Source organism: Mobula birostris, chromosome 16 (genome assembly GCF_030028105.1).
Source record: "Mobula birostris isolate sMobBir1 chromosome 16, sMobBir1.hap1, whole genome shotgun sequence".
In the NCBI taxonomy this organism is placed as follows: Eukaryota; Metazoa; Chordata; class Chondrichthyes; order Myliobatiformes; family Myliobatidae; genus Mobula; species Mobula birostris.
Genome location: NC_092385.1, coordinates 32473730 through 32545818, shown reverse-complemented (window position 1 = coordinate 32545818; position 72089 = coordinate 32473730).

The window sequence follows — 72089 nt, the reverse complement described above, 5'->3', positions numbered from 1 at the left end:
TAATGGTTCCGCTGATGATTCGATCACCACCTCCATAATCTCCACAGATGATATCCTTGGCTTTAAACATTATTCTCTCCTGTTTTGCTGCTCCTTGAGTTTGAACTTAACATGTTTCATATAAGTGAAACACTTTCATATGTTTAAAGGGGACAGGTTAGGGCCTTCTTGATATATAGCTAGTTTCTGAACAGATGCAACTGGAAAACATCAAGTTCTGTACATCGTTGGATTTTTCCTCAAAAACAGCCAACTATCCAAGAGTTATTCCGGACAACACAGCAAATCCATATTGGGAAAGATGTTACTAAATTGCACATCCACTAGCTGTATGAGAATGTGGCTTTGATTGTGACTTGATACATAATCCTTAACTGCCATCTAGTGGCCTCACATTATTTGTGACAAACGGCAAATCTGTTGCTTTCTCGGCACCAATATTTTAAGCAATAATTAGGGTGAATTTAACACCGCTGCCCCATGGATGTTGAATGGATCAGCAGATAACATCACCAATGGGAACAGCAGGCAAAGTTGTGCTCTCTTTCTATAGGCTTCATGGATTTTTAAACAAAAAGAAAGGTAGCCTTATCCTTTGATCAGTCTAATTTTTTTCTTCAATCTTTGCAATATTCTCTTTCTGCCCTGACTTGATTTTGAATTTTCCCATTATAATGTACACTTTTCCCCCCAGTACATCTGTGTTTTTTCTTCATTTTAGAGGATGAGGGTATTACTGGCAATTGTTACCCCTTTCTCTTTGCCCGTGATCTCAGTGGCATTTCACATGAGAGGCAAGATTGAACCATACTGCAGTGGCTCTGAGGTTATGTGCAGAATCAGCCAAAAGGTGACAGATTTCCCTCGCTGATGTACAGAAGTGAACCTCAGACCCTGCAAGACTTGCAGAGACCAGTCCTGCCAGAGGGCAGGTCTGGCAGCTCAATATTCGTGGGTTCCATTGTTTTAGACGTGACAGAATGGGAGGGATTAAAGGAGGAAGGGTGACATTACTACTCAGGGAAAATGTCACAGGACAGGGCAGTCATCAGGACAGACTGGAGAACTCAACCAGTGAGGTGTTATGGGTGGAACTGAGATATGAGAAAGATATGACCACATTAATAGGGAAAAATTACAAAGCACCCAACAGCCCTAGGGATTTAGAGGAACAAATCTGTAAAGAGATTGCAGAATGTTGCAAGAAACAGATTTTAACTTTCCACGTATTGACTGGGAATCCCACACTGGAAAAGGACTAGATGCGATAGAGTTTGTCAAATGTGTTCAGGAAAGTTTCCTTCATCAGTACGTAGAAGTCTCAACAAAAGAGTGTGCAATACTGGATCTACTATTAGAGAATGAGACAGGGCAGGTGACAGAAGTTTGTGTCGGTCGAGAAAGTTCAATCACTCGGAATTCAGGACGAGGCAGTAAATTGGAGTAGAAATTGGCTTCCTAGAAGAAGCCAGGGAGTGGTAGTGAAGGGCCGCCTCTCTGACTGGAGGCCTATAACTAGTGGAGTGCTGCAGGGACTGGTGCTGTGTCCTTTGTTGTTTGTCACCTAATTCGATGATCTGGATGATAATGCGGTTTACTCAATCAACAAATTTGCGGATGACAGCAAGATTGGGGGCGTCACAAACAAGAGAAAATCAGCGGCTGCTGGAAATCAAAGTAATACACAGAAAATGCTGGAGGAGCTCAGCAGTACAGGCAGCATCTATGGAAAAGAGTAGCCAGATGACATTTCCAACTGAGACTCTTCATTCGGACTCCTGATTGGAGTTGTAGTGGACAAAGAGAGGAAGGCTATCATGGCTTGTGGAGAGATCTACATCAGCTGGAAAAATGGCAGATGGAATTTAATGCATACAACTGTGGGATTGTGCACTTCGGTAGCACCAACCAGCGTGTATTTTACACAGTGAACCACAGGGCACTGAGGAAAGGGGATGTGGAAATACATGTCCATAGTTCGTTGAAAGTGATGTCACAGGTAGACAGGGTCATAAAGAAAGCTTTTGGCAAATTGGCCTTCATAAATCAATGTATTGAGTCCAGGAGATGGGTTGTTATGTTGAAGTTGAAGTTCTATCAGACATTAGTGAGGCCTAATTTGGAGATTTGTCTGCAGTTTTGGTTACCTACCTACAGGAAAGATGTAAATAAGGTTGAAAGAGTACAGCCAAAATTTATAAGGATGTTACCAGGTTTGGAGGGTCTGAATTATAAGGAAAGATTGAATAGGTTAGGATTGTATTATTTAGAACATAGAAGATTGAGAGGAGATTTGATAGAGCTATACGAATTTATGAGGGGTATAGATATAGTAAATGCAAGCAGGCTTTTTCAACTGAGGTTGGGCAGGACTACAACCATAGGTCATGGGGTAAGGGTGAAAGGTGAGAAATCTAAGGGGAACATGAGGGGAAACTTCTTCACTTGGAGGGTCATGAGAGTGTGGAATGAACTGCCAACACAAGTGGTGCATGAAAGCTTGATTTAAACGTTTAAGAGAAGTTTGGATAGGTACATTGATACTAGGGGTATAGAGTGCTATGGTCCTGGTGCAGGTCGATGGGAGTCATCAGTCTAAATAGTTTTGGCATGGACTAGATGGACTGAAGGGCCTGAGCTGTACTGTACTTCTCAATGACTCTATGACCACTTCCATTTCCAACCCATATTTCTGACAATGTGCAGAGCAATGAGTGTGAAAATTAAACAAAATAAGCATTTCTAACTATTCAATGACTGAGGATAAGCCTCTGTCAGATCTGTGGAAGTTCTTGTTTTTATGGTACAGTACATAAAAAAGAAAGGAAGAGTTGAAGGGCCTATTTTCACTCCTGCCTTGCTCCTTCGTTATTGACACTTGTTTAGTAAAACGTTTTTGATGTCGTTTGCTTTGAATACAAATACAAAACACTTGCTCCCTTATTTCCCCTTAATTGTCCTGTTATATTTCTTGCTGATTGTCTCATTATCTGTTTTCTTTCTCTACTTTCAAATCCCAATCTTCTGTGTACCGATAATTTTTGCTAAATTGTGTGCCAAGTCCATAGTTAGCTATAATCTTCCTGTCTCATAGAAAGGTCTCAGCCTGAAACTTCAACTTTTTAGATGCTGCCTGGCCTGCTGAGTACCTCCAGCGTTTTGTGTGTATCACTTCCATCTCATAGTCTATTACTCAATCAAATGTATCTTAATTAAGAATTGGGAAATATATGACTACATCTTTGCCACTATTTAATATTTTCTTTCCTGTTAATCTTGCTATTTTGCATTCATCCAAATGTAACATTTCTGAACTTCAATTAGATCCTCAATCCCTTAACCACAAGAAGTGTAAAGTATTTTTATGCAATCTGTCTGATCCTTTCAATGCTAGTGTTATTCTACATCATGCTCTCTCCAAGGTCAATGCATGCTTCAAGAGCTGTGTCTAGCAGTGAACGAGGCTTTCCACAACAGAAGAGGAATATCTTCCTGTTTATGTTCCAATCCCCAAGAGAAAGGTTAACATTTTGACCCTCTTGTAAGAAAGGCTTTATTGTTTTGGATGCTTTTTGCATCAATCTATTGGTTTTTAGTTATATAATTACAAAAGTATGCTTTGCTCCTCCTGTGTATCAAGTTGAAGAACCTGTAATTTGTTTGTTCTGAATCTACTGTGGATAACCCAACAATTCACAAATTCACCTCTAGTTGGCTTAATTTCATCAACCCACAATACACTTTGTTAGATTAAACTTTTGGCTATGGTCTACGCAGTTCATTTTATTTTATTTAGAGATACATCGCAGAACAGGCCCTTTAAGTCCCTTGAGCCACACTGCCCAGCGACTCACCAATTTAAACCTAGCCTAATCATGGGACAATTTAGAATTACCAATGAATCTCCTAACTAGTCTTTGAAAACCAGAGCACCTGAGGAAACCCATGCACACACAGAAAGAACATACAAACTTATAGAGGACATCAGGACTGAACTCTGAGCAGTAATGCCCCGAGCTGTAATAACGTCACGCTAACCACCATGACGCCCTTTACTGTTCCTCACAGCTTTGCCTATCAATGAGGTACAAAGGTTTAAAGGTTTTATCAAAGTATGAAACTCTGAAATTCTTCAATTGTCTGGGTAGCCATGACACCAAGAAAGAAAAGAAAAGCAGCACTATCATCAACCCCAAATCCCTCCTCCTGCACAAAAAAAAGGAACAAAATGAATGAGGCACATTGACCCCTCCAAATCCTCCTCCCCACACAAAAAAATGAGAAGATCAGGCAAAAAAACACAGAATATAAAAACTATAGGACTGAAAAGAAGTGTCTATAGTCCAGGTCCACATCCAAAATGCAGAGAAAAAAACAAGAAACACTCTCCAAGTGCAGTGGAAGGCTCTCCCCTCTCTGGTACAGAGCAACCGATCAAAAGGCAAGGACATCCGGCTTTACTCATTCATCTAAACTATTGATAACTGGGGTGAAAAGACGCAACATGGACTTCTGGAGATCACTCCTTGTTAGATCCACCAATCTGTTTCTTATCTCTCTGCAGCTTATCAATAAAATCGTAAAGCTGATTGAAAAACCATACTCATATTACTGATCTATTGCACAGAAACTTGATAAGGTCTTTGTATGTAAGTCCTCATGAGGTCCATTTTAAGAAAATCCTGAAAAGAATCATCGAGATAAATCAGGTACACCGTATGTATTGGAAGCCCATGTTGATCCTTTTATTGGTTCTGGTTGTATACTTGATGCTGAGTAAGGGAATAAAAAACTGTTCCTTTTGCGGTGGGTGACTAATTGAATTGTGCTGAAATTACCTATTGTGATGTTCATAAGTTGATCATGGCCAGAAATAGGAGTGAATTCTGGTATTTGTTTCAGGCTAGATTTCTAACAAATGACTAGATTATTGCTACTTTTTTCCTCCACACTTACATTAAGTTACTGTAAGCATTCTTCTGATTCAATCATTGTGGGCCTGAAACCATGTGGTAGGCAATGTAACGTTTAGAGGTATCTGGGGACCAAGACTGAAAATCTGAAGAGAGGTCAGTTCTCAACTAAAGTTTGTCAAATATTACTGTTTCCTGAGGTGATGTTTGACCTGCTGTTGCCAGAATAGAGATGTGCCAAGTGAGAAAGGATCTAACAACACATTCCTGAAAAAAAAACAAGATTTTACCCTAGCCATAAAAACTGGCTGAACTGGGTAAAATGACTTCCATTCTTCATTATCCAATTATGCTTTTTATAGGTAGCGCGTTTCATCCTCTGTTATTTATTCACCCTCTTTGCTTTTGAACTGATTGGGTAACAAATGTACAGTATGTTGAAAGGACAGGTGATTATTCTTTTACTAATGCCCATTTATCACCTGAGAATGAATAACGAGACATTTGTCAAGTGATTAATTGTAAGTCTAGTACCAGTTCAATAAAAAGCAAGAACTCAATTTACCAAGAATTAAAACTCAATTTCTCTATACTGTCGATGATACTGGATGTATCATCGCCAAACTTACTAATCTGATGTATCATCAGAACCAACAGAATCAACAAACTCATTCGTAAGGCCAGTGATGTTGTGGGGATGGAACTGGACTCTCTCAGGGTGGTGTCTGAAAAGAGGATGCTGTCCAAGTTGCATGCTATCTTGGTCAATGTCTCCCATCCACTACATAATGTACTGGTTGGGCACAGGAGTACATTCAGCCAGAGACTCATTCCACCGAGATGCAACACAGAGCGTCATAGGAAGTCATTCCTGCCTGTGGCCATCAAACTTTACAACTCCTCCCTTGGAGGGTCAGACACCCTGAGCCAATAGGTTGGTCCGGGACTTATTTCCTGGCATAATTGACATATTACTATTTAACTATTTATGGTTTTATTACTATTTATTATTTATGGTGCAACTGTAACGAAAACCAATTTCCCCCGGGATCAATAAAGTATGACTATGACTATGATACTGAAGAAGTAATGGGATCTGAATGGAAAACAGCAAGGAGGAGACACCAGGAAAGTGGAAATCATCACCAATTGATGAAGGTGATCTTCAGGAAAATCGGGCCACACACTTAGTCTCCTCATGGGTTTCTTCTGGTTGATGTGCTTGCACGTTCATTATCCACTGGACTTGCCACTAATTTCTTGTGAGCTGTGAGCTATTCACACTCACTCATTCCTTCCTTTCCTGCTAAACTCCCACTCATCTGGAGTGGATCTTCTGGCAGAAGCTTCCAGATCAAACAAATTCCAAAGAAGGCAGTGGAGTACTTTCCAGTCAAAAATGGCATTGTGTTGTGGGTGGCAGAATGAGCCTTGCCCATGTAACTGTTTCACTGCTAGTTAAGCCACAGGTTAAAGCTGTCGTCAAAACTGAAAAAATGTTTTGAAGGCCTGTGAATATCTCTGGAGAACTGAATTTCAGAGATAGGCTAAAGTGCCTATCTCTGATATGCTCTGATAGGCTAAAGTGCCTATCTCTGATATGCTCTGATATGACCATATGGCACCACTGATGTTAATTAATTCCTACTGTTGCAAATTCTTCACATTTTCTATTCAATGGCCTCAGAAGCTTTTAGCCTAATAGAGAGTGGAGAAAGGATGTGGGTCATCAGCTGTATGGCTTCTTCCAATCAACATGATTTCCTTCACATCATTGTATTAGTAAGTTTGACATTAGTAAAAACACAAGAAAACTTATACTGGTGAGCCTCAGGGAGCTGATGAGCAATTAACTTATGCACACAGTAACTGCCATTGATTAGTAAGTGCCTCAGTGGGGGGGGTGGGGGGGGGGGTGGGTGTCCTCACGTGAGGGTGGCCAGCAGCACTGAAAGGCAATCGGGGCTGTTTAAGTGGAGACACAGGATGGACAAATACTGAAATTTGGAGCAACATACAAAAAGCTGGAGGAATTCAACAGATCACATAGTATCTATGAAGGGAAGCGGACAGTCAATGTTTTGGGTCAATACCCTTCAGCTGAACTGACCATTTTCCCTCTATCTTGTCCAGATGAAAAGTCTTGTCCCAAACAGTTGACTGTTCATTTCCCTCAAGTGTATTCACTTTTGTTCATTTTTTATACTATTTCACATGTACTCCTTTAAAAACTCTTACATCATTGCTACTTTTATCATTAGTATTAAATATACAAAATAACAATTTTGGACATAAAAAAAACACAATTTTAATTTTAAAGAGACAATTACTTTAATAAATCAACTGTATTGGAGTAACAGATTGTAAGCATATTAACTTAAAACAAAGAAAGTGCCATCTGACGATGGTAACTGAGATTTGATGGTGGTGGCAGTGGCCTTGTTACAACAGACAATTCCAACCTTTTCAGCACTCAAGTCAATGCTTCCTTGCTTAACAACTTTATTTAACAACTTGGTACAACAAATAACAATTTGTCACGTACATTTTATCCTTCTTGTAAATATTAACAACAACAGTAAACAGCAAAATAAAAACTACAGTACAACTGCAATGTTTAAGCATAAACATCAGAAAACACATCACGAACTGAAAAAAGATTCCATCCATTTCTGGGCTTGAAAATCTTCGAAAAAATTCAGTCATCTTGATCAGGAAGTAGACGATTAATATGCTCCTCCTCTATGAAGTCCATGACTTCAGCAGACAACGTGGCAAATCTCCCTTGTCCTGCTTGCACGACCCGGTGATGAAGGCTCCATCAGTTTGACCAGAATATCTTCAACTGGTACGAAGCACGTAACCTTTCCACCTGGTTTTGGACGGAAGCGCGTGTTGGGCCCATGAGGGTGGAAAATCTCCACTTGAACATCTTGATGATGAGCATCCACAGTGACAGCCTTTGCTAACCACCAGTTTTGGTCATAAATGACGGCAAGCCAATCTCCACAATTAATGACACCAGCAGATATATCTGTCGTAGTCCCGTCAGGACCACTCCGGGGTTCCTGCTCCATTTCCTCCATCAGCATTGCCAAAGGCTCTCTGTTCTTTCCCATTGTGGTAGGGCCATCATTCTCCTCAGCCTGTACCCTGGCATGTGTATTTTCAGTCAACTGAAATGTTATTGGGCTGAAACACAGGCACATCTGTGGCTCACTAAAGAAACATGACAATGATCTGCATGGATCTTGTTTCCGTAAGGTATGACCTGATGGATTTTCCTTGTTGCTAGTACAGGTTTTAGTGGTTGAGAAAGGACTGCATAATATGTCTGCATGGGACCTTCAGCAATATGATAGAGCTGAGTACCTCAAAGGCTTCTCCCAACCATCTCATGGAAGATCTTGCCATCCACAATGTCATTCCCCCGTAGTACAAGGCTGTCTGCAGTCCTTTACACAGTTCCCCCAGTGCTATCTGGAGCTGCCTTCCCATGTGAAGTGGCGAAGAAATTCCAGATTGTTCCCTGGAAACCCAGTGTTGAAGGGACATTGCAGAGGAGAGAGAAGTTCTTCTTGTTTTTGTACTGCTTGCTGGGGACATCTGACCAAAATTGAATGGTATCAACTTTTGGAAATTTTAAACGAATATCTCTGAGGATTGGTTCCATGTGAGTCCAAATGGCAGAAGCATCCTGTCACTTGGATTCTGATATTGAACAAAATCCTGCTTTCTCTTCTTTTGTGTAGTACATGTCTGTGTGCAGATTGAGCTGTGAGAGGTTCTGACCAAAATGGCATGACTGTACCTCAGAACTATATTTGCATTTCCATGCCTCAGAAAAGTCCACATGCACAATTACAGTGCTTTCATTGCAGTTGTGTATCATGCTCCTGTATTCCCTGGACTGGTTCTGAACCAATCACACGTGTTGTTGTTTCACTCTTTAGTTTGTCTTCATACAGTTTGACGAGCTCTGCTAGTGTGCCATTGTGCTGCACAAGTCTTGTATTGTAGTGAATTCCATCTGCTGTTTGGTCCTGAACTTGTTCCCATTGCTGCCACTCAACATCGGACAACTCTTGCTGTGGGGTGGGAAGTGTGTGCTTGTGGAGACACCTGGTGCAGGAGTGCAGAAGAAATGCCTCGCTTGTCTGAGAACAACACACAAGTTCAAAACTATCCTCCAATTTGTAAGACTTGACAACACCATATGCTCATAGGACCTCAAATATCAGCTTTGCATTTTCATGGTATTGGCATTGGGATGTCTTTCAATCTGATGGCTTTGGTGCTGTGACAAAGAATGGACGTAAAGCACAGAAGGATGAATAACTGAGTTTTACAGTTGGTTCCTTTTTGATGAACTCCCTGTGGAAGTTGAATATTGTGTCAGTCAGAATCATTCTCTGATGCTTTATTTTCTTCCGTGTTATAGTGTCCTGTTTGTCAGTCGTCACTTGTGCAGCATTATGGTAGAAATCCTGAACCATCTGGGTTATTGTTTGAATGTAAGTGGGCTTTTTTGTCAGTAATCCTTTTCTTTCGCAGTGTGTTGTATGTCAGCCCGAACTGCTTTGCCTGGGGTATTAGGTGATATTTCTTTAAAACCCTGCCTGACAGAGTTAATTTCTTTAATTTTTCAGCAGACTTGTGGGGGCGACTGTAAATTATTTTTGTTTTGATTAAATTCTTGAATGAGACAGTTGTGGAAGAGCAGGGTTTTCTTGATGGAGGGGCTTTTGAGTTTGCTTCCGGGTAACATCTGCTCTGTTTTTTTTCTTGGTGATTCTTGTGTTTTTTTATTTCTAGTTTGCTCTCGTCGCCAACACTTTTTCAGCTTGTTCCTATCTTTTATTATCTCCTGAAGTTTATTTTTCAAAGCTTTCATCTCTCTCAAGTATCTTGCTCTTGATTTCTTTCTTTCCCTTTCCCTTACTGCGAGCTGGCTCCTGTATAGTCTGATCCAATGGACTACCTGGGTGAGTTTCTGGGTGTTCTGGGCCCTCTCCCTTACACTCTCTTGACTCTTGCTGTCTACATTTCCACACCTTTCTCTTACTCCTCTTTCCACTTTCATTCAAATCACTGATAGTTTTTATCTTCCCATCCTCTACTCTCTTCTTCCATCTTTGCTTTTCCTTTCTCCTTTAACTCTGGCTCACTATATAATTTCTCTATCTGCTTTTTTTGGTATTCCCTGTTTCTTCTCGTTCGCTCCTCCACTGATAGCTGCTGCCTAGCCATAACTTCCTAAAATACATAAAGGAAGGTCAGAATTTAATGTAATTACTATGAAATTGTGCAAAATTACAGCGAATTTAATTATGTTTAATTTGGTGAAATTTTTATAAAATTATGAAATGCTGCAACTAAATTCATTTATGGTTTTAGTCATTGGGGATACATATAGTAAGGAAATATTGTAGGCTTGTGTGTGGAAGAAATAAAGGGGAAATTATGTATATTATAAATAAAGTTAATGAAAAAATACAAGTCATATTACTATTTATTTTGATCATAAATTATATTGAAGCCTCCACTGAGGATGATCTGGATGTTTTTGTCAACACCGTCAAACTATGTGTCACCACCGTCACGTCATGGTTGATATCTGACGGTGGTGACAATAAAACACACTTTTTACATGACATGCGTGAGTTGTATACAGGAGCCATCTTGTTTTCCCTCTGTTGCTAGCTAGCTCTGTTGCTGTTCCCTCTACTTAAAATGCATAGATTTATGTCATAATTTAAAATAATTCTTTCTATACAAAAGAGATAGTGTTGACACATCATGGTTGTGACAGTAGCAACATGAATGAATGTGTAAAAATTATTGAAAAAATAGCAAACTTACAGGGAGCTTGTTTGACCTTGTTGCATTTAGCAGATGTGGAGGGTGGAAAGGGGGTCCTCAGGGATATAGTTGACCACGTGGTTGCCTGATTTTATTGCCTTTTTTTTTATATTAAAATCTGACGGTGTTGACAAAAACTTGGGACACATTTTGAGCAACCACAAAATAGGAGTAAATATTGTTGAAAATTCACTGCTTTTAGTTTTAAAGAGGTTTTTCACTCTACTCTTTCATCTGGCATATATATTATACATTTTAAATGATTTTTTTCACACTTTTTTATCAAATTGAAATGATAATCTCTTGTCTGAGGACAACTGATTTTGTGGGTACTGAGCTATCATATAATTTATTTATAAAATTAAAAACAAACATATGAAAAAATGCTGCATTTGTGCAAAAGACTCTCAGATGATCAACCCTGATTATTTTAAATAAGAAAATGTTATTCATTTTCAACGGAATTAGCACTTTTCCTAGTGGGACATGTTTTCGCCGAAGTCTCAAGAATTAATGACAGAAAGATACAAAACAGTGTCAACACGATACGAGATACAACAGGGAAATGGGCCCTTTGTCCACTCACCACCACAAACACAAAACATATATTAACGCAAACGTGAGGAATTCTGCAGATGCTGGAAATTCAAGCAACACACATCAAAGTTTCTGGTGAACACAGCAGGCCAGGCAGCATCTCTAGGAAGAGGTACAGTCCACGTTTCAGGCCGAGACCCTTCGTCAGGACTAATTGAAGAAAGAGCTAGTAAGAGATTTAAAAGTGGGGGGGGGAGGGGGAGATCCAAAATGATAGGAGAAGACAGGAGGGGGAGGGAAGGAGCCAAGAGCTGGACAGGTGATTGGCAAAAGGGATATGAGAGGATCATGGGATAGGAGGCCCAGGGAGAAGGAAAAGGGGGAGGGGGGGGAATCCCTGAGGATAGGCAAGGGGTATAGTCAGAGGAACAGAGGGAGAAAAAGGAGAGGGAGGGAGGGAGAAAAAGGAGAGGGAGGGAGGGAGAAAAAGGAGAGGGAGGGAGGGAGAAAAAGGAGAGAGAGGGAGAGGGAGAGGGAGAGGGAGAGGGAGAGGGAGAGGGAGAGGGAGAGGGGGAGGGAGAGGGGGAGGGAGAGGGGGAGGGAGAGGGAGAGGGAGAGGGAGAGGGAGAGGGAGAGGGAGAGGGAGAGGGAGAGGGAGAAAGAAAGAATAAGAATGTGTGTATATAAATAACAGATGGGGTACGAGGGGGAGGTGGGGTATTAGCAGAAGTTAGAGAAGTCAATGTTCATGCCATCAGGCTGGAGGCTACCCAGATGGAATATAAGGTGTTGTTCCTCTAACCTGAGTATGGCTTCATCTTTACAGTAGAGAAGGCCGTGGATAGACATGTCAGAATGGGAATGGGATCTGGAATTAAAATGTGTGGCCACTGGGAGATCCTGCTTTCTCTGGCGGACAGAGCGTAGGTGTTCAGCAAAACGGTCTCCCAGTCTGTGTCGGGTCTCGCCGATATATAGAAGGCCACATCGGGAGCACCGGACACAGCATATCACCCCAGCTGACTCACAGGTGAAGTGTCGCCTCACCTGGAAGGACTGTCTGGGGCCCTGAATGGTGGTAAGGGAGGAAGTGTAAGGGCATGTGTAGCACTTCTTCCACTTACAAGGATAAGTGCCAGGAGGGAGATCAGTGGGGAGGGATGGGGGGGAAGAATGGACAAGGGAGTCGCGTAGGGAGCGATCTTTGCGGAAAGCAGAGGGGAGGGGGAAAGATGTGCTTAGTGGTTGGAGGTGGCGGAAGTTATGGAGAATAATGTGTTGGACCCGGAGGCTGGTGGGGTGATAGGTGAGGACCAGGGGAACACTATTCCTAGTGGGGTGACGGGAGGATAGAGTGAGAGCAGATGTGTGTGAAATGGGGGAGATGTGTTTGAGAGCAGAGTTGATGGTGGAGGAAGGGAAGCCCCTTTCTTTAAAAAAGGAGGACATCTCCCTCATCCTGGAATGAAAAGCCTCATCCTGAGAGCAGATGTGGCGGAGACGGAGGAATTGCGAGAAGGGGATGGCATTTTTGCAAGAGACAGGGTGAGAAGAGGAATAGTCCAGATAGCTGTGAGAGTCAGTAGGCTTATAGTAGACATCAGTAGATAAGCTGTCTCTAGAGATAGAGGCAGAAAGATCTAGAAAGGGGAGGGAGGTGTCAGAAATGGACCAGGTAAACTTGAGGGCAGGGTGAAAGTTGGAGGCAAAGTTAATAAAGTTAACGAGCTCAGCATGCGTGCAGGGGGCAGCGCCAATGCAGTCATTGATGTAGCGAAGAAAAAGTGGGGGACAGATACCAGAACAGGTTATATATTAATCCTGTTTTACTTTACTCACATTCTCATCAACTGCCTCCCAGGTTCGGCATCTCACTGAATATTATGGACAATTTGCAGAGGCCAATTAATCTTCTAACCTGCATTCCTTTAAATGTGGGAGGAAGCCAAAGGACCTGGAAGAAACCTACACATTCACAGAGAAAACACACTGGTTCCATGTATAGAGCACCTGAACTTGGGTTTCTGGCACTGAGGCAACAGCTCTACAAGACTTGTCATTGTGTATACTCACTGATTTTTGAGCAGACTTCCCATTCACTGACACACCTCTGTCTCTCTTACAGAATAAGGTGGAAGAAAACCAGTCATTGCAGGAACTCACCGGCAGGGTAAGAATTAGCTATATCACCTCACTTCCATGAAGGAAATGCCTTTAGTGGAACACTGGTCACTAAGTCTGTGGCCAGAGAAGGGCTGAAATGAGGGAGGAGGATGTATATTCTGGTTGTTCCCCTAACAGTCCATTTCCCATCAACCCACAATCTCTTCTGATGTAAAAGTCATAGATGGTCCCTGTTTTGCCAACCTCATCCCCCTCTTCGTTTCACTCGTATGGTATAAGAGTAATGATGAATGCACAAATAAAGCAACACATACAAAATTCTGGAAGGACACTGCAGGCCAGGTAGCATCAATGAAGGGAAATAAACCGTCGAACTTTCAAGTTTACTTCATTAGGAGTTTGAGGAGAATTGCTTTGTCACCAAAGACAACGGCAAGTTTCTGCGGATGTACCATGGAGACTCTTCTGACAGGGATCATCACTGCCTGGAATGGAAGCTCCAATGCTCAGAATTGAAAGAGATTGCAGAGAATTGCAGGCTCAACCAGCTGCATCACGGGCACAAGCCTCCCCTCCATTGAGGAGATCTTCAAAAGGCCGTGCCTCAAGAAGATAGCAGCCACCATTAAGGGCACTCCTCATACAAGACATGCCCTCTTCTCATTACTACCATGAGGGAGGAGGTGTGGGAACCCATGAGCCTGTAGACTCATACCCAACGCTTTAAAAGCTCTTCTTCCCTCTGCTGTCAGATTTCTGAATGGTTCATAAGCACTACCACTCTAATCTTCTTTTGCATTATTTATTTATTATTGTAACTTGCAGTAATTTATTTTTATATCTTGCACTATACTGCTGCCACAAAACAACAAATTTCACAACATACAGTGTGTGAATGATAATAAATCTGATTCCAATTCTTATTCCTTCATCAGGACTTAAGTGCCATTGGTGCTACCTGACCTGCTGAGTTCCTCCAACATTTTTGTGTATGTTGTTCTAGATGTCCAGCATCTGCAAAATCTCTTGTGTTGCAGAAATTGAGCTGTGCTTTTAGCTGTTGCAGATGGATAAGTTGTTAGCAGTGATCCTGGCTTGAAAAAAGTAGTCAATGTTGTTCCTCCCCCCTTACTCCCTTTCATGCTCATTATCTTCCTTCTCACCCATCAGATGCTCTGCAGATATTCACCATATACTTAGTGGCAAGGAACTGACCTCTCAGGCAAGGTGAGCTTCATCAGAAAATAAGAATATCCTTTCCATACTAAAATCCCACTCAATCATGTTCTGTATGACAGTGTGGCATTCACTGAATGCATGCTGCCCCTGTGTGCATTACGTACTAGAGTTAAGACACATGCAATCATAGGCATGCATCTACCCTTTGGTCTATTGTGGTAGCCTGACAAACTATTGCAATACCAGGGCAGGTACAAGTCAAGTCAAGTCAGGTCAGGGCAATTCAAGTCACGTTTATTGACGTTTAACTATATACATGTACACTGCCATGCGAGACAACGTTTCTCTGGAGCAGGGTGTAAAGCACAGTAGTACACATAAAATACATATAATACACAATAATTTATTAAAGTAAGAATTAAATCTACCAATCAACTATGCATCAATAAACAAAGTAGAGTGCATAAATTAAATGTTGTAGGGTACTGTACAAATTATCCGGTGACACTTCAACTGTGATACGGCAGGGCGTTCAGAAGCCAAGTGGCCTGAGGGAAGAAGTTGCTTCCCGTCCTGATCATTCTTGTCTTTCTGCCTGATGGTAGAAAGTCAAAGAGAGGATGCTGGATGCATGGGTGGGATCCTTGATAATACAAAGCGTATGCAGCACCCCTGATAAATGTCCCTGATGGATGGTAAGGAGACCCCTATGATCTTCTCGGCCATTCTCACAGTCCTTTGTACGGATTTCCAGTTGGATGCTCTGCTGCTCCCATATCAAATAAAGATGCATCTTGTTAGGATACTCCCAATGGCGCTCTGGTAAAATTCAGCTAAGATGGGGGTGGGGGAGGGAGGAGCCTTGTTTGCCCCAGTTTCTTCAGGAAGAGGAGGCGCTGCTGTGCCTTCTTATTCAGGGAAGTGTAACTGAGGTACCAGATGAGGTCATCTGTGAAATAAACTCCCAGCAATTTGGTGCGCTTAACTCTCTCTATGGAGGAGCCATGCATGCACAGAAGTGTAAAATCCACAATCATTTCCTTGGTCTTATTCACACTCAGTTTTAGGTTGCTGTTCTCAGACCAGTTGACAAGCCGCTGCACTTCCCCTCTGTACTCTGACATCATTGTTGTCGATGAGGCCAACCAGTGTTGTGTCATCTGCAAATCTGATGACACGGTTTGAGCTGGATCCTGCGACACAGCCATGCATCAGTGGTGTGAACAGCAGTGGACTGAGCGCACAGACTTGGGAGCACCAGTGCTTAGCGTAATGAGACTAGAGATGTTGCTACCCACATGGACAGACAGTGGCATTAGTGTGAAGATGTCCAGGATCCAGTTATAGAGGGTGCCATTGAGACCCATCAAGGATTTCATTTAAAAATTTTTAAAATAATGGTTTCTGAGCTCTAAATGCCAAATTGAAGTCTATAAATGGTAGTCTGGTATATGAGACCCCATTTTCCAGGTGGGACAGGACAGAGAGGATGACAGAGGCTATTGCATCATCAGTGGATCAATTTGATCAATAAGCAAACTATAAAGACACTAATGTAGCTGGGAGAAAGGCTTTAATGTGCTCCATGACCAACTGCTCATAACATTTCACAATGATTGATGTTAATACCACCGGATGATAGTCATGTAGGCAGGTTGCTGTCACCTTCCTTGGCACTGGAATGATGGTTGCCACCTTGAAAACTGAGAGTCAATGGACTGTTTCAGAGAGATGTGGAATATATCTTGCCATGATACCAGCCACTGACCTGCAAGATGTATTGTGTTTGATTGCACGTCAACTGGACACTGAGAAAATGAAATTTCTGGCCAACCTAGAAACAAAACCATTGTGCATTTAATATTTCAGCAGTATTTGAGTAATATTGTAATTTTTTATTTGACTAAGCAATCTTGTTTGTTTAAATAATTCACTGCAGGGTTATAGGTTAAAATAACTGAATTGCATACATCATCAAGCTACCAAGTGATATGTGCATACCTCACTTAAAGTAAACAGGAAGTTCGACTTGCATTTTGAATTCTTTTATTTTCCTTTCAATTAATTTTACGTTTTTGAATTACGAAACATAACAGTGGTGATGAGGTATTTTAAAGATTAACCCGAGATAACTGCCTACCTGCGGAAGAGCAGCAAGACATTTGAGTTAAGAAGAAAGCAGCACAGCACATGGTTTCTTCCAAAGGGAATACATGATCGAGCTCTTAAAAAAGGTAGAAATGGAAGGATTTACAAGTTCATGAACTGTGAGCACCATGTGATAAAAATAACCAAAAAAGGAGCAGAAATGACTGGCTACAACAGAAAGGTTGCCGTGGTCCATTACACAACAGATAACTCGATATTGTATACAGGGACAACTGAAAGATAGTATAAAGGAAATGGAATAGCCAATGAGAAAGTACCAGTTTTGCTGAGTGCATTGGATTTAAAGGCATTTGACTACTCCAACCAAACCAACAAAAAGTAGCTTTGCTGATATCATGAAAGGAATTCAGGAATATTTAGAACTGAAACCCATTGTTGATGGCAGATCACCTTGGGTTTCGTAAGTGGAATCAAAAGGAAGGGGAATCCATTTCAGTGCAGGTGGCTGAATTGAACAGGTTGTCTGAGCATTGTCTGTTTGTTAATAGGTTTAACTGAGAGGTTGTTTAGATTGTAGAATCTTACAAGGAAGATTTCAAAAGTGGCTCCTAATTGAAGCAAAACTTATATTTGGAACAATGAGTTGAAATAGCTGTATCAACGGAAACATCAGACAGAGATGCAACTGAGGTTCAGTCAGGAATGAAAGCGAACGTGAACGCAATTACAATGTTTAATCAGAACAACACACATAAAATACTGGAGGAACTCAGCAAGGCAAGCCAGAGTTCCTCTAGCATTTTATGTGTGTTGCTCAGATTTCCAACATCTGGCAGATTTTCTCCTGTTTGTGATTTAATGCCTAAACAGAAGCATGTCTGGCTATACAAATTGTGTTACCGTTGTGGCAGGGGTTCACATACACCAGACCAGTGCTGATTTAAAGGTGAAACTTGCAGAAAATGCAGCAAAGTAGGATACATACAAGAACATGTTAGGCAGACACAAATAAATGGACTGCTCAGGGAGGAGAAAAAGCTAAAAATGTCAAGTTGCAGTTTGAAAAAGAACACTAATCTGCATTTTGTCGATGAAAGACCCGATAATGATGAGACTGACACAGGACTGTGTAGCCTTGACATTTACCTTGTGAAAACTAACAATAGACAAGCAAGATAGCTTTTACAAGAGGTGAGTAGCAAGTGAATTAAAATGGAATTGGTCAGCAGCTCAGCTCATTCAGTAATTCCCAAAAATGAGCTTGAATGGCATTTTAAAGATACTAAACCGAAAGCAGCAGGTATCCAGCTGAGAACTTATACTGGAGAAAAGGCAACTCCCGCGGGAATGACAATTGTTAACGGTGAAACACAACAGCCATGAAGCCACTTTGGGCTTGTATGTGGTAAAAACAGGAGGGCTAGTATTGTGGGGACATGATTGGCTGAGACAACTACAACTTGATTGGAGATCCATCCACCATTTTCATGCCACATCCCTCCAACAGAATCAACTGAAAGCAAATTAAGAATGGAAATGGATGGTGCCACAACTGCCTCCATGCCAAACACTGTGAACTGTTGCCTAACAAAGGAAAAACAGGTGTTGGTGCCAAACTCAGTGCCTCTGGTTGGAAAGCATACTGGATGAAGGCAAGGCCTTACTGCTCAGAGGGATTGTGAAAGTGACTAAAGCAGTGGTCTGACTACAGCAGTTTTCATAGGTAACATATCTGAGAAAGCTAATGATATGTTAACCAGCTAGTTGTGAAATGTGGCTTGGTTTTGAGCTGGAAGAGAATTCAAGGAGCTTCAGGAAAGCTGCAAGCATTCGGCTCTTGTGAGAATAAAGACCCAGAATCTACACTGCATGCATTAACAACTGACTAAAACAATGGCCCTGCTCCAAAGAGCGCTATATGAGGTCTTTCTTACCCTCGGCTATTAGGCTCAATAATGAGTCAACCTATAGCTGGAAAAGTGATGACCACATCCTCTTACACTGTTCATGGTAATTTACTTTTTATTCTTTTTACTTCTCTTCTAATATTTATATCTGTGTACTTGTAATGCTACTGCGGCACTGTAATTTCCTTTGGGATCAATAAAGTATCTGTCTATCTTAAGGTTATTGCATGAACTTCTTGGGAGACAAAAAGCTGTTTATAAAAGTAGATGCAAAGACCAAAGCCAGCTGGATGGAAGGCCAAAAAGAAAAGAGTCAATGAAGATATGAAAACAGTAGATTATTCAGATGCAAACAACAGGAATTCTGCCGATGCTGGAAATTCAAGCAACACGCATAAAAGTTGCTGGTCAGGACGAAGGGTCTCGGCCTGAAACATCGACTGCACCTCTTCCTAGAGATGCTGCCTGGCCTGCTGCGTTCACCAGCAACTTTTATAGATTATTCAGATGTTGTGGATGAGGAGAGATCAGATTTTAAAGGGAGCAATAGAAGGATTAATAAGAGAATACTCCAGTGAACAAAATGCACTTTCCCAAGATCAAGACGCACATCCTAGAAAGAACAAAAAGGAACAGAAAGAGGAAGAGGACATGTGCTATGGAAATGGAAGAGGATAAATGAGACCTAATTTTTCAAGAAATTCAGAGATACTCACAAGCAACGAGAAGAAAAAAAGGAAGGCAAGAAAGAGAAAGATAAAAAGTTGAAAAGGAGAAAGGCAAGGATTGAAGTAAATCCAGAGAGATTAGCTGAGAAAAAGAGAAGAAAGGTGTCCAGAGCTGTCAGAACTACTTCCTGCAGTCTCAGAGTCAATTACTACAAGCACCATGGAGAAGGCAACAGAACCTGAGATCATTTTCACAGCCACAAGTCTCACCTGTCAAGCAGAGTGACCTCCTTTGTCAGGAAAGACATTACTCACAAGAGTAAGAAAGCCTTCACAGCAATTAAATCTTTAGACCTGAATGGGACAATTCAACATTTACTATGCTGTGGATCTCTATATAGTAGTTGTATTATATAGTATACTGCGTACATAGTTGAGATGCATTCTATACCTCTTCTTCTATTCCCCACTCTGGCCTCCTGCCACTTCTTCTCGCCTGCTTATCACCCTCCCCCAGTACTTCTCCTCCTATCCTTTCTCCCGTGATTTACTCTCCTCTCCTATCAGATTCCTTTTCTCCAGCCCTTTGCTATTTCCACCTATTACCTCACAGCTTCTTACTTCAAACTCCTCCCCCTCCCACCTGGCTGCACCTATCATCTTCTAGCTTGCCCTCCTTCCCTTCCCTCCACCTTTTTATTCTGGCACTTTCCCTCTTCCTTTCCAAACCGGATGAAGAGCCTTGTCCCAAAACCTTGACTGTTTATTCATTTTCATAGATGCTGCCTGATCTTCCGAGTTCCTTCAGCATTTTTGCGTGTGTTGTTCTGGATTTCTGACATCTGAAGAATCTTCAGTGTTTTTGAAATAAATAATATTTTTGAGCTACATCTGTACATTTTCTTCTGAGCAATTTAAAACTCTAGTTAAATTCCTCATGCATGTTGTGGTCCCAGTTTAAATTACATAAGCAGAAAGGTCAGCTACTCTTTATTATGTAGAACTTTGGACAAATTAGCCAATAAACCATGAGTGTATTTTATATGTTTAACACAGCAGAAAACCCTACACAGTAATATAGAAACTGCACAGTAGATGGCAGCAATAATTCAGTTACTGGGATCAAAGCAGATTTCTCTATAATTAAAAACGCAAACACGAGGAATTCTGCAGATGCTGGAAATTCAAGCAACACATATCAAAGTTGCTGGTGAATGCAGCAGACCAGGCAGCATCTCTAGGAAGAGGTACAGTCGACATTTCGGGCTGAGACCCTTCGTCAGTACTAACTGAAGGAAGAGCTAGTAAGAGATTTGAAAGTGGGAGGGGGAGGGGGAGGGGGAGATCCAAAATGATAGGAGAAGACAGGAGGGGGAAGGATGGCTGTGATAGCGAGTCTGAGTCAAAATGTGGTCGAAAAATTGAAAAGCCGAAGAAATTGCAGATGGGGAGCAGTGAGAGATGGGCCTCGGCCCGAAACGTCGACTGTACCTCTTCCTAGAGATGCTGCCTGGCCTGCTGCGTTCACCAGCAACTTTGATGTGTGTTTCTCTGTAATTAAGATTGCACCTTTGACAATTCAAAGTTAACATCATATAATAAGACCATGACAATAAGACATAGGTGCAGAATTAGGCCATTCAACCCTGGCCTATCAAGCCTGCTCCACCGTTCCATCGTGGCTGATTCATTATTCCTCTCAACCCCATTTTTCTGCCTTCTCCCCCTTAACTTTTGACACCCTGTCAAATCAAGAATATATGCAGCTCTGCTTTAAATATACTCAATGACTTGGCTTCCACAGCTGTCCTCGGTAATGAATTCCACAGATTCACCAGTCTCTTGCTAAAGAACTTTCCCCTCACTTCTGTTCTAAAAGGACGTCCCTCTACTCTGAGGCTGTGGCCTCTGATGCCACTAAGCTATCCTTCCATCATCTAAATTATTGACATATAATGTGAAAAGAAGCAGCCCCAATACTAGCCACTGCAGAACACCACTAGACACAGGCAGCCAACCAGAATAGACCCTTTTTATTCCTTCTCTTTGTCTCTTGCCAATCAGCGAATCTTCTGTCCATGCAAGCATCTTTCCTGTAATAGCATGGGCTCTTAAACCTTGTTAAGTAGCCTTATGTGTGGCACCTTTCAAAGGCCTTCTGAAAATCCAAGTAAGCAACATCCACTGACTCTGCTTTGTCTGTCCTGCTTGTTATTTCCTCAGAGAATTCCAATAGATTTGTCAGACAAGATTTCCCTTCACAAAACCATGCTGACTTTGACCTACTTTATTGTGTGCCTCCAAGTACCCTGAAATACTCAACCTTAATAATAGACACCAACATCTTCGCAACTATTGAAGTCAAGGTATTTGTCCTATAATTTCTTTTCTTCACCCTCCCTCCCTTCTTGAAGAGTGGAGTGACATTTGCTTTCTTCCAGTCCTATGGAACTATTCCAGAATCTAGTGATTCTTGAAAGATCATTACTAATGCATCCATAATCTCTAAAGCTACTGTACCTCTTTCTGTACCCTGGGGTGCAGACCATCTGGCCAGGTGACTTATCTAACTCCAGCCCTTTCAGTTCTCCTTAGTAATACCCAATACACTCTTGCCCCCTGGCACTCCTGAAGTTTTGGCATACCCAAGGTGAAGACTGATGCAAAAACTTATTAAGTTTGTCTGCCATTTCTTTGTCCCTGATTACTACCTCGCTAGCATCATTTTCCAGTGGTCTGATATCCACTTTTAAATTTGGTTCATTACACAGCACCCAATACAGAATTGCCTTTCCTCTGGTGGTGTCAACCATAAGCTGCTCTAAAAAGCCATTTCGTAGACATCCTACAAATTCTCCCTCTTGGGATCCAGCACCACCCTGATTTTTCCAAACTACCTGCATATTGAAATTCCCTATTACTATCGTAAAATTGCCCTTATTACATGCCTTTACTATCTTCATCTGTAATTTATATCCCACATCCTGGCTGCTGTTCAGAGGACTGTACATAACTCCCATTGGGGTCTTTTTATTCTTTTTACCCTTACAGTTTATTAATTCTACCCACAATGATTCTATATCTTCTGAATCTATGTCACCTCTTCCTGAGAAAAAATATATCTGAAAAAAAAATTGGTCTCCTCTTTAATATTTGGCTAGCTTACATTCACATTTCATCTTTTCTCTCCTCATGTTTTTTTTATTTGCCTTCTGTATTCGGTGTTGAGTAATGAACCTCTTCCTTAGGATTTGATTTCATTTTTTTAATAACACAGTCACTCCTCCATCTCCTTTTATCTCTCTGCCTGTTCTTTCAACACAATGTGTATCCTTGGATGTTAAGCTCCCAGCTATGATCTTTCAGCCATGACTCGGTGATGCCACAATGTCATACCTGCCAATCTCCAACTGCGCTATGAGATCATCTACCTTATTTTGCACATACAAATATAATACCTTCAGCCCTGTATTCATCACCCCTTTTTTATTTTTTGCCCCCCCCCCCAGCAAGGATCGGAAGATCGCCTATTCCCGGCCTACGGATCCCACTGTCTCCAGCACCAGCAGTGCCCTGGCTCCCCACCCCCCACCTCCCAGGCCGCAATCCTTGCTGCCTCCCGCTTTGATCTCAATACGATTGGATACCCCCAGTTTACGAATCTCTCGGAATCCATCCTTGGCCCTGACAGTTCTGGACACCTCCGTAGTAGTGGCACTACCATCGCTAACACCGGTTCCAACGATCCCAAGTGGATTCAAGACCCAGATGCCACCACCATCAGTGCTGGTTCCTACAACCCAGACACCTTCAAACTACTAATTGCATGATCCCTAGCTCTGACTCCAGCCTGGACCTTGACCGCCAGCAACTCCTGGCTGAGACTTGATGTACAGTTGCTGGACTCCCTTCCCTCACTGCCACTCTGCAATCCCATGTCTCTCATGCACCACCATCAACTCTTGGGTCCTCAGAGCCACCACCTTCCCTGAACACCCCAACTGTCCTCTCTCCTCAGACACCACCAACTTTCTTCCCCTCCTCTGATCCCAGCTCTCATCCATGCCGCATCTTCACAATGCCCTCAAACTGTCCCCTCTCTGAGACAGAACATTCTGCTCTGAGTAAGGGCCTCAACTTTATCCCCCTGCATCCATACCTCTGTGAGAGTTGTGTCCACCATGGTGTCGAGTTCTTCTTCAATCACCTCCATCTCCATGCTTATTTCTTTGGCAAGGACCCTCCAGCCTGCACCGATGATGCCTTCTCCCATCTTCAACCCTCCTCCTCTTCTTGGACACTCTACTCTGGTCTTAGACCATAAGACATAGGAGCAGAAGTAGGCCATCTGGTCCATTGAGTCTGCTCCACCATTCAATCATGGCTGATCCTCTTCTTTCTCCTCCTCAACACCAGTTCCCAGCATTCCTCCACAACCTCTGATGCCATGTGCAATCAAGAACCTATCAATCTCTGTCTTAAATACACCCAGTGACCTGGCCTCCACAATTGTATGTGCAACAAATTCCACAAGTTCACCACCCTTTGGCTAAAGAAATTTCTCCTCATCTCTGTTTTGAAAGGGCACCCCTCTATCCTGAGGCTGTGCCTCTGGTCCTAGACTCTCCCACCATGGGAAACAACCTTTCCACATCTACTCTGTCTAGGCCTTTCAACATTCGAAATGTTTCAATGAGATGCCCCCTCACCTTTCTGGATTCCAGCAAGTACAGACCCAGAGCCGTCAAACGTTCCTCGTATGATAACCTTTTCATTCCTGAAATCATCCTTGTGAACCTCCTCTGGACCCTCTCCAATGCCAGCACATCTTTTCTAAGATGAGGGGCCCAAAACTGTTCACAATTCTCAAGGTGAGGCTTCACCAGTGCCTTATAAAGCCTCAGCATCATATCCTTGCTCTTGTATTCTAGACCTCTTGAAATGAATGCTAACATGGCATTTGCCTTCCTCACCACCGACCCGACCTGCAAGTTAATCTTTAGTGTGTTCTGTACAAGGACTCTGAAGTCCCTTTGCATCTCAGATTTTTGGATTTTCTCCCTGTTTAGAAAATAGTCTGCACACTTATTTCTACTACCAAAGTGCATGACCATGCATTTAACAACAAGATCATCCACTTTATTTCTTATACTACACGCATTTAGATACAACACCTTGAGTACCGTATTTGCTATCCTTTCTGATTCTGCACCCCTAATGTTTAGATGTTTCAGCCTGCTCTGGATCTTTTTATCTCTAACTGACAATGAGGCATCAATCGTCTTGACTTTAACACTCCTCTTTTCAATTCAAACCTCACTCCCTCTGAATCTGCTGCTCTCCACTCTCTTCTCATTAGGCCCAATCTCACTACCAAACCAGCAGATAAGGGGGGTGCTGCCGTAGTCTGGTGGGCTGACCTCTACCTTGTTGAGGCTAGATGGCAACTTTCAGACACTTCCTCTTGCATAGCCCTTGAACAGGACCTCACTAATGAGCATCAGGCCATTGTCTCCTGCATCATAATCGACTTCATTGACTCTGGGATCTCCCATCTACTGCCATCAACCTCATAGTTCCCTTACCCCACACCTCCCATTTCTACCTCCTAGCCAAGATCCACAAACCTGACTGTCCAGGTAGACCCATTGTTTCTGCTGCTCCTGCCCCACTGAACTCATGTCTGCATGCTTCAACTCTATTTTATCCTCCTTGGTTCAGTCCCTTCCTACTTACATCCATGACACTTCACACACTCTCAATCTCTTCAATGACCTAAGTTCCCTGGCTCCAAACAGCTCATTTTCACTATGGATGTCCAGTCCCTATACACTTCTATCCCCATCAGGAGTCCCTTAAAGCTCTGGACACAGACCCAACCAGTTCCCCTCTACCACTACTTTCTTCCATCTGCCGGAACTGGTACCTCACCCTCAATAGTCATAGTCATAGTCATACTTTACTGATCCTGGGGGAAATTGGTTTTTGTTACAGCTGCACCATAAATAATAAGTAGTAATAGAACCATAAATAATTAAATAGTAATATATAAATTATGCCAGTAAATTATGAAATAAGTCCAGGACCAGCCTATTGGCTCAGGGTGTCTGACCCTCCAAGGGAGGAGTTGTAAAGTTTGATGGCCACAGGCAGGAATGACTTCCTATGACACTCTGTGTTGCATCTCGGTGGAATGAGTCTCTGGCTGAATGTATTCCTGTGCCCAACCAATACTTTATGTAGTGGATGGGAGACATTGACCAAGATGGCATGCAACTTGGACAGCATCCTCTTTTCAGATACCACCGTGAGAGAGTCCAATTCCATCCCCACAACATCACTGGCCTTACGAATGAGTTTGTTGATTCTGTTGGTGTCTGCTTTCCTCAGCCTGCTGCCCCAGCACACAACAGCAAACATGATTGCACTGGCCACCACAGACTCGTAGAACATCCTCAGCATCCTCCGGCAGATGTTAAAGGACCTCAGTCTTCTCAGGAAATAGAGACAGCTCTGTCCCTTCTTGTAGACAGCCTCAGTGTTCTTTAACCAGTCCAGTTTATTGTCAATTCGTATCGCCAGGTATTTGTAATCCTCCACCATGTCCACACTGACCCCCTGGATGGAAACAGGGGTCACCGGTACCTTAGCTCTCCTCAGGTCTACCACCAGCTCCTTAGTCTTTTTCACATTAAGCTGCAGATAATTCTGCTCACACCATGTGACAAGGTTTCCTACCGTAGCCCTGTACTCAGCCTCATCTCCCTTGCTGATGCATCCAACTATGGCAGAGTCATCAGAAAACTTCTGAAGATGACAAGACTCTGTGCAGTAGTCAACAATTTCTCCTTCGGTTCCTCCGACTTCCTTCAAACCCAAGATGTGGCCATGGGCACTCACATGAGTCCCAGCAAGGCCTGCCTTTTCATCAGCTACGTGGAACAGTCCACGTTCCAAGCCTACACCAGCATTGCTCTCCAACTCTTTCGATGCCACTTTGACAACTGCATTGGAGCTGCTTCCTGCATCCATGATGAACTCATCAATTTCATCAATATTGCCTCTAACTTCCACCCTACCCTCATACTTACTTGGTGCATTTCTGACACTTCTCCCCCCTTTCTTAATCTCTCTGTCTCTGGAGACAGTCTATCTATGGATATCTTTTATAAATCCACTGACTCTCACAGCTAGCTGGTCTATGCCTCTTCCCATGCTGTCAAATGAAAAAAATGGCATTCCCTTTTCTCAATTCCTCCATCTCTGCCACATCTGCTCTCAGGATGAGGCTTTTCCTTCCAGAACAACTGAGATGTCCTCCTTCTTCAAAGAAAGGGTCTTCCCCTCCTCCACCATCAACGCTGCCCTCAACCACACCTTTTGCATTTCGCGCATTTCTGCTCTCACCCGATCCTCCTGCTACCACACCAGAGATAGGGTTTCTTTTGTCCTCACCAAACACACCACGAGCCTCCGTATTCAGCACATTTAATTATCTGTAACTTCTGCCATCTCCAGAGAGCTCCCCCACCAAGCACACCTTTCCCTCCCTCCACCTCCCACTTTCTGCAGGGATCGCTCCCTACACGACTCCCTTGCCCAATCGTCCCTCCCCTCTGATCTCCCTCCTGGCACTTATCCTTGCAAGCAGAACAAATGCCATACTTGCCCCTACTCCTCCTCCCTCACTACCATTCAGGGCCCCAAACAGTCCATCCGGGTGAGGTGACACTTCACCTGTGAATCTGTTGGGGGTCATCTTTTGTAACTGGTGCTCTCGGTGTAGCCTTGTGGTGAGACGCGATATAATTTGGGAAGCTGCTTCATCAAGCACCTTCGCTCCATCCACCACAAAAAGCAGGATTTCCCGTTGGTCACCCATTTCAATTCTACTTCCTATTCCCATTCTAACATGTCAGTTCATGGCCTCTTCTGCTGTCACAATGTGATCACACACAGGCTGGGGAAGCCACACCTTATATTCCATCTGGGTAGCCTCCAGCCTGATGGCATGAACATCGATTTCTCATTTCGCTTTCACACCTTTTCTTCTTACCTGGCCATCACATCCCTTTGGTGCTGCTTCCCCTACTCTTTCTTCCATAGTCTCTGTCCTTTCCTATCAGATCCTCCTTTCTCCAGCCCTTTATCTCTTTCACCAATCAATTTCCTAGCTCTTTACTTCACTCCTTCCCTCTTTCCCAGTTTCACCTATCACCTGCCACCTTGTACTTCTTCCTCCCCTCCCCTACCTTCTTATTCTGACTTCTTTCTCCTTTTCTTTCCAGTCCTGGTGAAGGATCTAGGCTCAAAATGTTGACTGTTTACTATTTTCCATTGATTCTGTCTGGCCTGTTGAGTTGTGTGTGTTGCCCCTGCACCACTTCCTGAGCCACCCATTCATCTTTACTGTTATCCTATTCCTTACCTGCCCAGCAGGCAGTACTGGGAGTAATCCAAAGATTACTACCTTCGAGATCCTGCTCTTCAGCCTTTCTCTATGTCCTCACTGTGCATGACCGTCTTCCCCTTCCTACTTATGTCATTGGTGCCAATGTGCACTATGACCTCTGGCTGGCCACTCTCCCTCCTGAGAATCTTCTGCAGCTGCTCTGGGAAATTCTGGATCCAAGCAGCTGGGAGGTAACATACCATCCTGGCTTCTTTTTGATGGCCACAGTATCTCCTGTCCATTCCTCTAACTATTGAGTCTCCTATCACTATCACTTTGCCAGGCTTTACCATTCTCCACTGAGCCTCAGAACCGGCCATAGTGCCAATGGCTTGGCTGCTTCTGCAGTGCCCTGATAGTTCTTTCTCTCCCAGCAGTATCTAAAAGGGTTTACTTGTTGCTGAGGGGAATGGCTACAGGGGAATCCTGTGCTAGCTGTTTCTTCCCTTTACTTCTCCTGGTGGTCACCCAACTACTTTCTGAAGACTGCACTCTGGGTATGACCATCTCGGTAGAAGTCTCATCTATGAGGTTTTCAGCCTCCTGGATGGTCCTGAATGCATCCAGTTTCATGACCTTGTTAGTCAGGAAATGCATTTGGATGCATTTCCTGCAGATGTAGTCATCAGGGAAACCGTCATGTATCCTGAACTCACAAATTTCACAGGGGAAGGGGTGGGAAATTCCATTACCAACCTGCCTACACCTGTTATACCTCTAACATCTCAAGCTTAATTTCTAGCCTCTGCCTGTTCTACCCAAGTCTTTTGTGCCAAAGCCTGACCACTCTAACACTGTCCACTCCAACAACGGCTATTCTGTTTACATCCTGCTTCTTTTGATTGGCCCCTGCCAAGTGCCAAAGAGATTGTTATGATAGAAGCCCAACAATTGTTCTGAAAGGCCCCAATCTATTATTAAATCTGACATATAAAATCCACAAGGAAATCTCTCCAACTCTCTTCTTACTTCGTAATCTGTAATAGTGATCATTCCTGTCTGTGATTAATGTTTGATTCAGACTAAGCATGAAGAAATGACTAAAATAAATTAAGCTGAATGTGATATATTTCAGATTATGTCCAGAGGACCAACTTTCAAATTAATAAGATGATTTTTCTAACCAAAGGTCTTGTCGTTATCAGTTGCCTGAAGCTCTTATCAAGTTTTGATTTGCTGCATTATTTATTAATTTCTCTTCCAACTGTTATTTTGTATTTTAACATTTTGATCAATTTTAGTTAAAGTTTAAAAAATCCAGTAGTATGACCACATGAAAATTTGGTGATACCTGTTAATTGCTCTTCTTTACCTATATATGGTGAGGAGGGAGCCTCTGTCTGTCAGAGTTGACTATGGATATTGCACCCTAGCTGTCTAGACATGCAAGCCTGGGCAGTACCATATAGCGAGCAAGCTGTTGCCTATGTACCAGGCTCCCCCTCTGCACGCATCTGATGAACCCAAAGGAACGACAGAGACCGATACAGTTTGGGACCTGAACTTCTGGTTCCTGACTGCTTAGAGGAGGAGCATTTGGAATGGTATGGAAAACCTCAAGGCCAACAAGTGGGAGCAAATAGAGGCCCCGTATAATCAGCCAAAGCTTTAGCCTGTCTTGCAAGCTTAGCCCCCACAACTCAGCCACCCAAATTCTTACCACACTATGAGCCAAGAATAAAGATGAAATTACCATGGATGGAGACTTCTTTGAAGAAATGCAAGACTGGAAAGAACTCTTTAAGGAAGACTTCAGTTGGGTTCTTATTCCAAAAGACTGACTCTGTTCCAGATTAGAGAAGCAGATGCAATTCCTGTTGAGATCACAGAGCTATCGACACATAGGACATAGGGATGAAAGTAGGCCCTTTGGCCCTATTGGTCCATGCTGACTGTGTTGCTCAGTAAGCTAGTTCCACCTGCCCACCTTTGCCCACAGCCCTCCAAACCTGTCCTATGTAGATAACTCCTAAATGTTGCTAATGCGCTCACCTCTTGTTCTTAGCACCTTGGGAAGAAGACTCTGTGATCTTATATACCCCTATCAGCTCACTGTTCAATCTCATTTGCAGGAATGAAATCCTAGTCTACACAATCCCTCCCTGTGTCTCAGGCCCCCAAGTCCAGGCAACATCCTGGTTGTTTTTTTCTGCATTTTTTAAAATCTTAATAACGTCTTTCCTATGACCAATTTCTTTAGCCATGTGGTGAGTCTGTGGAATTCATGGCCACTGATGTCTTTGGAGGCCAAGTCATTGTGTATATTTAAAGTGGAGTTTGATAGATCCTTGGTTAGTAACAGCACCAAAGGCCATGGCGAGAAGGCAGAAGAATGGGGTTGAAAAGGGTGGATAATAAATCAGCCATGATGGACTGGTGGAGCAGACTTAATGGGCTGAATGGCCTAATTCTGCTCCTGAGTCTTATGGTCACCAACATCTGATATAACTTCAACATAACTTCTCAAGCCCTATACTCAGTACCCTGACTGACAAAGGCCAGCATGCTGAATGCATTTTTCAATGCCTCATCTACATATGACACTGATTTCTGTAATCTAAGTACTTGATCAGCTAGATCCATGTTTGGTAAAACTCCCCAGAGTTATCCCATTCACTAGGGTCCTACCCTAGTGTGACTTCCCAAAATGCAATACCTCACATTTATCTTGAATAAAAGCCATTTTCCAATCCTCAGCCCACATACCTAACTGATCAAAATGCCCATATAACTATTCGTAACCTTTTACACTATCTACAACACGAACTATTTTATGATTATCCACAATTTCTAAAAGTTGGTGGAAGTTGAGCTCAGTCACAAGTTCACAACCTCATCACTATGTCTGGGAAGACAGGGATATTCCAGGGATCTTCAGAGACACTGTAGTCATGTCCAACTTCAAGAAACAAGTCAAGTCCAGTTCCAATAACTGTAGAGGGTGATCCTGTTGCCTGCTCCATGAAAGGCTTCACCAGAGTCCCGTCAGATGCTTCCTCCCAGTGGCTATTGAGATGCTCCCTGACTCACAGTGTGGATTCCATCCATTCAGAAATAGAATAGAATAAAATAGAATATTTTTATTGTCATTGTTGTGGAGCAATGATACACAGTTTAGCAGCTCAATGTTTTGCAGCATGACAAAGAATATATACATAAAATAAACTCTAAAACCTCAGGAATGCAGTCCAAAATTAATAATATATGGATGGGGGGGTAGGACTATTGCACACCTGCCACTCCTGGAAGTGTGATGCATTTAGCTGCCGCCATCTTAGGAGGGCAGGAGAAGGGAAGGGGGTGTTATACATTTCACTGCTTGTGGGTAGAAGTTGTTAGGGAGTCTCTTTGTTTTCGTCCTTAATGCTCTGTATCTCTTCCCAGAAGGTAGAGGGGAAAACAGGTGATGTCCAGGATGAGTAGGATCCTTTGAAATACAAGTAGCCTTCTTTTGAAGTCTGCCAGTATAAATGTCTCTGAGGGAGGGTAATGTTGTGCCAATAACTCGCTCTGCTACCCTCACCACCTGCTGCAAGTCCTTCCTGTTCTGTTCTGTGCCGCTGGCAAACCACACTGCACAGCAATACATCAGGAGACTCGCTATAGTTGTCCGATAGAAGTTGATCAGCAGGTGATGAGGGAGGAGAGCGTGCTTTAGCTTCCTCAGGAAGTAGAGCCTCTGTTGGGCCTTCCTCACCTGATAAGAGATATGGACAGTCCAGGTGAGGTCAGCCGAGATGTGGACGCCGAGGAACTTGAAACTCTCTGCTCTCTCCACCTCTTTCCCGTATATGTGCAGAGTGGAATGCTCGACGCGCTTTGATTTCCTGAAGTCTATTATCAGCTCCTTGGTTTTTGTGATATAGCACCAACCACTAAGCTTGCAACTTTTATTAACTTTTCAAGAGCTTTTGACTCTTTTGATTAAAAGGTTCTGTGAAGCATCCTTCTCAATTTCATAAATGCAAGTGCATATGTACATTTAAGAACTGGCTTGTGTCAAATGGTTTTCTTTTTATGTACTCAGACGTAATTAAGCTCTATTATTTAAGCACTACAGCTTTTAGAGTGCCTGTTTCAGGAATATGGTGTCTGGCACACAAATAATGTATCCTGCTCAATGTAATTGGCTGAACGTAAGTAGTGCTATGGGGAATGGCCCATGAGATAACAATATTACTGGGTTACATAACTTCAAAGGTCAAAATTCAAAATGCACTTACTATCAAAGTATGTTTGCACATGCAACCTTGAGATTTGTCTTCATGCAAGCAGCCACAAAACAAAGAAATGCAATAGAACCCACTAAAACAAAACCCACACAGCAAAAGATTGTCAGACAACCAATGTGTGAGTAAAAGAATAAAAAGGTAAACAAATAACTCACCGAACATGAACTGCAGAGTCCCTGAAAGTAAACCCATGCCCATGAAGCCAATTCAGCACAGGAGGCCGATGGCTACAGGCCACAGCCACGGAGCCAATTCAGCACTGCAGCTGGTCCAGCAGTCTGATGACTGCAGGCCACAGCCCCAGAATCAGTTCAGCACTGAGGCAAGAGCCAATGGCCCTCTTGGAGTCATGAGTCCTTGGCCTCAGTGCCTTGACCTTTTTAATTTGGTCCGTGCTTAAATCAGCTAAATGTCGAGTTATTTCTGTTCTTGTGCCCAGGCCCCGCTGCTTTGATCTGCCCTGAGGTTTCAGTTGAGCCTCAAGTGTGCTTCAGCAATGGCTACCGCGGCCATAATGCATCCTTGAGAGTCCAGTTCAACAAATCCTTCAGGATTCCGCAAAAACACCAGATCGTACAGACGGTTCAAAAGAAAAAAAACTCCAAAAGAAAAATTACAGGCTGTGGATTGTAGTGATCATAGTCCAGAAAAGGTATTATTAATAGAATAGTTAGTAGTTCTTTTTGCTGCCTGCGAAATGTCTCCATGTTCCACAAATGCCATCTTATCAAATGTGTGAATTTGGAAGATTCTGCAAAGATTTTGTGATTGCTATTTTTTCCAGTGCATTGAGATGCATTTTGGAAGTAGTCTGGGTTTCAGTAGCATAATTACTGGAGAAGTCATGGGTTTTGTGTCAGTTCTGAGGTCTTGATCTTCAAATACCCCATTTCTCAATGAAACAAATGCTGTGCTGGGACACTGGTGATTTTCAAGTTTAACATCTGCGTTCACTGAAAGATGGCTCCTGAAATATGGAAAATGATCTACATTTTCCAAAGTCTCCTCATGAACTTCCATTGATGGTGTGTTTCAGTGGGTTCAGATAGGTTCATGACTTTGGTTTAATGGATGTTGAATGTAAGACCCATTCCCTTCCATGTTTTGGTGAACAACAATTCCTTGGAGCTTGACCTCCGAGCCTGTGAAGCTCCAGTACAAAGATCTGGTGAACTTTGTTGGGCAGTGTAGTCACTGTAGGTTGAAAGTTCCTCACTAATTCTGAAGATTTCTTTTCACACCCATGGAAAGTTTCTTGGTGAGAAAGACTAAGATCATTGTCATGGGAGCAGCTAACTAGATGGATGAAAAATAGTTCAAGAATGTGTTCAAAACTTTCTTGAAACAGTGCAACATCCTTGGAACGTCTGGCACATGAACTCTCAAATTGTGGAAGAACATTTTGGATACTCTTGAGAATCTCAAGTTCATGCATGAAAAGCACATGGAAGCCCACTGTAAGCAGCAGAAAGGGTACACTTCGTTACAAACAAACCATCCACCATCACAATACCAATCCAAGGAAAAGCCAACAGTTCTTACATTGGCTTCAAAATCTTGAGGGACTGCCTAAAAAGAAGAACTTCCAGTGATCTCTGGCCAGCCTGACTATCTGGTAGCTGAGCAACAATCCCTCGTATATATTTATGCATATGAAGCCTGTTTTCCACACAATGGCATTGATTAGAAAAGTAATTGGAAAGAAAATAAAGTACAAAGTTCAAATCAATGGAGGAACAACTGGATTATAAAACCACATACAACAATGAAATAGTCTTCTCTTGTATCTCTTCCCAACCCACAGCCCCAATCCTCTCCACTGTTCACACCACCTGCAGAGGTGTTTTAATGTGATGTTTGAAGTCATTTACAGACCAGTGTATATTCAATTACAACTTTTAACTAACAGTCCAATTAGTGTGATTTTATTGAACAAATCATTAATTTCTCCAGTTAACAAATGTAATTCAGTAATCCATTATCTCCTCAAAGAAAAACAGACGACCGTAGGGGAAATCAGGTTACCAAGAGAGCATCCATTGGAAACTAAAAAGCTATGTTGGTGCCAAAAGTGTGGCAACACTTGCAGGCTGCCCTTATCATAATTCTCCGGCTGTGTCGCATGTTGACACAAAATACCACATTTCACTGTTTTCTTCAATGTTTTGATGTAAGTGACAAATAAAGCTAATCTTTCTTTATCTTTTTAAAAAGTCTGCAAAGGTTGGGTCAGATTTTGCAGTAAAATTAATGGCTAAACATTCAAGATTCAAGTTTAAGATTGTTTAATGTCATTTCCGGTACACAATTGTAAGGGAGAACAAAATTGCTGTTACTCTGGATCCAATGCAGTACAAAAAACACAGTAAGATAAAGAACATAATAATAAAAAACACAATAAATATAGATACATAAGCTAGCTTATATACATAGATGGACTGTATTTCCACAAAGTGACACTAGCACAGCCGTGTCTGTTCATTAGATGACTGACGGAAATGATAAAGTTGTGGCGGAAGGGGGTATAGAAGGGTTGGTTAGTGGGTGGAGGAGTTGATCAGCCTTACCGTTTGGGGAAAATAACTGTTTCTGAGTCTGGTGGTCCTGGCGTGGATGCTACATAGCCTCCTTCCTGATAAGTCATTGAGCAGGCTGGGTGGGATCCTTCAAGATGTTACTGGCCCTTTTCCAGCGCCTTCCTGTATATATGCCTTTGATGGCGAGTAGGGTGCCAATGATGTGATGGGTAGTTTTGACTACCTGGAGTACAGCCGTTTCTGTCCGCTGTAGTGCAGTTTCCGTATCATGAAATGATACGCCATTTCACTTACTTATGAATAATTAGCAGTTACAACATTAAACTCAAATGTTGAGGTAAGCCATTCTACCATTAGCTTGTAAACAATTGATCTGGTTCACTATTCCAATGCATTGAATAGAACGGAGTTGCTGTATCTGCATAGGAGCTGCAAGATAAACTTGGCACAGAATGTTGTCCTATCTACATCAACCCAAGTATCTTCAAGGCATGCATGAAAATGCCAATCAGTCTCTGAGTGCAATAGTTAATAATTGTGTGTATGAAATCCAACTCCTTCAATTTTAATCAGTGTAATACATTTTATTTATTTATTTATTTGCCAGTTTTCATCTCTTGCTCATTTCTAGCTGTCTCTTTTCTCTGCTTCTGTCTGTACCTGTTTCAGGAGTGAATGGACCTGCTTTAATTTGCATTTCCTCTTCAGTCCAGAGACTAGAAATTTCATCGGCCTTTCTGATTAGTTAAGGAGATGCACAGATGGTTGTCTTGTTTCCTGTAGATCCTTTCCCTCACTGCACTTTTATCACTTCACATTTTCAATGACTAATCTCAAAAATCTTATTATATAAGGACCAAGAATAATCAAGGGCAGATGCTGTCTGGTGCATGTTGACGTTATAATATTTGATTCATTGTTGTCATATTTCACATTAATTTGCACCTTTCTCACAAATATATTTTACTCATTGCCCTAAAAATAATAGTTTGAATAAAAATGAAGTCTGGTCTGATTTAATCAATGTTTTATTCCTTGTTGCTAATGGTAACAGTAACATTCTGATAACAGTCACTATAATCATTCAACTTTCCCATCTCTACTGTAGGATGACAATGACTCTTTAGTACACTAATGATCTCTCATTAAGCTATAATTTAAAAGCAATTAATGTACTTTCAGTGGAAATTAAAAATGATTGATGATAATTACTTATTAACATGTATAATTAGACTAAATGGCAAACTGCTTGGTTATTTTGGAAATATTTCTCAATCAAACTGAAAGGTGTGATTTCAAATGCTCAACCAGCTCAGGAAAGAGGTAGATGTCCAGTAAATGTCTATAAGAGAAAAATTCTGCTTACATTTGTACTTCAACTTTTATCACCACATATGGAACAGCAATGATGGTGAAAATCATCTGTTCTCAACCGCTTAGTATTTCAAGCTGGTCATTGAAAGGATAAACTTTATCAAATTACGTTGACTGTTAATATTCAGCTTATAAAATATCAGAGATTTTAAAAACTATGATTATTCATTTTTTAAAAAATACATATACTTTTTCTTTCCATGAACAGATTTCTCAACAGCATGAGAAAGTTAGAAATAAAATTAGACAATGCAGTTATTAAACCAAAGAAACTTTAGTACAGAGTCAAAATACTTATTTTAATTATTCAGGGAAAAATATTTCAATTATTAATTTAAAAGTAGCATTGGGTGTGTATGTTTAAGATATAAAACAATGTACTACTGTTTGCTTTGCCATCTTAATTTTGTGCATAATTTCTTAGTTAACTGAACCAAAGAATGATGCAGTAAGGAAGTCCATTTGTTCAATGTACTGATGTCTCCTCTTGTAAACAGCTATCCAGTTAGTTCCATAACCCTGCCCTTCCGACAAAGACCCAGTTTGTTGTTATATAACTTCTGTTTTTTTGGGAAATCAGCTTATAACATTGATTTTTGCTTAGTGACCCTTGTACTACTGGTGCAGATCCTAACTATTTCCATTATTGAACACAATTCATGATTTAGATCCACCGCTATCAAATCTCCTCTTAGTTCTACAATCCCAAGAGAAAATTCCATGTCTTGTCTGCACAAAGAAGTCCTCTATCTCAGATATCATTCTAAAAAATCTCTTCTTCATCCTCTTTAATATCTTTCCTCAACTATACAACCCAGAACAGGACACTACCTGACCAGGGTTTTATAACAGTTTTTCACAATTTCCTTGATTTATGCTACATGGATATATTGGCAGAGCTATGTTCCAATATGCATATTTAGCAACCTACTCTGCCCTGTGACCCAACAAATTATTTATACATATTCCCAGTTACTCTCTTCTTACACACTCCCCAATTAAAGTTGTCAATTTATATTGATTCTCTTTATTTCTTCAACCTCAGTTCTATCATTTTACATTATTACTGAGTGCAAAAATATATATCACAATCACCTAATTTATTACAATCTTCATAACTTTTTAAATTCCATATAACTGGTATAAATACAGACCAAAATAAGATGACTGCTTCAGTGTAAAATAATTTGCATCTCTGCTTCTTTAATCTTGGTACTGGCAGCCTAGTTTTATTAATACAAGATCATCTTTAACAATTCTAATGTTCTTCTGGACATGACCAGCTGGACTGAAAAGGGGCAACCAACAGATGTAGTATATCCGGACTTCCAAAATACCTTTGAGAATGTCAGACACCTTCTTCTTCATTGCCCCATCTTCAATCTGCTTGTCTCGCATTCATGTGCAGTATTTTATGTTTGCCAGTGACATTGCCAAGTGAATGGAAATTAGGAAACATAGGTGTTTTTAAAATAAGAGTAAATAGGAGACAGTCTGAAATGTCGCGGGCTTGGGGCAGAAAGAAGGCAGGTATTGCCACTTCTGACTTATAAAAATTAAAAAAGGTTTAATTGATTTTTGACAAGCAGTAAGTTATTCACACTTGGTTTGGTGAAAGTTATGCAAGTACATTTGATAAGTCATAAAATAACAACTTTGAATTTCTATATTAATGCACTGAAAAATTCAAAGGAAAATTTATTACACTGTTGTGAAGCTGCTGCCAACTAGTGTTGGGAGTGAAAAGGTTTTTCACTTAGTTTAGGCATTGCTTTCTCAGCAGAGAAATTAATTTTATTTTCCTGAGAGCACAATCATTGGAAACTTTAAGTAGCTTTCAGCATGATTACAGAAAACAGGTATAGCCAATAATCTCACACCTGCTTCACTATTGTCTTTCTGCTGCTGTCAATCATTGGAAAATTGCTATCTCCTATTTTTCAAGCATTGATAAACAATTTCAAAAGTAAATCCCAATAAAGGTAAATCAGACAGAACTGAAGTCGTTCTTAATGAGCCCTTAGGCAACTAGTCTTTGTACCAAGTCTAGAAATTGTACAGTTCTTCTTGTTAACTATCCTAGTGTTTTGTCATGTATTCAATTAAGTAAAAAGGTGCAATTGAGAAAATTATTGAGTTTTTAACGGAGTACTTCTGAAGTTCTCCTCTTCTTTCCGATTATATGGAAGGCAGAAATGTGAAAAGGAGCTGACATAACTGAAATTTTCCTCTGTGTAAAATGTTTTCCAAAGCACATTTTTTTTTTATAAATGGGCAACAAAACAAAACAAGCTGAAAATCATGGTGGAAAAAAAGGGTTTGAGGAGACACTGAACTGACAGTGAAGCAGATAAGTCACAAGCAATCACAATGACTGGTGTTCTGATATCCCGTGAAACTTGCTGATGTTTATTTAGCTCTCCCACATTGCCTGACTCAACAATACTTTCAAACTAAAGGCACCATTCAGATAAAAACATCTCATCTTCTCAATTAGAAGAAAACATGAGTTTTTTTAATCTAATAAAGAAGGCTTTTCTCTAAATTAAGCAAACTTGTTTACACTCATCAGTTCTACAATTTTGTACCTACTGGCTAGTGTTTACACTTGTAATATTCTCCCCTCTTCTCACAGTGCCTAAACGATTGTCTTTATGTGTATCAGGATGTTGCAAGAATATGTAACTACTCACACCGCGAAGAGGCTGACATTTCAAGCCTAACGCTGTTACGCATTCTTACACATCTGCCTGATATCACTGGATAGCTGTCACAAACAGATATCCTGATCGATTCCTTTTTTCTGTTTGTTAATATTGTTTCACTGGTGTCTCTGACATAGAGTAACCAATTCAGTATTAACTAGGCACTGATATTTGGACCAGAAAATGCTGGCAATGTTCAGCGGTTTGAAGCAGTGTCTAAGAATGTAAGAAAAAAAGAAGTTAATGCTTCAGATCAAAGAACCTTAATCAGCTCTGCTATTTCATGTGGGAATTAAGGATAGCTGGATCTTTTGGCAGGCACAGTATGGCTCAGTAACTTCCTATCTTTAACAAGCCAAGCTATTGGTAGTGCTGTAAAGTTATACTGGAGTTATTGATTAATTAATACCAATCATCTTTATCTCATTTAAATTGCTTGAACAACATCAATAATTATATTTTTCAAAAAATGTTCAAAGCAGACCAAAAGCGCTATCAGGCAAAATATAGCCATATGCTATGAAGTCAATATCAATGTGCATCTCCGTATGCTGATAGAGAAAAGTAAAGAGATTAAGAAAGAAAATTTGAGAACATAAAACGCAGATGACTGAAAGCATAGCTAACAATGGAGGGATGATTTTCACTTGTGGAAATTCAAAGAATCGGATTTTAAGAAGGATCTGGAAGTCCCGGCAGGGGTGCAGAAAGATTGGAATGAACGTAGAACACAAACAGTACAACACAGGAACAGGCCCTTCAGCCCAAAATGATGCGCTGAATCAATTAATTTAGTAATCAAATGGCCAATTAAGTTAATCTGATCTGTCCACGCAATATCCATATCCTTCCATTTTTCTCATTCATATGCCTCTTAACGTCTCTTAAATATCCCAGTTGTATCTGCCTCTACCAATACCCCAGGTAGTGCATTCCTGGCACCCATTGCTCTCTGTACAAAAAACCTGCCCCCATATCTCCTTTGAAATTACCCCTTCTCACCTTAAATGCATGTCCCCTGGTATTAGACATTTCAACCCTAGGAAAAAGATATTGCGTGTCTACTCTATGCTTCTGATAATCTTATGAACCTCTGTCAGATCTCACCTCAGCCTCTACTACCCCAGCAAAAACAGCCCAAGTTTCCCCAGTCTCTCATTACAGCACATGTCCTCTAATCCAGGCAGCATCCTGGTAAACCTCTTCTGCATCCTTTCCAAAGCCTTGACATCTTTCCTATAATGGCATGACCGGAACTGTTCGCAATACTCCAGAAGCAGCCTAATTAGCGTTTTATAAAGCTGCAACATAACTTCCTGACTTTTGAACTCAGTCCCTCGACTTCTCAGTGCCATATGCTTTCTTAACCACCCAATCAACTTGTGCAGCCACTTTCAGGGAGATATGAACCTGGTTTGTACAACACTATTACAGCTCAGGGTGTCAGAGTTCAGAGTTCAATTGTGGTGCTGTCCATAAGGAGTTTGTATGTTCTCCCTGTGACTGTGTGGGCTTCCTCCGGGTGCTCAACTTTCCTCCTATAGTCCAAATGCATATCATTTTAGCAGGTTAATTGGTCATTGTAAATTATCCTGTGATTAAGCTAAGGTTGCTTGGCAGAGTGACTCTTTGGAACAGATGGGTCAGTTTGGCTATGAAATGCTAAATAAATAAATAAATAAATAAATAAATAGACCCCTCTGCTCATCAACACTGTTAAGGGTCTTGCCCTTAACAATGTACTATCTCTTTACATTTGATCTACCAAGCTGCAACACTTCACATTTGGCTGGGTTAAGCTCCATTTGCCATTTCTCCACCCTTATCAGCAATTAATCTATATCCCATTGTATTCTTTGCCAGTCTTCTACACGATCCACAGCACCACCAATCTTCATATCATCTGCAAACTTACCACACAATCCATCTACATTTGCAGCCAGGTCATTTATATACATTACAGACAGCAGATGTCCCAGTATAGTACAGTTTGCTGATGAATACCATTAATTACAGACCATCAGCTAGAATAAATCCCTTTGACCACCACCCTCTGTCCTCTGTGGGCAGGCCAGTTCTGAATCAAAAATGGCCAAATCACCATGGATGTCATTTGTCTTAATCCTCTGGATGAGCCTCCCATGAGGGACCTTCCTAAACACCTTACTAAAGTCCATGTAGATGACATCCACATTTCTACCTTCATCAATCATCCTCGTCACCTCATCAAAACACTCAAGAGTGAGCAGTTTCAAGTTCCTGGGAGTCAAGATCTCTGAGGATCTAACCTGGTCCCAACAAATCGATGCAGTTATAAAGAAGGCAAGACAGCGACTATACTTCATCAGGAGTTTGAGGAGATTTGGTATGTCAACAAATACACGCAAAAATGTTTATACATGTACTGTGGAGAGCATTCTGACAGGCTGCATCACAGTCTGGTATGGAGGGGCTACTGCACAGGACCGAAAGAAGCTGCAGCGGGTTGTAAATTTAGTCAACTCCATCTTGGGTACGAGCCTACAAAGTACCCAGCACATCATCAAAGAGCGGTGTCTCAGAAAGGCAGCGTCAATTATTAAGGACCTCCAGCACCCAGGGCATGCCCCTTTCTCACTGTTACCATCAGGTAGGAGGTACAGAAGCCCGAAGGCACACACTCAGTGATTCAGGAACAGCTTCTTCCCCTCTGCCATCCGATTCCAAAACGGACATTGAACCAGTGAACACTACCTCACTTTTTTAATATATACTCTGTTTTTCACAATTTTTAATCTATTCAATATGTATACTGTAATTGATTAACTTATTTAATTATTATTTTTTCCCTTCTTCTTCTATATTATGTATTGCATCGAACTGCTGCTAAGTTAACAAATTTCATGACAGATGCCGGTGATAATAAACCTGATTCTGAATCACATTATTAAGGTACAGCATGACTCACACAATGCCATGCTGGCTCTCCCTAATTAACCATTGCTTTCCAAAATGCTCTCCCTAAGAGTTCTCTCCAGTAATTTCACTACCACTGACGTGAGACTCACCAGCCTATAGTTTTCAGGTTTATTCCTGACTACCTTCTTGAATAATGGAACAACATTAGTTCTGACAACAATGATTGTGAGGATGATTGAGTTCAGCTCTAAGACTAGACTGGGCAGGCCCGGGTTGTTTTCCCTGCAAAGTCTGACAGAAGATTTGATGGAGGTGTACAAGACAGGTTCAGCGAGGGGAGGAAGAGGAAAAGTACTCTCATTAGTGGATGATCCAAGAATTGGAGGCACTGGTTTAAAGCAAGTTTAAAAAATTTGAAGCAGATAGGAAAAACTTACATACAGAGAGTAAAAGTGACTGTGAGGATGGAGGTAACAGTCAGTGTTTTAGAAGGAAATTGCATCAGGATTGCACAGAGAATCATAATTTGGAGAACTGTGGGAAAAGTAGGCAGAGAAGATTAACAGAATCTCCATTAGAAGCTGGCAGAGACATAGTGGGCCAAGTAGTCTTATTTTGTATTGAAAATTGGATATGAAAATTGGGATGGTACACAGAAACCCACAACATTACAAAGATAAGGAGGGAAACGATGAAGGTATTTGAAAACAAATTTAACAGAGAAGTGTCATTGGACCAAGAGCCTATGTAGGTCAGTGAGCTGAAGGCTGATGGCAAAGTGGAACATTGCGCATCTTAAGATAGGGATACTGGGTGAGCATTTTTAATGGAAATTGTTACAAAGAGTATTGGAATTGTTGAGACTTGTTTAACAAAGGCAGGCACAAGTGAGGATTTCTGCAGCGGATAAGATGAAACAGGTAATGCTGGGCAATGTTATACGGATGGAGTCGGGTGGCCTCAGGGTAGAGTCCAGCCAGGGATTAAGATTGTGAGCAGTCTGGGGAGGGCCATACATTGGTCAAAGAAAGTGTTGGAGATGCTGACTAGAGAATGGAGAACAGCCAAGCAGTTTGATAAAGCGAAAGCATTGGGCATGTTGAGAAATACGAGACAGAGCAGGGTGTATCTCCTCATAATGTGGCTTTGATTGACAAGATAATCTAGAATTTTGCAATCTAATGTACATGCCAATTGGAAAGTATCAAAAGTATCCATTTTCCAAGACTCATTCTATCAATTATAAATGCTCAACAAATGTTCGTCCAAGTATTTTTGATATGTGCTGTAGACCTCTGCTTCTACCACCTTTCCTGGCAGGGAAGTCACTGCGTTCTCCAATTTATCAGCGAAAATGATTGTTTTTGATTTCCTTCTAATTCTCTACCAAATACCTTGATTCTATACTTCCTAGTTACCTAATAAGAAATAAATTCTAACCAATCCAGGTTGTCTCTTATTGAGCATGCATATGCAAAATGATGGGGCAAAAAATAAATGCAACGATATCCTTCCTTACTTTTGATGCAGCTATGAATTTTCAACATTACTGTTTTTTTTCAATCCTATGTCATTATATTAAAGTTATAATTAAACAATCTAATTAAACAGTTCTTGATATTATAAATTTTTCTGTAAGTTTGTGGTGGGGTTCACTGTAATATCTTGAAATTTTCATTCGTTTTACCTGTAGTGCTTCTGACAGACATGATCACTGGTTGCTTAATACATGGATTTAAAAACTTATCTTATTTATAAAATCTTTTCAAACTGATTTATGCACCACAAACCATAGTTCCAAATTACAGCTGACAAACTATTACCAGTGGATTATTTAGTGTATTGGAGTGTTCTTTGCTTTTGTGTAGTTCAAATCACCAGTTTTATATTGGATCCAGAGTACAATGCTGCACTAATGCCTGTAGAGGGAGTCCTTATACTAAAAATGCAGCTAAATCTTTCTCAAGTTAGTTGGCCTTCATTAAGTCAGAAACCTGCAGTTGAGACGTGCAGCAACAATTGTATCCTAAATCAAACGATTTTTTTTCGTAAGTTCACTCATCATAATCATTTCAAAGTGATATTTAAGGTATCTTCTAATCCTTGCATTATTTTGGCTTTTGTTTCATAGATACACAACAAGGGTTTATTTTTATTTGTTCTTAAGGTGGAACAACAGTGGCATTTGTTGTCCATCTCTAATTGCTTCTGAACTGAGGAAGCAGTTGAGAGTCAACTGGAGTTACAGATAGAGCAGTATGGTATGAAGGATAGATTGCCTTTCGTATGGTAGGTGTCATATTGATAGAAACTTTCAGATAGTATTTTCATGATGACGTAAATATGTGCTAATCAGCTGACTTTTTAAATCATCCGTTACATTTTAGGCTGAGCCGAAAAAATGCTACTTGATTCTTATTTTATCCTATGACGTTCCTGGAGTACACAGCACAATCCATTTTCATGTCTTTAAACAATGTTTCACCCCTACATTTTAGCATTCTTTATTAGATTGTTTATTTTTATTTCTCTCATGTATCAAGTTATTTGTTTATTTCTTTTATTACTCTTAAGGAGAGATATTTTTTCCTCTGTCTTTTCAATTGTTTCTTTCAATTTTTTTTTGTTTGCTCTTTGGTACAAAGTTATAGTCATACTTTACTAATCCCAGGGGAAATTGGTTTTTGTTACAGTTGCTCCATAAATAATAAATAGTAATAGAACCATAAATAGTTAAATAGTAATATGTAAATTATGCCAATAAATTATGAAATAAGTCCAGGAACAGCCTATTGGCTCAGGGTGTCTGACCCTCCAAGGGAGGAGTTGTAAAGTTTGATGGCCACAGGCAGGAATGACTTCCTATGACGCTCTGTGCTGCATCTCGGAGGAATGAGTCTCTGGCTGAATGTACTCCTGTGCCCACCCAGTACATTATGTAGTGGATGGGAGACATTGACCAAGATGGCTTGCAACTTAGACAGCATCCTCTTTTCAGACACCACCGTGAGAGAGTGAGAGAGAAAGCAAAGAACTACACATGCTTGTAATGGTTATTGGCCTCTGATATAATCCCTGGGATGGAGATAGAGAAGTCAAAAAGGGAAAGGGAAGAGTCAGATATAGATGATGCGAGAATGAGTGCAGTGTCATCAAAGGGTTTGAAAATTCTGTGTTGTAAGACCATTAGACCATAATACCGTAAGATATAGGAGCAGAATTAGGTCATTTGACCCATCGAGTCTGCTCTGTAATTTCATCATGGCTGATCCAATTTTCCTCTCAGCCCATCTCCTGCCTTTTCCCCATTTCCTTTTATGCCCTGACCAATCAAGGAACCTATCAAACTCTGACTTAAATATGCATAAAGACTTGGCCTCTACAGCTGCCTGTGGCAAAGTATTTCACAAATTCACCAAGTTTTTGCTAAAGAAATTCAGCCTCACCTCCGTTCTAAAAGGACAACCCTCTATTCTGAGCTAGTGTTCTCTGGTCTTAGACTCTCCCACCATAGGGAACATCCTGTCCACATCCACTCCATCAACGCCTTTCACCATTCCATGGGTTTCAATGAGGTCACCTCTCATTCTTCTGAATTCCAGTGAATACATGCCCAAAGGCAACAAACGCTCTTCATATGACAAATCATTCAATCCTAGAATCATGTTTGTGAAGCTCTTTGAACCTTCTCCATTTTCAGCACATCCCTTCTAAGATGAGGGACCCAAAACTGCTCACAATACTCCAAGTGAGGCCTCAACAGTGCTTCATGAAGTCTCAACATTACATCCTTGCTTTTATATTCTAGCCCTCTTGAAATGAATGCTAACATTGCATATGCCTTCCTCATTGCAGACTCAACCTGCAAATTAACCTTTAAGGAATCCTGCACAAAGACTCCCAAGTTCCCTTGCACCTCAGATTTTTGTATTTTCTCTCCATTTCGAAAATAGTCAGCCCTTTCATTTCTTCTACCAAAGTGCATGACCACACATTTCCTGACATTGTATTCCATCTGCCATTTCCTTGCCCATTCTCCTAATCTGTCTAAATCCTTCTGTAGCATCTTTACTTCCTCAAAACTACCCGCACCTCCACCTATCATTGAATTGTCTGCAAATTTTGCAACAAGGTCATCACTTCTGTCATCCAAATCATTGAGATAAAATGTAAAAAAAGAACCGGTCCCAACACAGAGCCATTTGGAACACTAGTTTCTGGCAGCCAGCCAAAAAAGGCTCCCTTTAGACCAATTCTTTACCTCCTGCCAATCAGCCACCGCTATATCCATGCTAGAATCTTTCCTGTAATATCATGGACTCATAGCTCATTAAGCAGTCTATTGTGTGGCATGTTATCAAAGGCCTTCTGAAAATCCAAGTTCACAACATCAAACGATTCTCCTTTGTCTATTCTGCTTGTTATTTCTTCAAAGAATTCCAACAGATTTGTCAGGCAAGACTTTCCCTTGAGAAAACCATGCTGACTATGGCCTACTTTATCATATGCCTCTAAATACCCTGAAACCTCATCCTTAATAATCGACTCCATCATCTTCCCAACCACTGAGGTAAGACTAACTGACCTATAGTTTCTTTCCTTCTGCCTCTCTCCCTTCTTGAAGAGTGGAATGACATTTACAATTTTACAGTCTTCTGGAGCTATTCCAGAATCTAGTGATTCTTGAAAGATGATTATTGATGCCTCCACAATCTCTTCAGCCACCTCTTTCAGAAATCTGTGGTGTACACCATATGGTCCTGGTGACTTATCTACCTTCAGACGTTTCAGTTTCCTAAGAACTTTCTCTCTGCTTGTGGTAACTTCACCCACTTCATGCCCCTGACACCTAGAACTCCCACCATACTGTTAGTGTCTTCCATAGTGAAGATTGATATAAAATACTGACTCATTTTGTCCACTATTTTGTTGGTTATTACCTCTCCAGCATCATTTTCCAGCAGTCCAATATCCACCCTTACCTCTCTTTTACACTTTATGCATCTGAAGAAACTTTTGGTATCCTCTTTAATATCATTGGCTAGCTTACTTTTTAGTTGTCTTCTTTTGGCTTTTGAAGGCTTCTCAATCCTCTAACTTCCCACTGATCTTTGCTCTACTATAGGCTCTCTCTTTGGCATTTATGTTGGCTTTGACTTCTCTTGTTAGCCACAGTTGTGTTACCTTTCCTTTAGAAAACTTATTCCACTTTGGAGTGTATATATCCTGTGCCATCCAAATTACTTCCAGAAATTCCAGCCATTGCTGCTCTTCTGTCATCCCTGCCAGTGTTCTTTGCCAATCAATTCTTGCCATCTCCCCTCTCATGCCTCTGCAGTTCCCTTTACACCATGGTAATACTGATACATCTGATTTTAGTTTCTCCTTCTCAAATTTCAGGATGAATTCGGTCATATTATGATCACTTTCCCCTAAGGTTCTTTTATCTTACGCTCTCTAATCAATTCTGGTTCATTGCACAACACCCAGTCCAGAATAGCTGGTCCTCTAGTGGGATGAACCACAAGCTGCTCTAAAAAGCCATCTTGTAGGAACTCTAGAAATTCCCCCTCCTGTAATTCAGCACCACTCTGATTTTCCCAATCTACCTGCATATTGAAGCCCTCACGACTATTGTAATATTGTCCTTTTGGCATGTATTTTCTATCTCCTGTTGTAATTTGTAGGCCATATCTTACTACTGTTTGGGGGTCTGTACTGTATACAACTACCATCAGGAACTTTTCACCCTTGCAGTTCTGTAGCTCTATCCACAATGATTCAACACCTTCCAACCCAATATCACCTCTTTCTAATAATGTGATTTCATATTTTACTAACAGAGCAACACCACTCCCTCTACCTTCCTGCTTGTCCTTTTGATACAATGTGTAGCCTTGGACATTAAGCTCCCAGCTATAATCTTTCAGCCATGATTCAGTGATGCCTACAGCATCATACCTGCCAATCTGCAACTGTGCTGCAAGTTCACCTACCTTATTCCGTATACTGCACACATTCAGATACAACACCTTCAGTCCTGTAGTCATCATTTTTGATTTTCTCCTTCTTTTACATTGCAGTTCACCCTATTTTCTGCAATTTCACCCTATCAAGAGCCTCTCTTCACTACACATTGCCTCTGTTTGTAAACCACTTACCTCATCTTCAGCACTCTTATCCGCCTTTCCTACAATACTTCTTGCATTGAAATATAGGCACCTGAGGATGCTAGTTGTACTATGCTCAACCTTTTGATTCCTAACTTTCTCTGAGGTGATACCAACTTCTGCCTCTACAAAATCTCCACTAACTGTTCTGGCATTCTGGTTTCCATCCCCCTGTATGTACCAGCTGAGGAAGCAGATCAAATACAGCTATCATTGTACTAGGAAAGGAGGTGAGGGAAAAGGTTCATGAAAGATTTAAATGAAAACTGTTTCCTGTTTCCTCAAGATGGCATGCATAGCTTGAACCTGTGTGTGTTTCTGTAACTACATCATTGTTGTGAAGGTGTTAATAGAGAGTTTGTTCAATATTAGCAGGAGTTCAGCTAGGTGAAGGAAGTTGATGAGGAAAGAGATGAATAGATCTGGTCAATGTTCAGGGAAGAAGTACAGGGCATCCTGGTGTGGGAAGGAAGTGTAGTGGGGATGGCCATCATAGTGAAACTTAGCACTTATGGACTATGAAACCTGAATCTGCCAAAGTCATAGAAGATCTGAGATAAAGTTCCACTGATGTACAGGGGAAAAGTGTAATAGTGGAGAAATGTGAGTTGGTGCTTCCTGAAGTTCAAAGTAAATTTGTTATCAAAGTACATACCTATAAGCAATAAATATCAGGAACATGAGATGAAGAGTCCTTGAAAGTGAGTCCGTAGGTTGTGGGAACAGCTCAGTGATGGGGCAAACAAAGATTAGTAAAGTTTTTCCCCTTTGGTTCAAGAGACTGATGGTTGAGGGTAATAATTGTTGATGAAACTGGTGGTAGTCCTGAGGCTCCTGTTCATTCTTCTGGATAGCAGCAGCAAAAAGAGAACATGACCTGGGTGGTGGAGGTCTCTGATGATGGATGCTGCCTTCCTGCAACCGTGCTTTGTGTAGATGTGCTTAATGGTGGGGTGGGCTTTACCCATGATGGACTGGGCTGTATCCAGTACTTTTTGTAGGCTTTTCCATTCAAAGACACTGGTGTCTCCATACCAAGCTGTGATGCAACCAGTCAGTATACTCTACATCTCACATACATAGAGGTTTCTCAAAATTTTAGATGTCATGCCTAATGTTTGCTTATTTCAAAGGAAACAGAAGCATTGTCGTGCTTTCTCCACAATGGCACTTAAGTGCTGGGCCCAGGACATATCCTTTGAAAAGATAACACCAAGGAATTTAAAGTTGCTGACCCTCTCCACCTCTGATCTCCAATGAGGACTGGCTCATGGACCTCTGGTTTCCTCCTCCTGAAGTCAATAATCAGCTCCTTGGTCTTGCTGATATTGAGTAACAGGTTGTTGCCGTGGCACCACTCAGACAGATTTTCAGTCTCCCTCCTATATCCCAATTCAGCACAACTCTTGATTCAGCCTGTGACAGCGATGCCATCAGCAAACGTGAATATGGCATTGCAGCTGTGCCTCGCCTCACAATCGTACGTGTAAAGGAAGTAGGGCAGGGGACTAAGCACATAGCCTTGTCGTGCATCTGTGCTGATGGAGACCATGGAGGAGATGTTTCAAAGGTACATTTGATGGCAGAGAAATGTATACAATATACATCCTGAAATGCTCTTTCTTCACAACCATCCACGAAAACCATGTTAGAACCCCACAGCACCCCCCAGCTCCCCCCTCCCATGTGTAAGCAGCAACAAAGCAACAATCCCCCCTTTCCCCTCAACAAAAAAAGCATCGGCACCCACCACTGAGCACTCAAGCATGCAGCAAAGCAACAGCAAGGACACAGACATGCAGTTACCCCAAAGACTACTCGTTCACCCAGTATTTGACATACCACAGGCGCTCGCTCTCTCTCTCTCTCTCTCTCTAATAAGGGAGAAAGAGATGTCTCCATTCCACAGCAAGAGGGGAGGCATAACAAGCAACTCGCTGATTTACGATGTTAAAAGTCCATTGTGTCACTTTTTCCGAGCTCTGTGCCTAACGATCTCGGGTCTCTGGACACACAGCCAGAGATCATCTGCGACACACCAATTTCCTGCCAAGACACTGACCTTCAATCCGCCCATCGCCAGAGCCACGAGATCCTGGAACTCCGAAGGCGAGCTAATCTCTTAGACTGCATATTTGGCATATCAAATAATGGCCTGAAACCCTGAAAGCTGGTCCTACTCCCTCAAAGAATCGAAGTCAGCGTGTAACTCTAGGTCAGGGCCTCAAAAGAACCCTGAAAGGGAAAAAATGGAGATATTAAAGATCAAAATAGAGCTGTTTCCGAAGAAGCAAGCAAAGGAGTTGCCGTTACGTGCCATTGTCTCCTCCTAAGCTCTAAGATGTTGTTGCCAATCCAAACCGACTGGGGTCTGCGAGTGAGGAAATTGAAGATCCAATGGCACAAAGAGATATTGAGGCTAAGGTCCTAAAGCTTAATGATTAGTTTTGAGGCAATGATGATAGTGAATGCCAGGCTGTAGTTGATAAAGAGCATCCTGATGTATGTACCTTTGCTTTCTAGGTGTTCCAGGGTTGAGTGAAGAGTCAATAGGTGGCATCTGCTGTGGACTTGTTGCTCTGGTAGGCAAATTGGAGCAGATCCAACTCACTTCTCAGGTAGGAGTTGATATGCTTCATCAACAACTCCTCAAAACACTTCATCACTGTGGATGTAAGTGATACTAGGTTGTAGTCATTGAAGCAGCTTACTATGTTCTTCTTAGGCACCGGTATAAGTAAAGTCTGCTTGAAGCAGGTGGTACCTCAGACTGCCAAAGCAAGAGGTCAAAGATATCAGTGAGCTCTCCAGCCAATTGACCAGCACAGATCCTTAGTACCCTGCCTGGGCTGGATGCTCTTTGTGGGTTCACTCTCCTGAAGCCTGCTCACACTCTGCTTCAGAGACTGAAGTCATTGGGTCACCAGGGGCTGCAGGAGTTTCTGACAGTTCCTTTTGCAGAGAGGTGTCAGCTTGTGCAATATTTGACAGAAACATGGATCTCAGGATAATACAGGAACAGTGTACAAAGAAAAGCTCACCAACTGGAAACTCTTTTAATCGCAATTAGATTTGAAATACAACAACTTGTATTATCTCACTAGTTTTGGCCTTTTGCCCTCTGTTCATTTCCTCTATTACTGTGTGTGGTTTTTTAGTGAGTTCCCCTTATTTAAACAGTTGCTGGAACCACTTTATTTGTGGTCACTTTATAATTACATATTACCATCACCTGTTAGGAAGGTAACTCTTATGACTTCACACTTTGTTCTTTATTCAGGTATTTGCATAAAATAATAATTAACTTAAGGCTGAAACCTCATTAAGCAAAGGGTGACTTGGTTAACCACTGTGAGCTGTAATGATTGTCTGCAGTAGGTACTCATCTGTTATGGAAAGGCCTCCAGGAGAAACCAGGGCTAGACCTCCTAAGCCTGTTCCACTCCACATTCACTGAAAACCTTGGACATTGACCTGTGTCGGGAAATGTAGCAGAGGCTTGACCCAAATTCAGAGCAGCAGAGACAATTTCATGGTGACTGATCACTTTAATAATAAACTGCAAAATAACAAGCCACAAGGGGTCATGTTACAAGAAAGAACAGATACTTAGCACAACAAGGTAACTGAAGGCTAGGAACAACTGTTGAGGCTAGCAGGTTGAATGAGTAAACAAGGATTAAGGACTGTGAATGAGAACTGGATTTAAATTGGTTGCAGGTGATGAGATGGAAATGAACATAGAATAGTACAGCACAGTACAGGCCCTTTGGCCCACAATGTTGTGCCAACCTTCAAACCCTACCTCCCATATAAGCCCCCACCTTAAGTTCCTCCATATACCTGTCTAGTAGTCTCTTAAACTTCACTAGTGTATCTGCCTCCACCACTGACTCAGGTAGTGCATTCCACACACCATCCATTCTCTGAGAAAAAACCTTCCTCTAATATCCCCCTTGAACTTCCCACCCCTTACCTTAAAGCCATGTCCACTTGTATTGAACAGTGGTGCCCTGGGGAATAGGTGCTGGCTATCCACTCTATTTATTCCTCTTATTATCTTGTACAATGAGGGACAGGTGATTCCTTTTAGCTGGATGGAGACTGGGAGGTGCCTGCCTATGCAGGCCTGTCATACTGTTCCAATCAGGATCCTCAACTCCAAACAAGTTCCAAATTTTTAAAATTTTGTTGTACACTATTTTAACTTGCCATTGACTAGTTATTATCAGTATGTGCTATTATATTTCTAGTATGTGCTTAACCCAAGTAAGCCTCTTCATTTGTGGCTGGGAACATTGGCAATAGCCTTGAGGCAGAACTTGTAGAAGATAGGTGTGATCCTGAGGGACAGTGGCAGCTGGAGATGGTAAGTGAGTGGATTGATGTGATAGATAATCCTAAAGGGTCCAATGAACCAGGAGAATGCTTGCGGGAGTTGGTGCACAGGGGAAGATTTTGGGAGCACAGCCAGACATGGTCCTCAGGCCCGAGCAGTCCAGCTGGATGCTGTCAGTGTTTGGGCTGGCAGTAGTAGGCACAGTTTGCAGCAAGTATGGTCTTTTAAGCATTCCAGCAGCAGTGAACCAGGACCCTAATGGATGGGACCTCCATTGTTGGCTCCTCTCTGGGAAACAATGGGAGTTGGCAGCCATGAAGCACTTCAAAAGGTGAGATGCCCATGGCAGAGGAGGTGGGTAGCTTGTGGGACAGCTCATCCGTAGCAGATAATTCTTCCATGTGTAAGAGTTAGAGAGGATGAAAACTTCTCAACTTGTTGATTGGCTCTTTTTGACTTGCATTTGGTCTGTAGATGATAGGCATAGGCAAAGGACAAACTCACTGAGGTGCAGAGGAGGGAGCAGAAGGCTTGCCAGAAGCAGGACATATTGTGGACCCTGGTCCAACACAATGTCCCAAGGGAAGAGGTGGAGGCAAACTAAATGTTGGAAAACCAGGTCTGCCATCCCAGCAGCTGATGGAAGTGTATGGGGGTCAATGAAGTGGGCTGCTGTGGATAGATGGTCCACCACTGTCATGATCAGCATGGCTCTATCGGACAGTGGCTAACCAATGATAAAATTCATGGCTATGGGCTCGAGGGCCAATGATTGGAGAAATTGGTCAGGGCACATTGAGGGCAGACAGCAACAAACTGATTATCATGGTTGGCTGCCAGAGCCAACGTCACAAGAAATCCAGAGTATTCTTGCAGCCAAGTCGGTAGGAAATGGTGAAGTTGAGATGCTCGAAGACGATGCCCCAGTGAGCCTGACGTGAATTGAGTTAGTAGGTCTGCTGAATAGATATAAGGTTCTCATAGTCAGTCCAGATCAGAAAGGACTGGGTGTTTCCCATCAGCCAATGTTTCCATTCCTGCAAGGCCCATTCCATAGCACGTAGCTCCCTGTCTCCGACTCCAAAACTGTGTAGAGTTGAACTTGTGCAAGAAGAAAGCACAAGCGTGTGACTTCCCATCTAGTCTTCACTGGCACCGGCACCCTCGTTAGATATGTCTCCCCTAACATAAAAGGTCCAAAGGGATTCGGATAGCAGAGAGTGGGAGTGGTGGTGAAGCATCTCTAGAGCTCCACAAAAGCATGGTCCATGGCAGCAGACCAGGTTATTCGTGAGGTTGGTGATTTGGTGAAGGAAGTGAAAGAAGTGACCATTTGGCCGCAGTCCCTGATGGTGTTTGCTTGGTGCTGCCCTCCAGTGTTTACTCAGTGGAAGAACAAGCTGTACCAAGACTACATCATTACTATTTTTTCTTTGTGACTGTATATTTTTCTGAAATTGTCACCATATCTGTTCTTTGTGTTGTGTGCTATGTGCTGTTGGTAATGTGTGTGGCTCCTTGGCCCTGGAGGAGCACTGTTTTATTTGACTCTATTCATGTATGTTTGAACTTGAAATGGCAGTAGAAGTTAGAGAAACACAAGAAGTGCTATTTGAGGGAGTATGGTTGAGGCCATTGAATGTTGACATATATTTTCTCTGAGCTCATGGTTATGCCATTGGGTGACAGTACATCACCCAGGAAGGAAATGGCATTTCTCTAACATGTAACACATTTGGTTTTCAAGGAGATGTTGCAGGACTGCACAAATGTGACATGATTCTACATAGTTGTGGACACAGCTCAGCACATCACAGAAACCAACCTCCCTTCCATGGACTCTCTACACTTCTCACTCTGTCAGTTAAACAATCTGCATAAGATGGACTCTGTTACATTTTGTAACTTCAAAACATTAAGCTAATAGCAAGAAAAAGGCATGTTTTATTGGAAAGATGATGGTAAAGTGATGACATATGCAATTCACATATTTGTACATGTAACCCATAATGACTTATTTAAGTGAACAAGAATGCTTAATCAATATATTACACACAAGATTATTCAAATATTACTGAAATGTTAAATACACCACACTCTTGACCTCACAAACTGCCTCGTTGTGATCTTGCACTTGTTGTCTACCAGCACTGGACTTCGTCTGTAGCTGTTGTACTTTATTCTGAATTCTGCTATTGTTCTACCTTGGTGCACTGTGCAATGAATTGATCTGTATGAGAAGTATGCAAGACAAGCATTCACTGTATCTCAGTACAGGTGACAATAATATTCCAATTCCAGTTCCAATAACCTTCTTAGGTAACTCACTTCCCTCTGGTTAAAGAATTCTTCTTTTCATCTGTTCTGAATGACCTCTCCTTTAATTTGAGACTTTGAACCTTAGTTTGAGATTCTCTATCTGCAAGAAACATTACTTTTAAGGATATCTTGTCAAACACAGTAAGAACTGTGTATTTTTCAATATGATCACCTATTGTTTGAACACAAAACGGTATATGATGGGACAGGCCACGTGGTCCATAATATTGTGCTAAACTTGGTGAATCAGGTTTAATATCGCTGTCATATATCATGAAGTTTGTTGTTTTGTGGCTGCAGTATATTGCAATACATAATAAAAAGGAAAAACTATAAATTGCAATAACAAGCATATATTAAAAAAGAAAATTGAATTAAGTACGTAGTGCAAAAAAGATAGGGAAAAAATACTGAGGTAGTGTTCATGGGTTCATTGTCCATTCAGAAATCGATGATGGAGAGGAAGAAACTGTTCCTGAAATGTTGAGTGTGTGTTCTCAGGCTCCTGTGCCTCCTTCTTGATGGTAGCAATGAGAAGAGGGCACGTCCTGGGTAATGGGGTCCTTAACGATGGATGCTGCCTTTTTGAGGCATCACCTTTTTGAAGGTGTCTTCAGTGCCCCTGATGGAGCTGGCTGAGTTTGCAACTTCCTGCAGTTTTTTCCAATCCTGTGCAGTGGTCCCTCCTTACCAGATGGTGTTGCAACCAGTAGAATACTCCCCATGGTTTGTCAGTAGAAATTTGCAAGAGTCTTCATGACATACAAATTCTCTTCAATTTATACTAAATATTCTCCTCCTCTGTATTATCCATATCTCTCCATTCCCTTCATATTCATGAGTCTATCTAAAGCCACTTAAAGTCCACCAAACTTGCCCCTCTCTCCACCTTTAAACTTCCTCCCTTTAACTTTAAAAGCATCCTCTGGAATCTGTCATTTCTACACTGCTGAGGGACCAAGTACACAGCCCAACTTAGGTACCCTGTCAGAGGATACCACTATTTTACATACAGGTCTCCAAATTTTAGCAGTAGGCCAGACTGATGCAAAATGCAGTAAATAGCACAAAGCAGCTTGCAAGCAGACAAGAAGAAACGTTTGTAAATTGGAAAGTAATCCCTCTTGATTTTTAAGAACATTAGGAGTAGGGCCAAGTCGAGACCATATGACCCCTTAAGTCTGTTCTGCCCTTCAGTGAACCATAGCTAATCTGATATTGGTATCAATTCCATTCTCCTTCATATTCCTCATAACCCTGGACTTCTCTATATATCAAAAGTATATCTCAGCCTCGAATATATTCAATGAAGCAGTTTTCCAGCTCTCTGGGACAGAGAACTACAAAGATCCACACCTACTGAGAGAAGAAATTCCTGCTTGTCTGCTTAAATAGTTGTTCTAAAATAAAGCCCCTTCATTCTGGATTCCTCCAAGAAAGGAAACATCCTTTCAGCATCTCCCTGTCGAGCATCCTCAAAATCTCAACTATTCCTTGTAAGGAAACAACTTTCTTCCACAGATCAACTTATTGAACACCCGAAGCAGCCCCTAATGCAAGTTTATTGCTCTTTAAACAAAGAGATCAGAAGTCCACAATGGGTAGGGTCCCTCCACGGGCCCTCTATACCATATTAGCAAAGACTTCCCCAGCTTTATATTTTATCAGCCTTGCTACTATACTTCTGATACTTGCTGATATACTATTATCCTTTCTACTTAATGGGTACATTGTGCATTGACAGCTAGAGCAGAACAGCTATATGGAACTGTTCTGAGCATACTTGAATCTGAGATAGTTAAAGAGAAATGGTGGAAAGGATAGGATTGCACCTGTATTCTGAATTTGACTTTCATCTGTTAATTTAATGCCTGGGCATAGACTGAGAGACTTTGACTGCAGTTTCCACATGGAACCACATGCATGTACCCATTAATGTGGAAGTTCCATATTTATACATAATGTTCTGCCAGCAGCTTCCTGACTGTGGTTTATCTCTGGATTCTGCATGGATTTCACTGGTGACACAGCAGCTGCATAGAATTCCCCGTAGTTACACTGGGGAATCTGAAAGGTCTAGACTTGGCTGAAGATCCATGAGCACAGTTATTTGAATGGAGGGTTTACAGCCGCAGTGATGAAAGATAAGGAGGTCAGTTCGATGCTTAAATGTTATTGTGTTTGCAATGATACTTAAATTATTAATAACAAATAAATCAACTTATCATTTGATGCAAGATATTTTGCAATGCTGGAGGTCTTGAGAGAGAGAGAGACACACACACACACACACACACACTCTTAGAGTTCCTCCGGCATTTTGTGCGTGTGTACTTACTTTCTTACTGCCCATTATGCCCCTTGTGTTTAGGGCAGCAATGAAGACACTCCATGCCTTCACACATAGATATAGAAAGATTCTTCATTGCTGTTTCCGCAACAAATTTTTTTGACCAGTCAGGCTTGTTAGCCCTGAGTTGAACCTCCAAAATTGAGGATGGGTGGTCCACTTTTAGTCTGGCCCCTCTTTGACCTGTTTGGCATGAGTAACCCTGCCAAGAGCCAAAGCCCAAGGCGCCGACTCCAGCCAACATAGCTTTCCGGGTTATTGAGGCACGCAAACCTCCAAACCCTACAACAAGGTTGTGGTTCTCTTGGAGGGTTCTTTTTTGTGTGTGCAGCTTATCATTATTCCAATAGCTTTAATATTTAAAAAATACTTATTTCATTTTTATATTTTATATTTATGGTGAAAGAGTTTAACCATTGTGAGTTAAACACACGTTTACCATAAGACAAAGCCTTTTCACAGGAGTTTCTGGCCTTTCCATATGACTTTTGAGGTGGTCTTTTTGCTGCTTGGCTTGTTGCTTAGCATAGAGGTTAAGGTATTCACCTGGAGGCCATGACTATTGACCTGGAGGAGTAAGCTAGGATCACACTGCAACTACTGGGGAATTTCAATAATTCCTCAGCTCTAAAACAAAGAATGATCTGAGCATTAGCAACTATGAAGCTACCATTTCATTAAAAATTCGTCCGGATCCTGAAGTCACTCTGCAAAAGGAATCCACCATTCTTGTCCATCCAGCCAGGAGTCAGGCATACCAGTGTGGTTATTTCTTATTTTTATGTACAAATTCAAAAGTGATAGACTGAGGGAAGTAAGGCTTATGGGGTTAATGCCGGACAGTGGCACTGAGCTAAAAGATCAGCCATAATGTGAGTGAGTGAGTGAGTGAGAGAGAGAGAGAGAGAGAGAGACACTGACTGACTGACTGACTCACTCACTCACTCACTCACTCACTCTCCATTGGTCGGGGTCAACCATGGATGTTTCACCCCAGCTGTCTGTGTGATATGCAAGCCAGGGCAACACGATATGGAGAGCAAGCTGTTGCACACGTAACAGGCTCCTCTTCTCCACACAGCTGATGAATCCAAAGGAATGGCAGAGACTGATACAGTTTATCTCTAGTGGTGTCACAGGAGTTGCCAGTCAGCATTGAACTCAACGTAGGACTGCCTTAAGGACTCCAGCTCTGGATTTTTCCTCGGGGTTTACTCCTGAAGCCTTTCCCATGAGTAGGTGTAGTCACAAAGCAAGAAAGGTTTGAGATCAGAGTTTTCCTACTTCTCGGTGAGCTGCTAACCCATCTGTCTGAAGTGACCGGTTTTAGGGACTAGTCACCTGAACTTGTCCCTTCTCCTATCAGTAAAAGCAGTTCTACTGGGCTTAGTAGCTCAGTCACATGTACAGGCCAGGAACTGGACGCCATTGGGAGCAGTTAATAGACAATAGAACCACATCTCCACTACCAACCCTGGCCATAATCACCTTGAGAAGCCATAATCCTAATGGAATGTGAAAATGGCACAGAGGGCAGAGGGGACAAATATCAGAACATTGGTAAAGCACAGTGGGTCAAATTCTGGGGCTAAGATGTTATTCGATGTTATCGAATGAAACTCTACATTAGGACTGAAAGGGGAGAAGAACGATTGCCAGTATATAGCAGTCTGAGTAGGATGGGGTGGGGGGGTTGGTGGAGAATAGAGACTTGTAGGTGGAACCAGATGGGGAGGAGATGATTGATATTCAGAACCAGAAGAAAGCACATCAGTGCTTTTGCTTCCTTCAGAGTCTGTGGGGATTCAGCATGACAACTAAAACTTTGACAAAATTCTATGGGTGTGTAGTGGTGAGTGTATTGACTGGCTGCATCACAGCCTGATATGGAACCACCAATGACTTTGAACAGAAAACCCTACAAAAGGTAGTGGATTTAGTACATCACTCATATATCCCTCCCAACTACTGACAGCATCTACATGAAACACTGCCGTAGCAAAACAGCATCCATCACCAGAGATCCTCACCACCCAAGGCATGCTCTTTTCTTGCTGCTGCCCTCAGTAGAAGATACAAGAGCCTCAAGACTCACGCCACCAGGTTCAAGAGCAGTGACTACCCCTCAATCATCATTCTCCTGAACAATAGGGGAGAACTACATTCACTTGCCTATCCATTGAGATGTTCCCACAACCAATGATCTCATTTTAAGGACTCTTTATCCTGTTATTTCATGTTCTCATTATTTATTACTATTTATTTATATATGCATTTGCACAGTTTGTTATCTTCTGTACTCTGGTTGATTATTCATTGATCCTATTATAGTTATTATTCTATAGTTGTAATGAGAAAGCCTGCAGAAAAATGAATCTCAGAGTTGTATGTGGTGACATATACTGTATGTACTTTGATAACAAAATTTACTTCGAACTTTTGAGATGTGGGAGGGAGTGGGAGAAATGCAAACAAAAAGAAAAGAGAAAAGAAAGCAAGTAGATAGATCAGCATTTGTCAGAAGAGAACACATGGATGTAGCTCACCTGAACTTGGAAAATTCAGTGTTCATGTCACTGGGTTCTAAGCCACACAGGTAGAGTATGAGGTATTTTTCTTCCAATTTGCATCTCTGTGGAAATGATGGCGTAGAACAGATAGGTAGAAGCGTGATGGGATGGAGAGTTAAAATGATATACTGTACATCCAATGTCAGATCTGCACAGTCAGGCACCTCCTAGTCTCCATCTAGCTAACAAGAATCACCTGCCACTCATTTCCAATTGATCACCTGCAGCGTATTTAAACCCATAGTCCTTGTTCACCCATTCAAACCAGCAAAGCCTTGATATTTCTTGACATCTGGAAGCTCAAGAGGGCCTTTGTTCAGGTGCTTCTCAAAACAGGTGCCTGGTCCAGTGAAAGGCACATGCTGAACACTGAATGTGGTAGATCAGGTTGAAAGAGGTACAGATGAACCTCCATCTCATCTGAGTGGCTGACAAGTCCCTGGATAATGATGAAGAAGGATGTGAGTGTTGGAGCACCTGCAGCTGCACAGAAAAGTGCCATGGATAAAAATGAATGAGTGGACCCATTCATGAAGAGAATGGTCCCCGTGGAAAGCAGAAAAGGTGAGAGAGGAGAAGATGTGACTGGTGAAGGATGATGTATTAGATGCAGAGACTGGTGGGGAAAGAAGTAAGAACCTGAGGAACTCTGTTGTTCTTTCTGGGTAGAGTAGCCTATTCCTGCTTCTGTTTCTTATGTCTTTATATTCACCTGATTGCCTTCTGAAATGGCCTCAGCAGCCATTTATTTCAAGGAGAAATTAAAGATGGATAACAGAAACTAGCATAAAGTGAACAAAAAAAATCAGTTCCATCACTGTTATTTCTGCTATTTATGTTGGAAAAGAGGAACATCTCGTCAAATGTCTCTGTGATATGCCAAATTTATGTAAGAAATTCTTACTCCACATGGTTACCTGAAATACTGTGTATGTCAAGGTTGTATTGGAATATCACTTAGGTAAAACTGTTGCTGCTGGAAGAATCAATGAGACTGACTAATTTCGATGCAGCAATTAATAAATTACTTTGGTAATTTGCTAGTTGGTTTATGATTGTCACATGTAACAAGATACAGTGAAAAACTTTAGTTTGCTGTCACCCAGATAGATTATGCCATATGACAGATTATGATGGATCAAGGTAGTAGAAAAGGCGGGGGGGGGGGGAACAGAACACAGGATATAGTGTTACATTTATAGAGAGAATGCAGTGTAGGTAGGCAAATAAATTGCAAGGGCCACAATGAGGTGGATTGAAAGATTAGATTATGAGGACACGCAGTCCTCCTTTATTGTCATTTAGTAATGCATGAATTAAGAAATGATACAATATTCCTCCGGTGTGGTATCACAGAAACACAGGACAGACCAAGACTGAAAAACTAACAAAACCACATAATTATAACATATAGTTACAACAGACGGAAAGATAGACACATAGAAACATAGAAAATAGGTGCAGGAGTAGGCCATTTGGCCCTTTGAGCCTGCACCGCCATTCAGGATGATCATGGCTGATCATCCAACTCAGAATCCTGTACCTGCCTTCTCTCCATACCCCCTGAACCCCTTAGCCACAAGGGCCATATCTAACTCCCCCTTAAATATAGCCAATGAACTGGCCTCAACTGTTTCCTGTGGCAGAAAATTCCACAGATTAACCACTCTGTGTGAAGAAGGTTTCCCCTTTATCCTTAAACTGTGACCCCTCGTTCTGGACTTCCCCAACATTGGGAACAATCTTCCTGCATCTAGCCTGTCCAATCCCTTTAGAATTTTATACGTTTCAGTAAGATCCCCCCTCAATCTTCTAAATTCCAACGAGTATAAGCCTAGTCGATCCAGTCTTTCATCATATGAAAGTCCTGCCATCCCAGGAATCAATCTGGTGAACCTTCTTTGTACTCCCTCTATGGCAAGAATGTCTTTTCTCAGATTAGGGGACCAAAACTTCACATAATACCCCAGGTGTGGTCTCACCAAGGCCTTGTACAAATGCAGTAGAACCTCCCTGTTCCTGTTCTCGAATCCTCTTGCTATGAATGCCAGCATACCATTCGCCTTTTTCACCACCTGCTCTACCTGCATGCCCACTTTCAATGACTGGTGTATAATGACACCCAGATCTCATTGCACCTCCCCTTTTCCTAATCGGCCACCATTCAGATAATAATCTGTTTTCCAGTTCTTGCCACCAAACTGGATAACCTCACATCTATCCACATTAAATTGCATCTGCCATGAATTTGCCCACTCACCCAACCTATCCAAGTCACCCTACATGCTCTTAGCATCCTCCTCACAGCTAACACTGCCACCCAGTTTCGTGTCATCCGCAAACTTGGAGATGCTGCATTTAATTCCCTCTCTAAGTCATTAATATATATTGTAAACAACTGGGGTCCCAGCACTGAGCCTTGTGGTACCCCACTATTCACTGCCTGCCATTCTGAAAAAGTCCCGTTTATTCCCACTCTTTGCTTCCTGTCTGCCAACCAATTCTCTATCCACATCAATACCATACCCTAATAACGTGTGCTTTAAGTTAGCACACTAATCTCCTGTGTGGGACCTTGTCAAAAGCCTTTTGAAAATCCAAATATACCACATCCACTGGTTCTCCCCTATCCACTCTACTAGTTACATCCTCAAAAAATTCTATAAGATTCATCAGATATGATTTTCCTTTCACAAATCCATGCTGACTTTGTCCGATGATTTCACTGCTTTCCAAATGTGCTGTTATCACATTTTTGATAACTGACTCTAGCATTTTCCCCACCACTGGTATTAGGCTAACCGGTCTATAATTCCCCGGTTTCTCTCTCCCTCCTTTTTTAAAAAGCAGGGTTACATTGGCCACCCTCCAATCCTTAGGAACTAATCCAGAATCTAAAGAGTTTTGAAAAATTATCCCTTATGCATCCACTATTTCTTGGGCTACTTCCTTAAGCACTCTGGGATGCAGGCCACCTGGCCCTGGGGATTTATCTGCCTTTAATCCCTTCAATCTACCTAACACCACTTCCCTACTAACATGTATTTTGCACAGTTCCTCCATCTCACTAGAGCATCAGTCCCCTACTATTTCCGGAAGTTTATTTATGTCCTCCTTAGTGAAGGCAGAACCAAAGTAGTTATTCAATTGGTCTGCCATGTCCTTGTTCCCCATGATCAATTCACCTGTTTCTGACTGTAAGGGACCTACATTTGTCTTAACCAATCTTTTTCTTTTCACATATCTATAAAAGTTTTTACAGTCAGTTTTTATGTTCCCTGCCAGCTTTCTCTCATAATATTTTTTCCCTTTCCTAATTAAGCCCTTTGTCCTCCTCTGCTGGACTCTGAATTTCTCCCAGTTCTCAGGTGTGCCGCTTTTTCTGGCTAATTTGTATGTTTCTAGGAATTGATACTATCCCTAATTTCCCTTGTCAGCCATGGGTGCACCACCTTCCCTGGTTTATTCTTTTGCCAAACTGGGATGAACAATTGTTGTAGTTCATCTATGCGATCTTTAAATGCTTGCCATTGCATATCCACCGTCAACCCTTCAAGTATCATTTGCCAGTCTATCTTAGCTAATTCACGTCTCATACCTTCAAAGTTACCCTTTAAGTTCAGAACCTTTGTTTCTGAATTAACTATGTCACTCTCCATCTTAATGAAGAATTCCACCATATTATGGTCACTCTTACCCAAGGGGCCTCGCACGACAAGATTGCTAATTAACCCTTCCTCATTGCTCAATACCCAGAAGAGAATGGCCTGCTCTCTAGCTGGTTCCTTGACATGTTGGTTCAGAAAAATATCCTGCATACATTCCAAGAAATCCTCTTCCTCAGCACCCTTACCAATTTGGTTCACCCAATCTATATGTAGATTGAAGTCGCCCATTATAACTGCTGTTCCTTTATTGCACGCATTTCTAATTTCCTATTTAATGCCATCCCCAACCTCTCTACTACTGTTAGGTGGCCTGTACACAACTCCCACCAGCGTTCTCTGCCCTTTAGTGTTATGCAGCTCTACCCATACTGATTCCACATCCTCCCGGCTAATGTCCTTCCTTTCTATTGCGTTAATCTCTTCTCTAACCAGCAACGCTACCCCACCTCCTTTTCTTTCATGTCTATCCCTCCTGAATATTGAATATCCCTGAATGTTGAGCTCCCATCGTTGGTCACCCTGGAGCCCTGTCTCTGTGATCCCAACTATATCATATTCTTTAATAACCATCTGCACTTTTATTTCATCCACCTTGTTACGAATGCTCCTTGCATTGACACACAAAGCCTTCAGGCTTGTTTTCACAACACTCTTAGTCTTTATACAATTATGTTGAAAAGTGGTCCTTTTTGATTATTGCCCTGGATTTGCCTGCCTGCCACTTTTACTTTTCACCTTACTACTCTTTGCTTCTACCCTCATTTTACACCCTTCTGTCTCTCTGCACTTGTTCCCATCTCTCTGCCACATTAGTTTAAATCCTCCTGAACAACAGTAGCAAGCGCTCCCCCTAGGACATTGGTTCCAGTCCAGCCCAGGTGCAGACCGTCCTGTTTGTACCACTCCCACCTCCTCCAGAACTGGTTCCAATGCCCCAGAAATTTGAATCCCTCCCCCTTGCACCATTTTTCAAGCCACATATTCATCTGATATATCCTCCTATTTCTACTCTGACTAGCACGTGGCACTGGTAGTAATCCAGAGATTATTACCTTTGTGGTCCTGCTTTTTAGTTTATCTCCTAACTCCCTAAATTCACCTTGTAGGACCTCATCCTGTTTTTTACCTATATCGTTGGTACCTATGTGCACCACGACCACTGGCTGTTCACCCTCCCACTCCTGAATGCCCTGAATCTCCAGATGAAGAATTTATAAAAATAGGTAGCTTAAGAAAAGTGATGTTAGGCAAGAAATTGCAAAAAAAAATGCACATTGTAATGGGGAGGGAAGAGAGGATTCCCATTGTGAGTGCAGCTGCATGGCTGTGATATGCATCTTCCCATGCGCCGCAAGATAAGAACTCGCAAGTGTGAACCAAGACCTGCTTTTAGATTCTTGTGTCATTGTGATCGTGGGGGGTGAAGTGTGATAGGCAGTGGATTGGGGTAAGAGGGGCAAGTGATGTGGTGACTGTTGGAGACTTGCCTCTCACAGTCCAAAGGATTCTGCAGGTCGTGTAAAGAGAGAGAGAGAGAATTTAAAAGAAGCGAACGGGAACAGGAAGCACATTTTGGGCGCTGCAGTCCTGAGGGGTCACCAGATTGTGTAGAGGGAGAGAGGGTTTAAAAGAAGCGAACGGGAACAGGAAGCACATTTTGGGCGCTGCAGTCCTGAGGGGTCACCAGATTGTGTAGAGGGAGAGAGAGTTTACAAGAAGTAAGTGGGTGTTGTTGGCACACTTCGCACGCCGCAGTCCCGAGGAGTGTGTAGGTGGCGAGTGAGTTTAAAAAAAGTGAATGGGAGCAGTCAACACATCTTGTGCATCACAGTTCCCGAGGACACATTGAATTTCACATAATTAAGTACTTGGCAAGGACCGATAGAAAGAAGTTGGGTTTAAGCAAAGCTGCCATCGTGTGAGTGGGCCAGTGCTGGAGCGGGGAGCTGAGGTTTTGGCTCATCAAGACTTGGGAGAGCTGTGCACTGTAGATAGATTTTTTTTTTTTTAGTTATTTATTCTTTCTTTCTTATTGCACATTTAAAGGGGATGCCAGACAAGACAATGGAATGTTCACCTTGCGAAATGCAGCGAGCCAGAGAGACCTCCAGTGTCTCTGATTACCACACCTGCAGCAAGAGCATCCAGCTGCAGCTTCTAACAAACCATGTTAAGGAGTTTAAAACCACAAACATGAGGAAATCTGCAGATGCTGGAATTTCAAGCAACACACACAAAAAATGCTGGTGAACACAGCAGGCCAGGCAGCATCTATAGGAAGAGGTACAGTTGACGTTTCGGGCCGAGAACATTCGTCGGGACTAACTGAGAGAAGAGATAGTAAGAGATTTAAAAGGGGGAGGGGGAGATCTGAAATGATAGAAGAAGACAGGAGGGGGAGGGATGGAGCCAAGAGCTGGACAGTTGATTGGCAAAAGAGATATGAGGCTGGAGAAGGGAGAGGATCATGGGACAGGAGGCCTAGGGAGAAAGAAAGGGGGAGGGGGGAAGCCCAGAGGTTGGGCAAGGGGTATAGTGAGAGGGACAGAGGGAGAAAAAGGTGAGAGAGAGAGAGAGAAAAAAAATTAATAATAAATAAATAACAGATGGGGTATGAAGGGGAGGTGGGGCATTAACGGAAGTTAGAGAAGTCAATGTTCATGCCATCAGGATGGAGGCCACCCAGTCAGAATATAAGCCCCACCAGCCTCCGGGTCCAACATATAATTCTCCGTAACTTTCACCACCTCCAACAGGATCCCACCAGTAAGTACATCTTTCCCTCTTCCCCCCCCCCCCCCAATGCTTTCCGCAGGGATTGCTCTCTACGCAACTCCCTTGTCCATTCGTCCCCCCCCATCCCTTCCTACCGATCTCCCTCCCGGCACTTATCCTTGTAAGCGGAACAAGTGCTACACATGCCCTTATACTTCCTCCCTCACCACCATTCAGGGCCCCAGACAGTCCTTCCAGGTGAGGCAACACTTCACCTGTGAGTCGGCTGGGGTGATATACTGCGTCTGGTGCCCCCGATGTGGCCTTCTATATATTGGCGAGACCCGACGCAGATTGGGAGATCATTTTGCTGAACACCTACGCTCTGTCCGCCAGAGAAAGCAGGATCTCCCAGTGGCCACACATTTTAATTCCACATCCCATTCCCATTCTGATATGTCTATCCATGGCCTCCTCTACTGTCAAGATGAAGCCACACTCAGGTTGAAGGAACAACACCTTATATTCCATCTGGGTAGCCTCCAACCTGATGGCATGAACATTGACTTCTCTAACTTCCGTTAATGCCCCACCTCCCCTTCGCACCCCATCTGTTATTTATTTATTATTAATTCTTTCTCTCTCTCCTTTTTCTCCCTCTGTCCCTCTCACTATACCCCTTGCCCATCTTCTAGACTTCCCCCTCCCCCTTTCTTTCTCCCTAAGCCTCCCATTCCATGATCCTCTCCCTTCTCCAGCCTCATATCCCCTTTGCCAATCAACTTTCCAGCTCTTAGCTCCATCCCTCCCCCTCCTGTCTTCTCCTATCATTTCGGATCTCCCCCTCCCCCTCCTACTTTCAAATCTCTTACTATCTCTTCTTTCAGTTAGTCCTGACGAAGGGTCTCGGCCCGAAATGTCAACTGTACCTCTTCCTGTAGATACTGCCTGGCCTGCTGCGTTCACCAGCATTTTTTGTGTGTGATGTTAAGGAGTTGGAGCTGGAACTGGATGAACTCCAGGTCATTCAGGACACAGTGACTGGGTGACTGTCAGTAGGGGACAATGGCAATAGGCAGCCAGTGTAAAGTATCCCTGTGGCAGTTCTCCTCAACAACAGGTAATACTGCTTTTGATACTCTTGGGGGGATGGAATAAACTGGCAGAGGAAAGCCACAGTGGTCAGGTCTCAGAAGTGAAGGGAAGAAAAGAGACAAGGTATTCACAGGTAGATAGAATTCTAAAGAAAGCTTTTGGCACATTGGCCTTCATAAATCAATGTAATAAGTACAGGAATTGGGATGTTATGTTGAAATTGTATAAGACATTGAGGAGGCTTAATTTGGAGTATTGTGTGCAGTTTTGGACACCTACACTCTTTAGAGCCACAAAAAGTCATCTTCCCGACACGAGAGAAACTGTTTGATGAAGAGAACTGGAAACAAAAAAAGGAAGAGGAGAATCTGACTTCTTCCAGAAGAATGCCATTTGCAAGACAATTTTGTAAAGTTAGTGAAGTAAGAAACTCAATAGAAATGTTAGATTCAGAGTGGTCAGCTTGTTTGCAGGGGAGATGGAAAATGATTCAAGTACTGTGGGCTGGCAGATTTGGTAGTGAGATCACTTCAGATAGTTTCTTACAATTAAACAGAATTTCAGGAGTGATTAAATGTCAGCACCTTTAACATTAAGAATAAAGCTCTATAGTTTTATATTTAATGATATCACAGGAACTATTCTCAGAAATCTTTTCTGGGTACTCATGAATACCTCCACATTTTACCTGAAGTTTGGTATTCTATGCTTCTGCTGATGAATCCTTGGAGTGATAGATTTTTGCCAAGTAGGGGAATTAAGGATTATGGGGAAAAAGCAAGTAGGTGAAGATGAGCAATGGTCAGATCAGCCATGATCTTAGTGAATGGTAGATAAGTCTTCACAGGCCAGATGGCCTACACCTGCTCCTATTTCAATAGGTGCATTTAATGTCAGAGAAGTGTATATAATATACATCCTGAAATTCTTCTTCTTCGCAAACATCCACAAAAATAGAGGAGTGCCCCAAAAAATGAATGACAGTTAAATGTTAGAACCCCAAAGCCCCCCCAGCTCCCCCCACCCACGCATAAGCAGCAGCAAAGCAATGACCCCCTCCCCCAACAGGGAAAAAACATCGGCCTTCCCCACTGAGTACTTAAGCATGCAGCAAAGCATCAATAAAGACACAGACTTGCAGTACCTCAAAGGCTACTCGTTCACCTGGTATTCAACATACCACAGGCTCTCACTCTCACTCTCTCCCTAATAAGGGAAAAAGAGGTGTCCCCGTTTCACAGTGAGAGGGGAGACATAACAATACAACTCACTGTTTTATGGTGTTAAAAGTCTGTTGTGTCACTTCTTCCGATCTCTGTGCCCAAAGAACTCGGGTCTCTGCCTATGACCTTGCGTTGCTCACAACACATCAGGTGGCGGCGGCACCGGCCTTGAATCTGCCCACCTCCAGAGCCATGGAAATCTGGCACCCTGAAGGTGAGCTAGCCTTCCAGGATGCATCCTTGGCATATCAAAAAGCAGCTGGTCGTGAGGCCCCGAGAGCGGGTCCTATTTCTGCAAAGAACTCAAGTCAGCGTGTAACTGCAGCTCAGGGTCGTCAAAAGAACCTTGAAAGGGAAAAAAAGGAGATATCAAAGATAGAAATAGAGCTGCTTCTGAAGATGCAAAGGAGTCCTAAGCTCTGCCCATAATGTTCTTATATGACTTATTGATTGAAACACTATCATAAGAAAGCATCATCCATCGTCGGAGATCTCCACCACCCAGGTCATATTCCCTTCTCGCTGCTGCCATCAGACAGAACTCGCACCACCAGTGTAAAGAAGTTATTGTCCCTCAGTCATCTGGCTCCTGAATATAAGGGGATAACCACACTCAACTTCACTTGCCCATCATTGATATGTTCCCACAACCAATGATCTCACTTTCAAGGACTCTTTATTGCATTATCTTATGTTCTCATTATTTATTGCTATTTTGCATTTGCACAGTTTGTTGTCTTCTGCACTCTGGTTGATCTTTCATTGATCCTACTATAGTTACTATTCTACAGATTTGCTGAGTATGCCCATAAGAAAATGAATCTCGGTTTGCATACAATGACATCTACAGTATATATACTTCGATAATCAAATTTACTTTGAACTTTAATAGTTTTCACATACTCACTGGTGCCTAATACCAAATATATTGGCTCTTACGCATAGTATCTTGCTTCCATAAATCAATTTCACTCAAATAAAGGGAGCAAAATTGGCAAAGTGGAGGACAGATATATTGTATGTTTAACACAAGTGAATAAGGATTAATACTGAGGCTTTTCAATATATTGCCTCTCGATATGTGCTTTGTTCAATTGGAACATCGATCAAGATACGATCATACTCCAGACAATTAATTTTAAGCACAAACTCAGACTCTTATATCTCGTTCAATAAATTTGTCTAATCAACATGAACTGAATTTAATGGAAGTCTAAAGTCAGATGCTCCATTTTAATTGAGATCAGTAGGGAACTTGGAATCAGTCTGGTAGAATTCCAATTGTGTAAACAAATCTAATGGAAGGCACAATACCAAGTACAAAGTCATTAGGGAGTCTTATCCAAATCACAAAGCATGTCAGATAATTTGAAGTGAGAATGAAAAAGGCCAAGTAATGCCTACAGGGTCCTGTCTTTCTTTCCCTTGAGGAAGGCAATATCGGGCATAGTAAGGCCGGGAAGAACAAATTATACATGGAAAATGGGGAAGAATGTAATTCAAAGGAACTGACTTTTGTCTGCTTCCTGCTACTTGGCACTAACCTGACATTTGAAATATAAAAGAAACTCATTCCTGATTCTGTTCATTGAATAAGCAATTCTATGACAGTAATTGAAAATTGGGGTTCCTGGGCCAATATTTTCATGCTTGTTACTACAGAAACACGCTTTCCACACATTTCCAGTTAATGAAACTTCCAGTTCCTGTTAATAAATGTAGGCATGTTTTGGGAAGTTATCAGTCCCAGCAAGTTCTGTGCCCTTTCAAAGAGTAAGCTGTCTATAAACTATCGTTTTGTTTCTGCTGTTCATTTTTTGTGAACAAAATGAAAAGTGATGAGGCTGGAGAAACTGGCTGAATATTCTGTATACACAGGCACATTCATTGCAGATCCTCTTGGTTTCTGACATTTTGATGATTAATGATGCTAACGTTGATTCATTTATCCTTCCAGTGAAGGATTTTATGGAGACCAGGTTTATATTATCTCTCAGATGCCTTGAAGTGCTTGCAGCAGGTAGACCAAGCACATAGAAGGGCAGAAATCACTGTTCCATGATAGACTATCAGTTTTGCACCAGATTTAGAATTGAGTATTCAAATGCTCTTTCTTCAATTAGTAAATTGGATTAATATTGTCACGTGTACCTTCAGAACAAAGATGAGGAGGAACTTCTTTAGAAAGCTGGTGGTGAATCTGTGGATTCATTGGCACAAATGGATGTGGAGGTCGAGTCATTGGGTATATTGATGTGAAGGTTGATAGGTTCTTGATTAGCAAGGGTGTCCAGCGTTAAGGGAAGAAGGCAGAAGAATGGGAGTGAGATAGATAATAAATCAGTCATGATAGAATAACAGAGCAGATTCAATGGACCAAATGGCCTAATACTGCCCTTGTGTCTTATGATTTTATGTACTATGGTTCATTGAGAAACCGTTTTGCCAGCAATATATGCAGCTCATTTAATCACATTAGTACATCAACGTGGTGCAATAGAAAAGCAATAACAAAATGCAGAATATACGGTAAGGTAGTGGTGAATTTCAATATCAGTGTCAGCCTTCAATGAGGTCAGGTTCCCAAGAGATGAAAAGTGGTCCACATCTTCCAAAGTCTTACTGTAAACGTCTATTCTCAGAGGGCAGTGCTGCTCAGTCGGACAAGTCATTAGCGGATCTTTGTATTGTTGGTGTTGAGTCTAAGTCCCATCCTTTTAGATAATTGTCGGAACTTGGCCTCTGAGCACTGCAACTGATGACTGATGTTTGGGTAACCTTGCTTCTGGAGTCTAGTTCCCAACACATGGGAAGTTCATTGGAGACGGATGCAACATTGCAGAAATAAAGACTGAAAAGCCTGTCAGGGTAATGATGCACCCTTGTCTGACAACAGCCTTCATTACAATTGGCTCCATTGTAGATCAGTTCATTAAGATCATGGTTTGCATATTGTCATGAGACAAACTTAAGATAGGGACAAAGTTGCAGATGGATTTGAGAAGAATACTCCATAGTCCTTTCTGGTTGATGGAGTCAAAAGCTCTAGTTGGGCTAAGAAGGGTCATGCAAACTGATTGCTGCTGCACCCTGCATTTGTTGCATGGTGAAAGTTTTGTTCCCTGTTCCTCCACATTGCTGAATCCATACTGCAAACGAGGAGCAGCTCTCTTGTCATTGGGAGAAGGCAGGTGAGGAGGACCCTGGTTATGCCTTTACTTGTGGCAGACAGCAAGGGCTCCTCTGTAGCTGCTACCGTCTCACCTGATTCTTTACTTGACAATGGTCACCAATTATGTCAAGGTATACTATCTCTTCCCAGATGCAAACAAAGAGATAGAGAACACTTGACGTTCTTCTGCAGTGAAATTTAAAACTTCAGCAGGATATCATTTGCTCCTGAGCTCTTGTTATTTTGTTAGTTGGGCTAAGGCCTTTTCAACATCTTGTTGGTTACAGTTGGTGGTTAAGCTGGCCCAAATGTAGGCCCCTAATGTGTGATGAAATCAAGGGCACTCACATCAAAGATGAAACAATGGTTGATGAAATCTTTGAAACATTTCTTCTAGTAACTGCAACTCTCTGTTTGCCATTTTAATTAGCTATAGAATGGATGATTGGCTTTCAGTCTAAGCAACAGTTCACACTGATGAATTGCCGTGGAACTCTTACATTTGGAAACAGCTGTACAGGTACCTGACAGCAGAAATCCAGGAAAAAAATCTGACCTAAAAGCTTATGCTCTTACCTCTCATTTGGTGATGCTTTACGTGCTTGGCCTACAGGATAGTCTTGAAACACTGAAAAACTTGCAAGTATCGTGACTGACTATGAATTACCGACCTCCTTGTGCTCCCTCAACCACCATCTGTTTTATAGGTCAGAGTTATTTTGCTGGACCACTGCTGTCAGGTGACTGTTGTGTTGTTTCCAAATCGACTGCTGTGAACTGTTCTTGTACAAGGAAAGCTATTCACCCATTGCAAATCAAATTAAATTGGTGAAATATTTTAACTACCAGGAAAGGGGAAGTAACCCTCAGAATTCAAAGCAGAGGTCAAGTCAGCTAAGCAAAACATCTTCAGTAACGTGATATCCAAAATGCATAGTAGCAACGTGTCATGCCTTTTTTATTAGCATATC